Source organism: Filicampus tigris, chromosome 4, assembly GCF_054856515.1.
Source record: "Filicampus tigris isolate MCC_2025a chromosome 4, RoL_Ftig_1.0, whole genome shotgun sequence".
In the NCBI taxonomy this organism is placed as follows: Eukaryota; Metazoa; Chordata; class Actinopteri; order Syngnathiformes; family Syngnathidae; genus Filicampus; species Filicampus tigris.
In genome coordinates this window covers 1,004,253-1,076,341 of record NC_141220.1, presented here as the reverse complement: position 1 = coordinate 1,076,341, position 72,089 = coordinate 1,004,253, and the positions used below count along the sequence as shown (strand labels likewise).

The window sequence follows — 72,089 nt, the reverse complement described above, 5'->3', positions numbered from 1 at the left end:
CCTCAATTTCATCTTCTCAGCAGCAAATATTCTTCAATTTCTGCAGTCCACCATGAAAGCATCCATCCATCCATCCATTATCTAAACCGTTTCTCCTCACAAGGGTCGCGGGGCGTGCTGGAGCCTATCCCAGTTGTCTTCGGGCAGTAGGCGGGGGACACCCTGAATTGGTTGCCAGCCAATCGCAGGGCACGCAGAGACAAACAACCACACACAAATGCACATTACTACTCTTGTCCCCTTCAACCTGTGAAAGTATCAACGTGTTGTGCACAATAGTTTGGATTTATTGACATCAAACGTGATCTCGTCATGATCACCTCCACAAAACCAAAATACCGTGGCGATCGCTTCTCCATTTACACCGGCTGAAGTGGACAAGAGCATGAATGCGCACACGAACCCTGACATTTAGCGATGCTAAACTCGTGTCAACTCTCAGGAGGCAGACGGTGACTGGCAAGCGATCAGGCAAGCATGGAAACTTTGAGTGTGGCCGCATTGGAACGCACCATTTCGGCTGTCCCGTTCCAAATTGGACGGCGTGTTGTAGGTCGAAAAACTGGGGCCATTCCTCATCCAAATAAATGTGCACGTCTACTCATTCACACTTCAGTCTCTCTAAATGTCCTGACTGGTGTTAAATGCCTCACTTGCCCTAACAGTGATCAGCAAAGAAGCAGTGTTTTTTTTTTTTTTTTTTTTAAGCAAAGAAGCAGTGTGCGTTCATCCCAGCATAAATCTACGTCTGCCAAAATTGTTGTAGCTCATCTCTCTACCTCTTTGCAGAATCCAATCTGGCCTTCCGATTCCTTTTCCTGATGAGTGGTTTACATCTTGCGTATGGCATGTGTACGGCAGGGGCGGAGCCATGGGTGGGCCTGGGTGTGCACAGGCCCTCCCAGATTGACACACTGCCCACCCAGTGAGATTCATGAAATATATACTTTTAAATTTTTAGTAAATTATTATTAATCTCCTAAGGCCCAAGCTGGTTTTTTTATATGCATTTTTAGTTCTTTTTGCTATTTAGTCTTATTGGAACCTAATTTGAAGAAAAACTAAGCATCATGTTTTAGTTTTTTGTATTGTATTGTACTGTATTTTGTGTACTGTATTGTGACTGTAGTATGTAATACTCTTCTGAGACCACAAGACGGCAGTGTAAGTGCCCACAACACCCACAGTTCCACAACGCACACGAGGTAGAAAGTGCTGTCCACTTATGTGGCCACTAAGCCTTAGGAGGTTAAATTATTTTTGAATTTGTGTTTCCTTGTGTGTTTTTTTTTTTGTTTTTTTTTTTGAATGGCATAATTGTGTATGGTCGCCTGGCCGGGCTCAGCCCGAAAAGGACACGTGGGTCCCCCTTCCCATGGGCTCACCACTGGTGGGAGGGGCCAAAGGGGTCGGGTGCCGTGTGAGCTGAGCGGCGGCAGAAGACAGGGACCTTGGCGGTCCGATCCACGACAACAAAAACTAGCTCTTGGGACATGGAATGTCTGGCAGGGAAGGAGCCCGAGCTGGTGTGTGAGGCTGAAAGGTTCCGACTAGATATAGTCGGGCTCACCTCCACACACAGCTTGGGCTCTGGTACTAGTCCTCTCGAGAGGGGTTGGACACTCTTCCACTCTGGAGTTGCCCAGGGTGAGAGGCGCCGAGCAGGTGTGGGCACACTGAGCTGTGGGTCATGACCGAAAGAACAAGATCTCAGATACAAGCGGCCGAAGTGGGTTTCCTTCGCAGGGCGTCCGGGCTATCCCTTAGAGATAGGGTGGGAAGTTCGGCCATCTGGGAGGGACTCAGAGTCGAGCCGCTGCTCCTCCGCGTTGAGAGGAGCCACTGCTCCTCTGCATTGAGAGGAGCCGCTGCTCCTCCGCGTTGAGAGGAGCCAGTTGAGGTGGCTCGGGCATCTGATTAGGATGCCTCCTGGACGCCTCCCTAGTGAGGTATTCCGGGCATGTCCCACCTCCAGTAGACCCCGAGGATGACCCAGAACACGCTGGAGGGACTATGTCTCCCGGCTTGCCTGGGAACGCCTTGGGATCCCTCCGGAAAAGCTGGAAGATGTTGCTGGGGAGAGGGAAGTCTGGGCTTCCCTGCTGAAGCTTCTGCCTCCGCGACCCGACTTTGGATAAGCGAGAGATAATGGATGGATGGATGGATGGCATAATTGTGGTTGTCTAAGGAAGATCTGAACTTCATATTATTTATTTTGTCATTTTATTTGAATATAAGATGTCGGGACAGGAGGATTGTGCTCAGTGAGAGAAATATTCTGGCCCACCCTGATTTTTCCAGGCCCACCCATTAGCCACGTTCTGGCTCCGCCCCTGGTGTACGGTAGTTCTTCATTCGAAGTCTTTATGTCCTGAAGAAGAGACTGAAGGGAGAAACCCCCAGAAACAAACAAGAACTGAATGATCAAAAATCATTTCAAATGAAGAAAGCGAGTCTGGTGAAGTCAGTGGGTCACAGGCTTTGATGTGGTTATTGCAAGTCAGGGTTATGCCACCAAATATGTTACTCACATTAAAATAATTTAATAATGTCCGTTGCAATACTTTTGCCCACTTTAAAAGAGGGTGGCTTCAAACAAAAGGTGCTCTGTACTGAGCTGTTTATTTAACACATCTAGATGTAAGTACCATGAAATAAAAGATGGAATTCCAAACGTTTGGTGATAACTTTTGATCAGAATGTCTTCAGTATACAACAAAGACAAAGGAATTGACGTTGCCGTTGCAATACTTTTGGAGGGGACTGTATATATTGTTATTCAATGCATAATAATGTCTATTTTTGATGCTGAATGCAGTACAGGCAACGCTGAGCTTTTGCTTACTCGTGCATATTATACAGTTGTCAATTTCATAGTGTCATTCTTAGCAGTTAACAATTGAAGATGTTTTATTTTGCATTTCAATTTTGAACAAAGACTAAAACTCTTGGAGTTGTCAGTTTGATTTTGCACTTTTGTTAATTTATTGCAAATGAATCCCAAATTCAGAGTAAGTTGTCTTTTATTATGGACTTACACTCTCTATTGCCGATTGACTGTTCTGCCTTTTGACAGAACTAAACGAAAGGTCTTTCTTTCAAATGACCTGTCACTGGTATAATAGAAATTTGATGTGTCAAAAGTAGGAGTGGTATCGGCTACTTGGTATCGGTATCAGTCAGTACTCGTACTGGTATCGGTCTGAAAAAAAGTGGTATTGAACATTCCAACATAAAACATGACATAGCCCCGGTTGATTGTATCACCAAGATCTAAGTAAAGTTGGAGGCATACTTTATGTAAGAGCCCAAAAAATGTCTCTTGGAGCCCTACACTAAACCTTTAATAAGAAGCCCACTATTTTGAATTTTCTTTTCAATTTGGGCTTATATTTGGGCCTACTATAGAGGTCACATTTTAAAGAAGTCCTCTAAAGATTTGATCAGATTGCCTAGAAACTGCACCTATTTCATCTAAAGATTTCAAGATGCAAAGTCAAAGCAAAGATTTTTTTATGTTTGAATGAATTTGCCATGGCGATGCGCTGTTTAACATGAAAAAATATGATGATGTTGATGGTTTAATATGCGTGATAACATCAAATTCGGGCTGGTAAAAAAACCCATCAACATATGTTCGAGGTTTGTTCAAATTTTCAAAATGCCAGTGTCCCAACCTGCTGGCCGTTCACAGCTGCTCTAATTTTTAATACTTTGGTCTGATTCAAGTTATTCCTGTGACCACTATAGGTTTGTCTTGAATAAACAGTGGGGTGCCAACAGTTTTGTCCACGTGTGTATGTATTATTATTACTCTATTTATGTGTCCTACTTACACCCACTGCTGTTTCCACTCTTGCAGATCCGCGGCCCGTCCCGCAGCAACAACCAGGTCATGGTGGACGACCTTTTGACGCCTTGTTCACCTGGTGACCCTGCTGCCCTAGAGATGACCTGGATGGATGTGCCGAGTGATAAGTTACTAGAGCCAATAGTCTGCATGGTGAGCTATACACTCATTTCAAGGTTATGTGTTATGGTTCTGGTGGTGGGGGGCACTTAAGGTACGGGAACGAGTGAGAACAATCAGATTGAGATGGAGTATTTCTTGCACAACAGGCGGCGAAAGAGATGGTGGTCACAGATTTGTGGGGGTAGCTGATCAGCAACTAAGAGCTGAGAGTTGAGTCGCTGCTGGTTGCTTCTATTGGTCTATCGATCACGTGTCAATCGCGATACATATTAAAGCAACACTGTGTCATGTCATTTTTTGTTGATTATGGCGGCACCATGTGTACAAAAGCGGTAGTGTTTTGACAAAAATCAACCACATTTCCCATGCGTGCCAATGCGTAGTGTCATGAAATCCTGAGCCGGCCTTATAGTGAAAGGAGGAAGTGAGTATGCCGTAAAGCAATTCAGGACATTTGTGTTTTTTCGTGTGCCAGGGTTGATCCCATCCTCCTCAAAGTTGCTTTGTGCCAATAAAAACGATACAGACCCCCTCAGGGCATGAAGTTCCATTCAACTACTGTACTTATAAGTCAATGTTTCATCGAAAGAGTTGTGAAAACATTTTATGAAGGTCGATTTCTTGCCCAGTGCTGCTTTAACCCATTAAGGACGGGAATGCATAACCGCGTTTCTACCACTAGAGTGGGAGCGCTGTTGGGTCTTTCTACCCTTAAAGCCGAGAGCGCGTACGCGTCATTTTCTTGTTATTTAATTCTCGGTCTCTTAACCAATAAAATGCATCAGGGTTATGCCACCAAATATGTAACTCACTTTAAAATAATTTGATATTGTCCGTTGCAATACTTTTGCCCACTTTAAAAGAGGGTGGCTTCAAACAAAAGGTGCTCTGTCCTGAGTCCTGCTCTGTCCTTACGACACCATCACGTGTCGTAAGCCCGCGGCGGATGTTCCGGAATTCTTGCGACTCATAATGGTGGTCGACTGTCGATCATGGGAGCTCTGAAATGTGTAACTGATATAGACGACGTGCTTGTGTACTTTGAACAAGTAGAACCAGTCAAACATGATATATAGTTAAGATATGTTTGTATACAATGACAAAATCTACGTCTTTGTAACAGAATAGAGGATGGTAATTAGCCCCTCAATTTTTTTACATTAAAAATAGTGCTTATCTTGAACTGACACTATTTTTACATCTTTGATTGAAAAAGTAAAGATGAATAAAATCGGGCCTGTGTGCAAGCCACACTAAGGTCTCAAATTCTTTTGGAATTATGTTTCTGTCTGCTACAGGGGCTGAGATTTTGTAGGTGTTGAATTTCTGGGAAAACTTCAGGTTTTCAAGGGTAATTCCAAAGACGACCTTAGATTTTGGGGAGCTGTTGAGCCAGGCGCTTTAGGCCTTAATGGGTTAATATTGAATTGTCGGTCCAGCCATTTTTGTCGAATTCGACCTTGACCCTCTTATGTGGAAGTAAATCAGATATGTATCTGATGCGATCAATGCCCTCATTTCAGCTGTGGCGATTCATCTACTTAATTACTGATAATAACGTAATAAGCCCATTTCTACCACTACAACAGGGCTATTACACAAAATTATTCAGGGGGCCACATTAGGGCTGAATGATTTTAGGAAGAAAAAAAAAGACAGATATTGATTGCGATTTTGATCTGATTTGCGATATTCTTGAAATCAAGCTTCAATGCAATAGTCACAATGTACAGTAATATTTACAAACATAACACATAATGTCACTGTGCCATAAAAACATGAAAAACTATTACTCTAATAATGCAAGGACACTGAAGGGATTTTGTGAGGGTGCCAGTCTTTTTTCAAGTCTTTAAAAATGGTTCAAGGCAAAACCTACTGTACTACTTGCCGTCAAGTATAAGTATGCATTTTTGTGTAACCGTGTATATGATAATACTTTTTTTTAACCCCAAAATGTTTTACATTTTGTACTGATAGACATTTTTTCAATATTTTTTTCCCATATTTTTGCGAGCGACTTAACTGTTTCCAACAGAGACCGAGGGCTTAGCGAAATGGCCTGAAATTCATATCATGGTATTAATTGAATCTTTTGATCCTAACAGTAATGGTGAGTGTAAAAATCATATTGCGAATATTCATGATTGGGTTATTTAAATGTGAAATGTTAAATATTTCCTGTTGAAAAGGGTCAGAAAACAATCATATTCATCCTTCTCTCTGCTTCTGTCGCGGTTTTTTTTTCATAGTTTGGCCGGGGGTGCGATTTGTACTCTGCAGCGACTTATGTGTGAAATTATTAACACATCATTACCTGTATATCATTTCACATGTTATTGTAACCCACATAAAGAAACTAGGGCTGTCAGACGATTAAAAATTGCAATCAAATTAATCACAGCTCAAAAAATATTGATTGTAATTAATCGCAATTCGAACTATCTCCAAAATATGCCATAGTTTTAATGTAAATTGTTGTTGGAATGGAAAGATAAAAAGACACAAGACAGATATATACATTCAACATACTGTTCATATGTAATATATTTTATTACAACAACAAATCCTCATGAGATGAAAATTACCATTTTTAAAATTATTACCATTATTTCTGTAGTAGACAGTATTTGTATTCACTACAAAAACAAAAACCCAAAAGGGCCTTAGAACAGTGACATAAATATTTCAAATGTGTGCAAAGAAAGTGTGTGTGTGTTTGTAATGTACACGTTAATATGTGGCCCTTGTAATATTCTTAGAGTTTATCTTTTCCGAGTGGTCCCTGAAGTGCACGCGAATGTGATTGGTTCATAACGCTGTGCTATGCTATCGTTGGTATCAGCATGTCGTGTGTTCCTCCTTTAAACTGACTTTATGAACACAAAACAAGACAGCCCTGTTCTCTACTTATCCTCACTCGCTGAGGTAAACCAATTTATTCACATTTCTGAGATTTAAACCTGCCCTCTTCTTTCGAAATGGTTCCTTATACTCTGGCGGGCCTCCGCTCTGCTGCTCATTATGCACTTCTGATTGGGATTACGCATCGGCGGTCACACAATTTTATTATTACGTGACGAAGGCAACTTGGCTTCCGGGGGGGACGTTGTGTAATATAACGTAAGCATACGGTTCAGCCTGTTGTTGCCTCTATTCTATTTTTTATTTTAAATTGTCCGTTATTTAAATTTTAAATGACATGTCTGTTCTTGGTATTGGATTTTATCAAATAAATGTCCTCCCAAAATGCGACCCATACTCCAGTGCAACTTATATGTTTTTTTCTTCTTTATTATGAATTTTGTGGCTGGTGCGACTTATACTCTGGAGCGACTTATAGTCCGAAAAATATGGTAATCAAATCTATTTCACAAATAAACATTGTCCCATAGCAAAGCTAAAAAGATTAAAATATATAATTCTGAGCCCCATTATTGTGTAGATCTCAAAACTCAGTACTCTCTGATGCAAAAAACATTGATGATTTTGTAAATATTAAATATTTGTTTGACATCGAGCTCTTCGTCATGGCTAACGTCAGCCGTTAGCCTGCTCCGGTGTTAGAGCTAGTGTTGTTCCGATTCCACTTTTTGGGACCCGATACCTGGCTGTGCAGTATTGGCCGATGCCGATACTGGCCGATGCCGATACTGCACCGATGCATTGCCATTTGATAAAAAATCAAAATATAAGCACTATTTTTCTTGTCATTCTAAAGAATTGCATACTCACTTGAATGTAAAATTATTCATATTTAAATCATCACTTCAATCAATCAATCAATCACATTTTATTTATATAGCACTTTTCATACATAAAAATGCAACTCAAAGTGCTTTAAAACATTCAAAGCAAAACATTAAAAAAATATATATATATGTATATATATATATATATATATATATATATATATATATATATATATATATATATATATATATATATATATATATATATGTGTATATATATATATATATATATATATATATGTATATATATATATGTATATGTATATATATATATGTATATGTATATATATACAATAAAAAATATATAGATAATTAGAAAAAAAAACTTGTGAAGTATCTGTTGTAATAGGGCTGCTCGATTATGAAAAAAATATTACCACGATTATTTTGGTAATAATTGAAATCACGATTATTCAAACGATTATTTTTTGCTACAAAACAAGAACAGGTTTAAACATGTAAAAAATATTAAAACAACATTCTTTGAAACACTATAATAATTTAAGTTAGTTTTGGACCTAACAATATTTATTTATTTTTTTTTTTTTTAATTAAAAAGTGCAAATTTATAAATTATAAGTATGGTTTCTTTGTATAAACAAACAGCGCATTGGAGTTAACTTGCCATGCACTTATAAATTGCCAAAGTAGTGAACTGGTTGGAGTAAAATGCCAATTTTGACAGAATAACAGATATGCTCTTCATCTATACATTTAGACCTTTGTCTGGAGCCTTTTTTGTTTTGTTTTTAAAGTAGTATTTAAGTAATTTGCTTCTGATAAATTATAAATTTAATATGCCGATTGGGTCAAACTAATTTAAATGTTGTCAGTTACAGTAGGCCATATATGGGCCATTCTACTGAATTGGTTCAAATTCAGAGTTGGAAAATGTGTGAAATTTGTATTTTATGTCAGAAAAACTTTTATTATATTCATGTTGCACCATATCTAAGGGGCACAAAAAAGTGCAGTCAATTTTCAAATTGTATTTTCTAGCTTTTCCCTAATATCTTGCTTGTCCATAAAATGTGTCACTACCGAAACACACAATTACAGAAGAATAAAAATAATTCTACTAGCCGATTCCTATTGTTTTCCATTCCCCCCTCTTACAGAGTATCTTTATCAATTAATATATATGGTTTTGACATCAAAACCAATCAAAATGAATTTTTAACAGAATTTAATGACTTTTTCCGAAATAAATCAAAATTTATATGCTATTGTTCATTGTAGAATGTAGAAAGTTGATCAAATTGACTTCAAAAGTCATCATTAATTAAAACAAACATACCCTTAACCCCATAACGTGAGGACGGCCCACCGAGGGGCCCTCCATCATCTGTCAAAACAAAATCGCTGATGCATGTTGTCAGCTGAGTACATGTTATACATCTTTTAAAAGCTGAGTTTCTGGAGATTTGAATGGTACCCAACATTTCACAATGCAATCATATCTGCAGACTGAGTGAGCATCTATGTTAGACAATCGTAGATCAAAGAACAAAATGGCGACTCACCATAACATCGTCATAAATGTTCACAAAAATGTCCAACTCCATCAAACATGGTCCCATTGCGTCGACAAGGGTCCAGTCAAAGTATTCCGGTAAAATAGTGAGTCCATGCCAAGCTTTATATCCATATAGCCACGTTATCTGCAGCTGCAAACGTTACCAATTTCCATCAAATATCACTATTTTTGATGCATTTGTGATCGTAGCTTCACTTAGCATGAGCTCATTAGCCACTTACACATATCAAATGAAAGATGTAATCCTTGGCCTTTGATTGACACCTCACTTTAGCCAATCTGCAAGGGTTTTCCCTTCCAAGAGACCTACAGAAGCCAATGAACGGCCGTGCGTAAAAAAGTCACTCCCATTACATATCCTTACGTAGCTTTGGCTAATCGCAGCGGAACTGACTGGTGACTGACGCATTGGATAGCCAATAAAATTCTTCAAAAAACGATATGGGGTGTGTCTCTTTGAATAAAAGAACCTCGTTGCGTAAACGCCTCCTTTTCGTGCTTCATTCTCCTGCGCCCTGTGCGTAACAAGACTCTGCTATCGCAAAGCCTCCTTTGCTGGTTTTTGTTAGCGTGTAAACATGGCAAAACAACAGCAAAAAAAGAACTACGCCATAGTAGCATAAAAAAAAATCATAGCAGCCTTTTTTCCACAAGTATTCACCCAAATGGGTGCACAGGTCACCCAAATGGAACATTTGGGGTTCGCCTGTACCTTTCCTTAGGAAAACATGTGTAAAATGCTCATTTTTTGTCGGATTATTGTCAAATTTGAACTGGAACTTGGGGAGACCTCAAGCTTTTATCCTGTAGTGTTTTCAAGTCCTACTCAACATTCTAAATTCATTTTCAAGGCAGATTTTGTGAAAAGAAATTAGACGAACATAAGATTCGTCTTTTTTTTCTGTTTTCAAATATCCATAGTTCAGTGACAGGAGCACTTACACAGATTTTGACTGTTTGGGAGAAAAAAATCAAAATGTTATCTTCAAAAAGAGACAAAACTATGCTCATACTCCAAATGGTTCAAGAACCGCTACAAATTTACTTTGGGTGCACCTTTTTTAGGCGTTTTTGGAAAAGTTGCCAAAAAGTTGCCCTCTGCTTAACTTAAACAATCACTATCAAAAATTGTTGGTTGATAATTCAATACTTTTTATTTTTGTTAAAACATCTGTTTTTTCGGTAGTGACTGCAACATTTCAGTAGTGACCTTATTTTCGCTGCTGTTGCAGTAATACTTTGTTTGAGGGTAGCATTGTAATCACTTAACTAGTTTTGCTATATTTTAACTTTTAACATGTATTATTACTAATGAAACATTATTTTTTCCATTTTCTACTGCTTTGTGTTGTACTCAGCGTTGCGGGGGTTTGGAGTTGATCGCAGCTGACTTAGGGCAAAAGCAGGGTAGACGCTGGACCGGTCACCTGTCCATCACAGGGCTCTTCATCATTGAAAAGCTGTGGTTTCACCTTCCAGATGAAAATTTAATTGGAATGACAAACATTTTTGTAACATACATTTATTTCCCTGTATGTATGTTCCCTCTCTCTCTGTTTTTTGAGAGACATCCGGTGGTCTTGTCTTTTCCTCCATGCTCTTCTGACGTTCCTTTGCTCTGTGCTGGAGAATTCATTCAAGATATTACTAAATATGCAAGGTCTGAACACGTCATTGTTTTTTAAAATTTGATTTTCATTGTGGGACAGCAATTTCAACCATTTCGGTAGAATGGCTCATATAAACTGTATTACAATATAATGAGCAATAATATATTTGCAAATTGCATTTGAAGCAATTTGAAACAAAAATAAACACAAAAATGTTGACTTCATATTATAGACTGCACAAGAAATGTAACTTAAGTCACAATAATAATGTTTAGCATGGTTTCTATTTTTGTGCTTTTAAAGTAGTGTATATTTGCATAAGATATGTTATTTAAAATAAATCCCTCGTGCAGATTGCGAAGTGGAGTCTGTGCCCTAAACATTTGGAAGGCTTGTCCTGGGAATAGATTCTGTTATCTTTTTGTGTCTCTCTGATGTTGATGGATGGGGGTTTCTGCGTACAGCGTTTCAACGTTGCGCATGACGCCAAATCTGACACGGTGTTTTCTTGCTTTGGTGTATCATAACATCATCGTAAACCAAACGATGGTTGAATAGATTCGTCGCGTTGCCGGTGGGTGCAGAGACAACTTGCACTTTATACGTCTTTGCTCACCGTCTTCCACGGCGAACCCATGTAAGCAATGAAAGTAAGTGAAAGTGAATGTAAGAAATGTAAGCAAACAAGCGATTTCTTGCTTGTTTACAAGTCGTTCCTGTGGCGGTTCATGTGCCATTTTTAGGTCTGTTACTCTGTTAAAATGTTGAGTAGGAGCGTGTGCAGTGTGACTTGCTGGGTGCGGGGTACAGGCTGGATGGCTGGCTAGCTAGCTAGCTTGGAGAGGGCAGCGCGCCGCAGTAACTTGTGAGCGCATGCCTAAAAACAACTCAAAATCAGTAATCCTAATCGTTTTTTTACGATTATGCCAATTTTGTAATCGTGGAGTGTAATAATCACAAATGTAATTGAATTTTGATTAATTGCACAGCCCTTTGTTGTAACATATACACACACAGAATATGTGTGTTGAATAAACACCCTATTTCCATAGCTCTTCGTGCTGGTGAGATTGCGACATGGGCTTGATATTAACATGCATGTGCATTTGGATAAGGCTCTTCTGTTTCCCTCCAGTGTGCGGCTCTCAAATATGCACGCTGCATTCAAAGAATGATACCAGTATCAATAACCAGCATCGGCGCTTAAATACTGGTCGGGATACTTGCAAATACCAGTATCAGTATCGGAACAACACTAGTTAGAACGTCTGCTAAATTGCTAAAGTAGTTTTACTTTTTTAGTTATAGTTTTTGTCTCGATACGTATTGATTGTAATACACATTTACTGTTTGTTGCTGCTGGCTCTCCGCCCTAACGCGGTTCTCGCCAGACGTCTGTGAAAAGTCGACTGTATACCTAAACACCTATTTGGGGTCTATCCCGACTCTGCATTTCACTTTAGCAATTGGTACGCTTAGCGACTCCTTGTTTGCCTCCTCGGTGAAAACGCTACTTGTTAGTGGGGTCGTTTATTTATCACCACAGAGGAGAGGATCCGCAGCACGCAGCTCATTGCTGCTGCTTTGTACGGAGTTACTTATAGTAGAAATAAAGTCCGTGCTGCTGCGGCGCAAGCTAGTTTAGTGCCTAGCATTCAAGACACGATGATTTTTTTGTTTTAAGTCAGTTCAGCGCTGGTTAGTGTGATCTGCTCACATTTTTGTAATTTTGGTTCCTTATTTATTTTTTTTTCTCCAAAAATGCAAGGCCTGTCGCATTGCTCAGCTTCAGAAAACAGGCGAGCCACAATTGTTTGTTACCGGAGCAACTGTGACGTCAATTTTCAGTTGACACATGACAAAATTGCTGCCCCCTGAGATGGCTAAAAACAGGTAGATTTTGCTGCTTAGCTCATACTCCACAAATGCAAAATTAATCTGAATGCCGTGTTTAGATTAGTGTAGGCGCATAGAAGATATTATTGGAAATAATATGTTAGAGTTGACTTCCACTTTAAGCCGTTTTTCCATTGTTCCACACCTTGCATGGCCACAAGTGGTCACTTTTCGATTACGGGGCAGTGCTGATACAATGGAACCACTTTTCAGAACCTCCTCCGAGATGGTTCCAAAAGGCAGGCCGAGTAGGGCCGCGACGCCACTGTTTTCTGATTGGCCAACAGATGTACAGTACCTGTTTCTTAAGCGATGCGGCAAGGAACCCCGCTGCACCTGCCCATTTTAAGCAACAGAGCTGCCCGCATGCAAGTCATAGAAATACAGTATACATTACACATTTTGTGTTTTCCAAGAATACTTACCATATTTACAATTTCATATTGTTGCTGTCCTGTGAAAAGAAACGTATCTCCTATTTTAGAAACTTTTTTTAATTTTCACATTAATGCGTAACGCGGAAACACCTCATGTAAAAATAAGAAAAATATGGAGAGAAGTGTTTTACACATGACAGTGACGATATGTACCAATGGATGGAATAATGAGGCTCGTGGTAAAAAAATCATCATAGTCACCCTCCAGCATCCAAAGCCGCAGCCCGGAGCGTCAGCGGTCACCTGGCCTGACGTGACCCACACCTGGGCAGGAAGTGGCTTGGGGCGGCCGTTGAAGGGCTACGGACGCTTGAGGGTGACAACAACAAACTTGAAGAGGTGGCTGAGTGCATGAGAGCACGCTGTCATTCAAGTAAATGGACCAAGCCAGCGGATACCCCCGCCCCCACCCCCGCAGAATATTTAGTCCCACAACCAGCACTATTTCATCCATTGGTACTTGGAGTACACAGTACATATGAAATTGTAAATATGGTTAATAGTTGTTGTAAAACACAGCATATGTGTTACGTATATACTGTGTTTTGAGGTCTTGCCAGTGGGCTGCTCACTTTTGCTTTAACACAGAAATTGATTTTTCGTCTGTGTGAAAGCTTCTGTTTGTTTGATGGGCTCATGGCCACATCATGCATATTTAGGGATGTCCCAAATGATTACTTTTTTCCCGATTAATCTATCGACTATTTTTCCCGATTTGTCGATTAACCTTTTTTTTTTTACTAATCCAGACATTTTTGACAATTAATTTACAAAACCGCTTTTGAACACTTTTTTTTTTTAAATTCTTGATTAAAGTAAAAAAAAAAAAAAAACTTTTGAACTTGAACTAACACTCACATCTCTTTTAGGCAAGCATCATGACGTGTGAACATGAATGAAGGTATTTCTCTGTCTATGTATTATCGTGAAACAATGTGTGAGCTCATGTTAAGCAACTAAAAAATAAATATTGTAACTCTTAAAGTGGAAGTCAACCCAAACATATTTTTTCAAGAATTTGCCCAGCAGGCCCACAAGTTGAAACAAGGCATTCTGATGAATTTTGCGTTTGTGGAATATAAATTAAGCAGCAAAATTCACTCGTTGTTAGCCATCTCTGGGGGCGGCCATTTTGTCTTCTGTCGACTGAAAATGACATCACAACTGCTCACAACGACCAATCACAGCTGACCTGTTTTCTGAGTCGTGATTGGTTGTTTTTGGTTGGATTAACACCTATTCCACAAACGCAATATTGATCAGAATGCCCTGTTTCAACTAGTGGCCTTGCATAGAACATATTCTTGAAAAAAAAAAAATGTTTGCGTTGACTTTCCGTTTAAATAAAAAGTCCACTGATGAGCTCCCTCCATAAATGCAATGGGCCCCATGTCCTGGACAATCATTTTAAGGACACTTTGTGTGAGTTGAGATTAGGGATAGACTGATAATGCTTTTTTCAGGGCCGATACAGATTATTAGTAATCAAGGCGGCCGATAACCGACATTTGAAGCTGATATTTATTTGTAGAAAAAAGGGGTAAAATGGTGTCAAATTTATGAAAAATAAAAACTCCAACACTTGACTTAGTTTAAATGCCTTTAAGCCCATGTTTATTAAGCAACTTTAGTGATTTACAAGATGTTAAAGCTTGTCTAGATCTTAAAAAATAGACAACTTTGTTTTAAGTCTCACAAAAAAAGTGCAGGGAGCTCCCAGGCTCAGCTGCATGTCTTATAGTTCGATGAAAACAAACATCTCCTTACAATAAATAGTTTTCTAAAAAGCCACTATAACTGAAATGTTTTTCTTTCACACATCTTTGTTTTAAAATTCAAACACATAAAAGTGAATCCTCACCGCAGCTACTAGCCAGAAAAAATAAGCATGGTTCCAAGACCGGACTTTCACATGCAGTACTTTGCCGTCAATTTTTGCACCATGTACAGCACTTGGAGCGGTGGTTGTTTTAAAGTGTTCTATAAATAAAGTTGAGTTGAGCTTTTCATGACGTGGCTTTCACACAGACACGCACACACTGGCACTCAGTCACGTCTTTTATCACCATTTCCCTATATTATAAGCAACTTTACTTCTCTCAGGAGCCATGTCGTTCACAAAGCAAATTAACTGTTGTGACATTGGGGGAGTGGTTAGCTTGAGCCGCAAGGCAGCTTACTGTGGCGAGCAGAATTGCCCCTTGTGTTTATATGACATGGAATGGCTCATAGTAATGTTACAAGTGAGTTATAGTAGACTGACATTTACTAAAATTTCGGCAAAGTCTAGTGTTGTTCCAATGCCATTTATTGGCCCCGATACAAATTCCAATACCCAGCTGTGCGGTATCGGCCGACTTTTGGAAGAAAAAAAAAAAAGGATATATATGACCATTTTTTTCTTGTAATTCTAAAGAAGTGCATACTCACTTGGAGGTAAAACCATTGCTATCATGGCTTGGTCAGACTTAAAAACCTTTGTGAAACAGGAAAAAATAAGAAATAATATACACGAGGTATCTTTGAGAGAGATTGTGTCGTATTAATTACAAAAGCTATAGGACATTATTATAAAAGTTTGTTTTATAATAACAACAACTTATAATAGCAACAACTTCCGCTCCCAAATCCACTTTCAAAGCCAAAAACAAGCAGTAGAAAAATCCAAAATTGAGCAGGGTTTGTTGCGGTCCATTCCCCTTGTTCATGCTCGCTGCCGCCTCAAGCTCTCGGTGCTTGTTCACATGTTTCGACCTCAGATGTTTTATCAGATTTGACGTATTGAACCTGGCCACTTTAGTTCCACCTCTTGCAACTTTTTTGTACTCGCTGGAGTTTCTATGTTCAAGTACAGTAATTCCATATCGCCTCCGGCATTATTTCTCCTGTACCTCAGTTTTTTTTTCTCTCAACATGAAAAAGCAACCCCGCCATTAGTTAAGAGCGTCCGCTCTGGGCCAATAGCGACGGCTAATACTGAACAGTCACCATACACCAGTGTCGTGAATGAGCAAGATTCAAGACGCTGCATTCAATGTAAATTGAGCAGGGTTTGTTGTTGCGGTCAATTCCCCTTGTTAATGCTCGCGGCCGCCGCCGCAAACTCTTGGTGCTCGTTCACATGTTTCGTTCTCAAATGTTGCATCAGGTGTAACGTATTGAACCTGGCCACTTTGGTTCCGCCTCTTGCAACATTCGCTCTTGCTGGAGTTTCTATGTTGAAGTAGTTACATATCGCCGACATTATATGTTTCCCCCCCCCACACACACACATGAAAAAGCAGCAGGGAGCAAGACACAAAGCGCTCCACATTCAACGTTCTTTTCTAGTACAGCATCGGGAAATGGCATCGGCACGTTATTTGTAAGTACTCGCAGATACCGATACCAGTGTTTTAATGTGGTATCAGGTTACTTCCCGATACCAGTATCGGAACAACACTAGCGAAGTCTATTGCATTATCTTGAACTACTAAGTTGCCGACTTCCGGCACATGCCTGGTTCGTCCAGGAGACACAGAGAGTGAGCGAGCAGGGAGCACACACGCAGCTTTATGCTGATTGGCTGTTAAGCACTGCACAAGGAACCAATCAGATGGTGCTTTGAGCAGGCCAATCTGCCTGTGCAGGTAGGGCCAGTCGTGCAGCAAACAAAGAGAGAGAGAAGCACGCTGCAGCAAGCACGAATAAAGCAATTTATCGGCGTTAAAATAAAAAAAAAGGCCGATGCCGATAATCGCCAAAATGCCAATTATCGGCCCCGATAATCGGACCGGCCGATAATCGGTCCATCCCTAGTTGAGATGCTCTTTCTGGTGTGCATTCCCCCCCTTTTTTTTTTTTTTTTTAACTGTGTAAGTAAGTTTGTAAGTTTGCTTTAACCTTAAAAATAGACAGATAAAGCAGAGCGCATACTGAAATATTATCACAATGATTTTGAAAAGGCTAGGGTCAGTGTTTCCTCTAGGTTTGTTTTTTTTTTTAAGCAGCGGGAGCAGCACATCATCCTAAATACGATGTGCATGCCGTGGTGTGCCCGGGTTCAGAGACGGTGAGACCGAGAGCTTTGCAGCAGTGTTTTAGATACAGCGTGTTACCATTTGTGGCTACATAAAGCAATGGAAGTTATGTTAGCTGCAAGCAAAAAACACAATTTGACTGGAGTGAAATAGCTAACATTTTCCCCAGAATGCATAAAGCTGAAACACAACACTCATTTTGACTGGAACCCGCTGCTTCGAGACATGAAACTTTAACGATGCGAGTTAATAATGTTGCACAAAACAGCGACTTCAGTATAACCTGGTCATATTAGTTAACAGTTAGTTAGATGAACTTACGGTCCTCTAGCTTTTTGCTTTCTGCCGTCTTCCAGCAGCACCTGGGCGACAGGCTACAGACGACCAACTCGTTTGACTTATCGTTGAAATATGTCCATACTTTGGACTTTGTTGTCCGCTTTTCCACTTTGCATCAGTCCGTCGCCGGTGGCATTTCTGGGCGTTGCTGATCTATGGCTTTTGGTTTGCATGGTAGACTTTTAAGTTGCACTTCCGGCTGTAAGCGTCAACTGTATTTACTGACTTTGGCTTTCTGACGTGTTCCTGAGCTCATGTGATGTGATATCCTTTACATGTCGGTTTTTGTGGAGTGCTGCCTGAGGGATCGAATATTGGTTTTCCCATATTCTCCGAACATTTTGATGATGAATGGACCATAGATGACAAAATCCCTAAATTCCTGCCAATTGTACGTTGAGGAGCATTGTCTTTAAACTGTTTGACTATTTTCTCACTCAAGTTGTTCACAAAGAGGTGAACCTCGTCCCATCTTGGCTACTTACTGACTGAGCAATTCAAGGAGAGCCAATCATGGTACACACCAGCTCCCATTCTCTTCACCTGTGGGATTTTCCAAACAGGTGTTTAATTAACATTCCTCAACTTTCTCCGTCTTTTTTTGCCACTTGTCAGCTTTTTTGGAACGTGTTGCAGCCATGAAATTCAAAGTCACTGATCATTTGCTAAAAATAAGTTGATCAGTTTGAACATTGAATGTCTTTGTAGTGTTTTCAATTAAATATAGGTGAACATGATTTGAATTCAATAATTGTAGTTGACGAGTGTTTTTATTTAACACAGCATCCCAACGTCATTGAAATTGGGTTTGTAAAACACACAACCACTACGCAGCTTACATAGGACAGGGGTTGGTCTATCGTTTTTACTGGCACTAAGCAACTTTGAGGCGGATGGGATCAACCCTGGCACAAAAAAAAAAATACAAATGTCCTGAATTGCTTTACGGCATATTCAATTCTCCTTTCCGCTATAGGGGCGGAAGTCGATTTGAAGGTCTACGCGCTATTACTGGTGTCATGGCAGAAGCCCCAAAGCAAACAAAAAAACAAAAGTATTGTTTAAACAAAATTAGATTCATTACCTCATCGCTATTCATCTTTCACACAGCCACTGAAAAAAAAAATGTAATTCAGTCCAATTTGCAATCCAGCGAGAGCTCCAGATTTCACGACACTACGTGCTGGTGCGTCAAAACACTACCGCTTTTGTCCACATGGCGCCGCCATAATCAACAAAAACTGACGTGACACAGTGTTGCTTTAGGTTTAGTTAGTTTTAATAGGGCGGCACGGTGGTCGACTGGTTAGCACGTCCGCCTCACAGTTCAGAGGTCGCGGGTTCGATCCCGGCTCCGGCCTCCCTGTGTGGAGTTTGCATGTTCTCCCCGTGCCTGCGTGGGTTTTCTCCAGGCACTCCGGTTTCCTCCCACATTCCAAAAACATGCATGGTAAGTTGATTGGATACTCTAAATTGCCCCTAGGTGTGATTGTGAGTGCGGATGTTTGTCTCTGTGTGCCCTGTGATTGGCTGGCAACCAGTTCAGGGTGTCCCCCGCCTACTGCCCAAAGACAGCTGGGATAGGCTCCAGCACGCCCCGCGACCCTTGTGAGGAGAAGCGGTACAGATAATGGATGGATGGATAGTTTTAATAGACAGTACACACTTGAGAGACAGTAGTTTTAATTTTGATTCATGTGATTTACTTGCAATAGAAAAAACTGAAATCTCATACTTTTATACAGGCTGCAACTGTGTGTACCAATACAAGGTTGTTGCAATAAATACAATGACAAATATTGAAGCCATAATCTATGGTTATGGGGTAAAGATTGTGTTGTGCAATTGAACACTATGCATAATTCTTCTTATCCTATTACATAATACGCTGCAATACCAGACGTGCGACAATGTTCTTGACAAAATGTAATATAAAATATGGAAATTTGGACAAATGGTTTTGGAAGTAAACAGAGCTGGGCACTTGACCCCTTTTTACCTTGATGACCCTCCACCCTTTACCTGGGTACCCTTCCGGCCATGACCCCGAAAAAAAGTGTCCGTGATTGACGACGCCGCGCGAGAGATGCTAACGGCAGAGGCTTTTTAAGGATCTGGCTAATTTACTATTCGAACCTGCTGTGGACACGCTTCAAAATGCGCCACTAGTACTTTACTACTTACCCAACTGCGTGTGCTTACTTCCATTGCGAGCCCCGGGGTTGGTTTTGTCGTATTGTATAATTATTTGGGTCCAACAGACGGCCAGAAGTCACAGTCAACAAGTTACTTATTTATTTTGCACACTTCACGGCCTTCAAAATAAAAGCATACCAGCAAACCACTATATACAGGTTTGCTACGCCGTATTTCCGAAAGTAGGAAAGACACCAGAAGAAGTGCATGAACTCTACCTTGATGTGCCAGCGTCATCCTTGAGTCAGTGCTGCGCGCAACTTGAATATACTCGTGGACACAAGCTGTTTTGAAACTAGTCGGGGGGCGTCGCTTCAAAAAGGCAGTGACAACAATGGATATCGTACCTGCTACAACCATAAAGGGTTAAAATCCCCTTCCGGCCTTGCTGAGTCCAACCATTTTTTTCAATTTGTCACCATTCACCCCCTCCCGCCCCACAAATGGGCATCCGGAGGGCCCGACCGGTCCGGCCCCGGGACGGACTGCCCAGCTCTGGAAGTGAAGTTCTGTACGTTGGCAGCTCTGTGATTGTTACTTGGTTGGTCTGTAACGTGCGGTGTTAAGAAAAGAGGGTTGACGTCACGCTATACAGCACACAGGCTTATCTCTCGTTGGCTGCAGGTTGCAAAGTATGAGTTGCGTGATTGTTTTTTGTGATTGGCAGTATTGGTCGACATGCTGCTCACGTACCGGTACTTTTCCACGGAAATCGTCCCAACGCGATCGGTGGCCGAATGATCGGTGCACCTCTAGTGTAGACAAATCACAGTGGCTAATAATCAGATGATGTCATGTCAAGACAGTCATGTTTTTCTTCTTTCCACTTGCAGGCGGACATGCTTCGATCCCTTTCCACCACTCGTCCAACAGTCAACACTGAAGATTTGCTGAAGGTCAAGAAGTTCACAGAGGACTTTGGGATGGAGGGCTGAGTGAAAGATTTCGCTGACCTTAAAAATGAGTCAAACTGTTTCAAGCACCCACACCTCTGCCATCCTCATTGTACCAACCCCTTATAGCCTTCAGGCTATCCCCATACTGCACACTTGGTTCATTGCCTCTCTTGGGTTTCAACATGAGGACCCACAACAACGGGTTTCATCCAGAGAATCATCCACTCTACTTGTTTTGAATCCTTGAGTACTGACCAAATGCTGCAACGGAAAACTTGGTGTGACTCCCTATTTTAGATGATGCGCCATTAAAAAGCTGCTGCTTCAGTGCAACACAGGTGACAAGTGGTAACTGAAGGATTCTACACTTTTGTTGCATTTTGGTTCACTTGGATTGAAGGAGAATGACAATGTTTTACAGTATTTAATGTCTGTGTCTACATGTACATCTCATGGTATTTAGAATGATTTGTTATATTTGTAGGTCATTGCTGCCTCAACTGCAGATATGCGCATCAGGCATTTCAATGGGTGATACTTTTAAATATTAATTGATACTAAAAATCTATGTAGCAAAGTCTGTCTCTTTGTTGAAATTAAAAATGGTCAAACGGCTCAAAGCTGTTATCGACCATTCAAAACCATTACATTGCACGTTTCATGTCACATGCTCTTCATATCAGCATTCGTAAAGGATGCAAATTAGTAACCATATTTATTCTCATAGTCAACAGACAATGTCCATTTGTTGATAATTTAGCACTGAGTTATTTCCTAAAAACAATTTACTAAAGTCAAAGGAGATTGCTCAAGCACATCTTTGTAGCAGTTTCTGCTCCCGGTTCTAATGAATACATTGCATACTAGGGCTGTTCGATTTTGCCTAACAAGAAAATCCAGATTATTTTCTCTCAAACTCGATTTTCCGATTAGGATTTCTTTATAATGAAAAATGAAGTATTTTGAATGTCTTTTATTTAAACTTAATTTTTCTTTCTTTGAACTCAAAATGCCAGTCAATTTAAGCTTATACACACAGAACAATCCATTGGGATTAACAGCATTTTACTTACACAATAGATTTCAGATCTGTTCAAAATCGCTTAATCGAGCAGCCCTCTTGCATACTCATCCTGCAGCATACACTATTTGATTTCACTCAATTAGTCATGTAGTTGACGAGTCCAAGTTCCTCCTCTCTTGGTGAAGGCTCAGAGACACATGCCAGTGCTCTGGAGTATCAACCTGAAGACTATTTCAACTTCATTTATCCTGTTGTCAGCTACTGTAAATTGACTGAAAATGGAGCCCTTGTGGGACTAAGAATCTTTATATCTGACCGGGATACCATCTTATCTGCAAGTAGTGGACTATGTATGGTTTGAGCGCATCATTGTAGTCATGTGAAGGTGCAACTCACTGGAGGGTCATCGTTAATTGTTTTTGTAGGGCCTCGTTAGACGACTGGTCATGTTCACATTACTACTAATTTAAGGCGCATTAATAAAAATTAACATTTCACTGGTTTTGGATACTTTTTGACATGGTCTGTGTCATCAAGAACAAGTACTGTAGTATTAACATTTCTGCCATGTAGATTATTTTAGGGGCAGTCAAGATGAGGCTATTGGGTAGGAAAACCTATTATCTGGAATTTCATCTTAAAAAAAAAAAGTCTGAAACCATCCTGATCATTTGAGTCAGTTGTGTTGTAGTAGGGAGAGATCCAAAACAGGCAGGATATGGTTCTCGCGGAACCGGAGATCCCTACCCCTGGTTTAGAGGGTAACTGATGAGAAACCTCGTTAAAACAGTCCTAAAACATGAAGGCTGGCTACAATAGAATAAACTGGGAGTTCTTTTACCTAAGTAGAGGTTAATTAATACTCTTACCCAAACACATACAATATTCACTTCTGTATCTGGACAATGTATATTAATTACCAGAGCTGGGCGACTAGTCCGTCCCTGGGCCGGACCGGTCGGACACTCCGGCCCGGCCAGTTGCCCATTTTGGGGCGTGGGGGCACCTGACAAATTTTTTTTAAATGGCTGTACTAAGCATGGCCGGAAGTGGATTTTAGTCTGGCCCACTTATCGGCCCTCATGCATGTGACGTGCTCGCGAGGTGGCAAAATTTAATCGTCGCGGGCGGAAGTGCCCAGCTCTGTTAATTACAGCCATTGAAACATACAAGACATACAAGATCCTATTCTAGGACAAGACAGAATGAATGGTGGAAAAAAAACTGAAATTAATGGTGGATAAGGGAAAAATATGACATATAACAGATAAACCTGAGAAGGTGGTAATGGCAACTAGTGACAGTCGCAGAATTTAGAATATGCGCAGTTTGCTAGCATTCACTACAATTTTGTATGCACCAAACTGAGGTTTGGTCAGCAGAGTCGAGTGATGAGCAGGGGGAAGGAACTTTGACTTGTTTGCAGATGAAGAAAGGAAAAAATAAAGAAAGAGGAGGCAGTTGGAAGCAGAAAACCAAAAGCTTTGTAGGGTTTCTCATGTCCATGTCCTGTGCTGTCTCGGAGCTTGGTCAAGACCACACAGTGCGGTTCTCCTCCTGGCCTCCAGGAGCTTCAGCTTGTTACGGCTAACCTGCCACTTGCAGCACGCATGGTTTCAGGGACGAGAAACCAGGACTCAAGCTAGTTCAAAGTTTTGGGCAGGACTTTGCACTCTTGTAAGATCAATCAAAAAATAAATAAATAAAAGATACAAATAAAAACATATAGATTGTCAAGAGGTAAGAGATCTGTCAGCAGAAAGGGTGGTCAGAGAAAAATAGTGTTGAGGTTTTATGGAGAGCGTTTGGGCGGCCTTGGAGATTGAAGATCATTTTTGGTGTGGCGAGAGAGCAAGAGGACAAAAGGGAGACCTTTTATCTACTCAACATGTGCAAAGTATCCGTCCCTCAGCTCGAATTTCAGGTGAGACTCAATTAACTAAAGTTAGATTTGAGCCTATTTAACTGTCCTTTTAAAACCTTTGTGCATTTCACAATTTCTAACGTGCATCAATTTTCATGCCTCGATTGGAAACATCTCATTGCGAACCCATCCAAAGCTCATGCAACAAAACTATACGTTTGGACAATATAGCTACACTGTTATGTCATACACATGACCAGGAAAACGATTATTATCATGGCCTAGAGCACAGGTGTCCAACTTAAGGGGGTCCACCAGATCTGGCCCGCGACATCCTTTTATGTGGCCCGCCAAGGCAAATCATGTATGTTGACTTCATGTTTCTTTCACATTGTCTTCACTTTTCACAACACCGAGATATGAGATCTTGCAAGATTGTTTTTTTGTTACCAATTGCCCCTATAAAATACATGGAAAAATAGTTGAGCAAACAGTTTTTACTGGTCTTTTATTTCAAAAAGCTTGCATTTATATGGCTTCACAGTCATAACCACTGAAACTACCATGTGGCCTGTGACAAAGATGGGTTTGACATCCCTGGCATAGAGGATGCATTAAGCGCGCGCGCGCGCATGCACGCCCACACGCACATGAATGGCATTGCCGCCTGTTTCGGGTCTTGAGCTTGGTTACACTTTGCTGCGTTTTGAGTGGCTCTCTGGCTGATAAGCAGCACGTTTGTTGCGATGGTGAGGGAAGGTCGGCATCAGGTCGGGCTCACAAGCTGCTCAACGCAGAGAGAGGAGAAAAGAAACAACAATAGCATGAGAAGACAAAGAATTTAAAGATACGATTACATACAACGACAGTTTGCTCACGTAGTGGTTTCTCCTTAAAGTAGGAACTCTCCAAGCAATCTTTGGCAGTCGCTCTAGAAAAACACACCACATAGACTTAAATAGTATCTCAATCACCTGTGGAGATGAACTAGAAAGAAGCGTATTGGACTGGTGGAAGAAAACACATTTTGTTTTTGCTTTGCTTGACAATTACCTATGTTGTAAAAGTTAGGTGCCAATTTGCATGTTTTTCCTTAGCTTACATTTAGTCCATGTACTCTGGTTTCAAAGTTCAGTCTAAAAACATACACTTGTACACACACACGTGTGTGTACCTGCGCTGTGGATTGTACATGAAGAGCAGGTTGAGCAGCCTGTGTCCAGCTTCAGACAACCAAGTGAATTTATTCTTGAGGTTATTGTAGGGCTGCTTCCTCAGACTATACTGCCCAATGAGAGGCAGATCAGAAAAACCCTGTGGAACACACAAATGCATGACCTTAACAACAGAGTCAAAACAATGCAACAAAAACATTTGCATGGAAATTTATCATAGAATGTATATTTCCTCAAACGCTGGCTGTTGATTTGACAGGAGGGCATCTGTTCAAATTTTGGGGTAAGGGTAGGCCGGGCCGATTATCTGCGCCGATATTTGGCAGTTTGATGAATATCGGTATCAGCCTTTTTTTTATTTATTTTTTTTTATAAATCTGATGGCCGATAATAAATCAACTTAACTTCAAGGAACTATTTGTTTAAATTTTCAGTTAACTTTATTAGAGATTCTAACTGACCCTGAACACTGTGCACCTTTTGGTTTTGTTTGAAATCAAAACAAAGATGAGTGAAATTTGATCATTTCTGTCATTTTGGAGAACTTTATTTACTGTCGAAATATTTTGTGTGAAATATTTTGTGAGGAATTGTTTTAAATTTTCACCCTGGGAGCTCCCTGAACTTTGTTAGAATTTTACAACAAAGATGCATATTGTCAAAAATGTATAATAATAATAAACAACATTATGCAAATCTGAAAAAATGTTCAACAAACATGCGTAAAAGCAGTTCAACAAAGTTAATAGCTTTAATTAGGGCCCAAGCAGCGACCGCTGCGAGGACCCTATTGTTTTTGTAGAAATTATTATTATTTTTCTCAATGTTCGATCGCATTTTTGACCCCCTAAACATGCACGAAAACTCACCAAACTTTGCAGTCTCATCGGTGCTGGCGAAAAATTTTATATTTTAAAGTCGCCGTAAACGATGCAAACAAAATGACTCTGTAGCGCCACCTAGAGTGGGAAAATAAAAACCAATCCGGCCCGTTTGACCTAGGTCTACGAAAATTGGCAGGTACGTGTAGCACCCCGAGACATACAAAAAAGTCCATTGGAGCCAAAGTCTAAAACAGTAAGTGAGCTATGAATTTTTGAATGTCCTATTTTGGACCATTTTTGCACGTTTACAGGGTGCATACTTTTGCACCCATGTTCCAGAGGATTATTCCAATTGACTTCAGACTTCGGATATATCATCTTAAGACCTGGGGCAACAACTGAGCAAATTTTTTTTGAGTTTTCGATAAACTATATGACGAGGGCGGGGCATCAAATTTGGCATAAATGTTTTCCTTTGCCATACTTGAGAAAAACCTTAATAACTCGATTGCTCATGCTCCAAAAATTCCCAAACTTCACCTGTACATAAAGAGTCCCAAACTGAAGACATCAATATGATAATATTCGATTATACATATAGCGGCACCTAGTGGCGACAAAAATTGTCATTTTTTATATTTATATTTACTGCACAGAGCCCGTTGAACGAATCCGACATATAATTTGTCAGAAAAGCCTCAAAACGTTGATCTTGCTCCACGCCAAATATTGTGACTTTTCGGCGAAGTGCGTGGCCTTGACAGTGCCGCCAAGTCTGATTATTCAACGTGAAAAATAAATACAGTTTTAGCTTGACTCAGATACAGTATCAAAGATCTCAAAATATTTCATATTTGATGATATCCAACGGCTGACGACATCTACAAAGTTATTTTTCATCGTAGTGGTAGCGCCACCTAGTGGCTGATGGAAATGCATCTTTTTTTTCTTTTGATGTATTTATCCTAGCAGGTTAACCGGGTCCACCTCATCTTTGCTCGGAAAGAGTGTTTAGGACTTCCTAATATTAAAATACGAAATTTGTGATTTTTCGTGAAAAGCTGTTGCCATGGCAACACGCAGTTCGCCCCAAAAAAACCAACGCTTATTTTGATGGTCTGAACATGCACGAAATTTCACGAAACTTTGCACATACATCAGGCCAGGCAAAATCATGGCTCGCTAGCGCCCCCTAGAATTTTTTTAAAATTCAGCCCCGGTTTTACGTTACTTCGAGATCTACAAAAAATTGGTGGTATATGTAACAGTTCAAGTCCTACAAACAAGTCTCTTGGAGCCATATGCTAAACCAAACAGGAAGTCGGCCATTTTGAATTAAGTTTAAATTATGAATATGCTCTGATTACAATAGCTGCTGGAACTTGACCCACATGATAATTTCTTCTAAAAAACTACTGACATTTGATAAAAGTCAAATCCTGAAGGCATCTCCGAACTTATTTTTCATCGTAGTGGTACTTCCTTTAGCCTACTGGCTAAAGTACATGTTTTATTCTTTGATGATTTTCTCCTCGCAAGTTAACCATGTTGACCTCAGAATTGCTCGGAAGACTCTGTAGGATCTTCCTGATGTTAAAATACGATATTTGTGACTTTTCGTTAAAAGCTGTTGCCTTGGCAACGGGCTATTCGCAAATAAAACTACGCTGGTTTTGACGGTCTAAACATGAATGAAATCTCACGAAACTTTGTACACACATCAGGCCTGGTGAAATAATCTTTTCTTTTGTTTTACGTCGCAATTGTTTAAAAAATGGCTCGCTAGCGCCCCCTAGAATTATTTTAAAAATCAGCCCCGGTTGTATGTTTCACCTATATCTACGAAAATCTGGTGGTATATGTAATAGCTCAAGACCTACAAAAAAGTCTCTTGGAGCCATGTGCGAAACCTAACAGGAAGTCTGCCATTTTGAATTTACTTTACAATTCGGCATCACATTGACTAGCAGCTGTAATGTGATCCACATGATAATATCTTGTCAAAATTTCACACATTTGATGAGAATCTACACCTGAAGACATCTACAAACTAGCTTTTCATCGTAATGGGAGCGCCACCTACTGGCTAAATGAAGTACATGTTTTAGTCTTTCATGTTTTTCTCGTGGCAGGTTAGCCAGATCTCCCTCTTATTTGCTCGGAAGAGTGTTTAGGCCTTCATGATGTTAAAACATGAAGTTTGAGATTTTTTGCAAAATGGTGTTACCATGGTAACGCCCACTTTGCCTATAACACAATGCTGATTTTGAGAAAGTAAACATGCACGAAAACTCATGAAACTTTGCACACATAGAAGGCTTGGTAAATTAAATCAATAATTAATTATTCAATTGTGCAATCTTTAAAAGATGGCTCGCTACCGCCCCATAGAAAATTAAAAAAAAATGGACCCGGTTGCACGCTTCACCAACATGTAAGAAAATTTGCGAATATATAAAACAGAAATAGACCTACAAAAAACCCTCTTCGTGCCATATGTTAAACCTAAGACCAAGTCCACCATTTTGAATTTTTTTTACATTTTGGACTCACCTTGACTACAAAAGCTTCTGTAACTTGATCCACGTGATAATTTTGATTATTCATTTCCGATGTGTGATCATCGCGACGTGCCGGTGCCCCCAACGTTGCCAGGGCTGCGAGGGCTGCTTGCAGCTCTAGTTTGTTTTATTTTTTAATGCAATATTTTCCTTTTTACTGAAAATGAATATCGGCTCCAAATATCGGTTATCGGCCTCCTTGACTACCAATAATCGGTACTGGTATCGGCCCAGAAAAAAACATATCGCTCTATCTCTACTCGATACATTGCGGATTTTTTACTGTGCTATTTTGTCTGCTGTTTTTTGCAGTGTGCCAATTATGACCTAATTGAATTTTTTACAGTGCAATTCAGCATGCTGTCTTTTATAACATACACACCCGCATTGTTCTGTAGACCAATTTGAATTGATCTCCTCTGTGCCATGTCTCGCACAGAATGCTTTGGCTTACTACATTTGATTTGGTGAGTTAGAAAACGACACAAGTGTCAATAAAGATAGGAGGATGATCGCTTGGCACCCATGGTGAGAATAAAACTTCTGTGAGCTGCGCAAGACCTGGGGACCCTACAAAGTTTGTTCTTTCAGTTTTCAAATCTAATCCAAGGTGGCATGTCAGTTTCTTCGCATTTTCTCCTCCAAGAGAGAAAAAGGGGCAACAGCGACACACAACTACAACTTCTTGTCTTGGCAAAAAAACAGCGGGCCGTGTCAGGACAGAGGGAGGATGAGGAGGCATGAGATACAGTATATGCGCGAGTCAAAATTGATCATTTCTTATGTTTGCAACTTCATGCTGGTCATTAAAGTTAAATTCCCTAAGTTCAAAAATGTGTCATCATTTTTATAAAAATGTTAAAAAAAAATCTTAAATGTTGGGGCTGTAAATTGCTGTTGTGATCATTTATTAACAATGTTCATGAGTCAGTGTGACCTGTTCTAATGTTTCATCATCAAAAAAATATACAATGACTTTAATATTAAGAATTGAACGTTCTAAAAAACGGCCAGCAGACAGTTTAATCCATTTTTTGCCCCTAGATTTTCTAAACTGCTTGCTTTGTCCCACAGCTTAACACGAAGTGTTGTTAAAAAAGGTTTTGATATGTTTCATTATAAAATATTAACAATAATAATAATTAATACAACAGTAATGATAATAATAATAATAAAAATAATAAAGTCAACTTCTTTTTCTTACCAAGGTTTGAACTTTGAGCATGTTTAAACAAGAGATAAATGTTAATGGTGAGGTTTAAAGCCTTAAACCACACAGTATAATAAGTGAAAAAAAAAAAAAGTTTCCTACTTGGCAGATTTTACCTATCGCGGGATATTTTTGGAACATAACCCCCACAATAAACGAGGGACCACTGTATTCTTAGTTCTTATCTGCCTGAACATACTGTAGCAGCTGAAGGAGACAAGAACTCTGACTTTTTATTAAGTTTAAGCACAGCTGGGCACTTGACCCTTTTTTGCCAGTCCGTCCTCCGTCCGCGACCTGGGTACGCCTCTGTCCTTATTCATAAAAATTAGCGTCCTCCGATTTCGTCTGTCCTCATCTTTTTGAAGTGCTTCCGTGCTTGCCCCCCTAATTTTATAAAAATGCTCATTTTAGGGAACAAGGAAACCAAAGCACCACCAGAAAAAAAACATAGGGGATTTCCATTGTCTTTGTCTTTACCTCACTGACACAAAATGGTGCCTCGTTCCGCGAAGCCCCAACGGCTGCTCAGCGGCTGCTGAGCGACATGCTGTCAAGTTGCTATGTTGACACACACTAAAAATGCTGGGTTTTTTTTGGGTTTTTTTTATAGCTACCTAATTGCGGGGTAATTAAATGTTTTACCCATTTTGAGTAATGAGCCGGGTCGAAATTCCTCAAACCAAGACAGGATTGTCACAAACAAATCTTTTTATTATATACCATTATCATATCTTTTTATCATTATCATATCGATTATTCCATGGATTAATCAAGTAATCCCCTCCAAGCACACTCTGACTTTTTTTCTGACAGAAAAAAAGACTTTTTTTTCGGTAAAATGTTTTACAGTGATAAGTTTGTATTTAGTCACCGATAGTGTACTGGTACACACGCCTGAGTTGTGTGTGGGCAGCGTGGGATCGATTCCCGCTCAGTGACAGTGTCTGTGTGTGCCCTGCGACTGGCTGGCGACCAGTTCGGGGTGTAGTCTGCCTTCGCCCATTGACGGCTGGGATAGGCTCCAGCACCTCCCCGCGACCCTGTATAGGATAAGCGGTTTGGAAGATGACACATGACAAGTTTGTATTTACAAACAACACTTAAGTTTGCTAATGTAGATGTATATTTACATGATTTCACTTAAAAGTAAACAATATTTTTATATTAATATTCATATAAGCCATTGTCTGCTAGTCAGAGCTGGGCATTTTACAAAAAAATTGTGGTCTTTTTACCGCCTACAGCTCGGGTACTCTTCTGCCGTCCGTTTATCCGCCATTTGGTCCGGTCGGACCAAATAGTAATTGCCTATAGGCCGGTCCAACATTTTAAATTGGCTTCCCTTAGCGTTTCCGACTACCAACTTCAACAAATTAAAAAAAATAATTAAATAAATATGGTTTGCTTTTTTTTTTTTTAAATAAAATCTACAGTTCTTATTTCTTAAATTCACATCTCATCATTTTCTTGTGAAGCATTTTCCTTGGAGCAATTTCAAACATACTTAACATACATACATAAATATACTTTTCAATTTATAAATTTGTTTTATCAACAACATAAGGCATTCATTGAAAAAAAGGCATAAACAGTCTTTATGCAAATTCACTTGAAGAGCGAGTATTTTAGTAAGTGACATATACTGCATTACATTATTTATCCGCCATTTTGTCTGGCCGGAAAAAAACAATACCAGCCTATGGGCTAGTCCGCCTATGATTTTAATCGGGCTTCCGTTTGTGTTTCCGACTACAAGCCGTGACCAACTACCACTAAATAATTAAATTAAACCCCTAAACCTAATTAAACCCCCACCCCTCAAAAAATCATGTCATATTTAAACAGGTGGTGCACTATTATGCAGTTATTTTGTGTATCTACATCAGGGCTATTCAACTGGCCGCCCAAGGGCCAGATCAGGCCCGCCAAGCATGTTGATCCGGCCACGCAGAAGATTGTCAAAAAGAAAAAACACAGATGTTCGCCACATGTACACACATCCTTATGTTACACATCGCCTGGGAAGGTATGCACTGTAGCGCTGTGCAGTGCTACGCCTCTCTACTGGCAGTAGAAAAAGAATAAGGAAGCGGATTCCGAGCTCTTCTTCCTGCACGTGAAATTGAGGGGATTGCAGAGTGGGAGAGGCCAAGCGTTTTCACGCCGGATGTTTCTCCCCAAGGCAGGACGCTCAGTCTGTAAACATATCGCTATCGCTACTGTGGCGGTCCGGCCCCCAGCCCCTTTGGATTTTTTTGTGGCCCCCAGAATAATTTTGTTTTAATTTAGTTCATTTAGTGCGAGCGCACATCTATTATTGTCAAGACTCTATGATGTGACCCTGATGTCAAGTGGCATGCTATTAGGACCCATTAGCTGACAAAAACATGCCTGATGTAACAAATCAATCAAGCAGCAAACTTATCAGCATCATACAAAACAATAATCATCGATGTCAGGTTATAGACCAGGGGTATCAAACATACGGAACCGGCCCCCAAGGAGGTTTGATCAGGCCCGCAGGATCATTTAAATGTGAAAACATGCATAAAACACACAGAATTCATATTTTTAATACGATCCAATTCATGAATTGCCCACTAGGGGGCACACTGTTTTGATCAGAGGTGAAGACAACATTGTTTAAAAATTCCTTTCATTATAAATCTCGTTTAATCTTAAAATGCATTACTATACTTTTCAATACTAATTACTTGTTAAAGTTTTGTGCCTTTGTACAATCAGTGGGATTAGTTGCAATGTATATATGTGAAAGACATAAGTAAATTGCACAAAGGAAATCTAAGGTGTTTCATGAAAAGTTTTGTAAAAGGAATGTTCAGTAAATTTCAACATTTTCCTAATGTTCTTGTGCTTTTTTACACCAAAACAGAGGAAATACATGATATTTTGGTTATTTATAGCAGGGTATGGTATAATTATAATGGTCCAGCCCACTTGACATCTGCCGAGGCCGTATGTGGCCCACAATGTGAAATGAGTTTGAAACCCCCGTTATAGACGATTACATCTACTTCGTCTTATGCTTAATCTGTCTTTTTTTTAAAAATTATTTATATGCCGTTTATCGACGGCAAAATGGGCGTCGGTCATAGGCGGATAGACGGACTGGTCCGTCGACTAGGAGGAATGCCTAGCTCTGGTGCTAGGCAAGGACTTGAAAAAAATAACATATGTAACATCTCTCAAGGATGTGACTTCAGACGTGGATTTAATTATGCTGGACTGAACACTGTTTCTGCTCAGGATGGGACGATTGCTGGCTTTGGCGCTGTGGTCCCTGGTCCTGCTTCGTCGGGTTCCCTGCCACTAGCGGCAACGAGCTCTGCCGGGAGTCTCCGAGCTGGCGGCTCTTCCCGCGAGTCAGCTACCTGCTTGTTTTTGATGTCCAAATATTATCAAATTCATTTTTTTTCTTCACAAATCCATTCCAATGGTCTGTTCCTACTTCGTCTGGAATTTTTATGCAATTTGAAGCAGTGAAAAAGCAAGTACATAAATAAAAACACAGATTCGCTGCTGCTCTTGAACGCAAATTATGTTTTTGAGTCTTGCAGAGTAGGGCTGCCAAGATTAGTTGACTAATCACGACAACGTCGATGATCAAAAGCATCGACTATTAATTTTAATCGTCGAAGCGTCGTTTACTTATATATTTATTTGGCACATTATTTTTCTCTCGAGACTGCAGCTCTCTCTCTTCTCCCGCTGGCTGCTTTCCTATCTGCAACGCACATGCGCAGTGGTGGTAATCCGGGTGTAAACAGAAGCATTGTGGGTAAAGAAGTGTCAGGGCTAATTCGTGTTGGCAACAGAGTCCAAAAGTTATGGCGCAGTTCACCAAATATACTCAATACAATGCAAACCTGCCTTTCATGGCAGCACGATGGGGATGCTGGATCATTTAAAAAAAGGAAGCAAGTTATGGCTTATGCCTGATTTCATATCTGACATAGGCACAGTTGTGTCTAGAAGCTAGCTGCAGTCAGCATACAAACGTCACGGTGTATGTTTGATGTAACACTGTAACACATGTCCTATTTGGTACGCTAACACATCGTAGCATCTTCTTTGGATTAAGCAGCCATTATTCAGTAAACTCGCGTTTATTAACAACCAAAACTGTGTTTATGCCCGTGGCGGATATCGCAGGAAGCGCTCGCTTGCTCTCTCTCTCTCTCTTTCACTCGCGAACGGAGTGATGCGTTCATGAACTGGGAAATATCAGTACTCAACACAAAAACGACATATGTGCCACTCATCGACATCACTCAACAACCCATAATTAAGTTTGTTGCAAAATACTACATTATAGTGGAAAAAAAAGGTCTGCATACCACATTTTGATTGTGTAGATCAATTTATTACTTTTAAATTATGCATACTAGTGAAGAAAAACAAAACCTTTTCGCTAAAGTCTAAATTAAGACAAAATTAAAAACCAATACAAGTTTTTATTTTAGTTTTCTTTAACACAGAGCATTTTCCCAATTTACTCCTCTGATTTCACTACCTTCCGTTAAAAAAAAAAAAGTCTTGGTGTCCATGAAGAGTGAAATATGTATCCAAGTACTTATTTTTGTATTCATTGATAATTTCACTGTATTAGTGCAACTCTGCATAGGGTATAGTTTTGGTTCCATTTTAAAATGCACTAAAGAATTGCAGCTAAAAATTTTAAGGCAAGAGTATCGCCATCAATTTAATAAGTAGCTCCCTTATTTATAAACATGTCAGGAATTATGGCTTGAGTTGCAAACTTTAATACAAGTTGAATCTACTATCGCCTTAATTGTCTTCATGATTAGTTTGTACATAAAGAATTCAAGCTGGAAGTGAATGATGGTTAATATAAGAGCAGCAGCTTGATGCTGTGATTTGCCGCGATTTATATTATTATTATTATAATAATATCATCCGATTAGTTGACTAATCGCGACTACTGTTAGTGATTAGTCGATTCACTAAATAATCGTTTGTGGCAGCCCTATTGCAGAGGTGTGGCAATACTAATTCCATTTTCTCATCATGTGGAAGTCGTGTGGCGAAATGGTCGAGTCTATTTACTTCTTCCTCTTTTCTTCCTCTTTCGGAGTTTGGTGGATGAGCACCTCCGACGGGTCCGCCTTTCGCAGCACTCAACTCTGGGTGGTAGCGTGTCATCTTTGTTGGATGCCCGAAATATTTATATCAACGTCTCATACTTCATAAAGAAACAAAATGTCCCCAAACCGATGCTTTTAACAAGGATTGCTCGTGTGAGGTTTTGTTTGTCCCGCCATCTTGTCACGTACGTCTGAAGTACAAACGCACGTAATTGCTTGCACGTTTTCATTTTATTCTATTTTTTTATTTTTGCTTTAAACATCGATTATTAATACCTCTGAATCGATGCAGAATTGTATTAATAAAACAAACGATACATAAAAAAAAAAACGATTATTGTTCCCACCCCTATTCGCTAAGTTTGTCTCTTTCGAGTATCCATAGTAGGGATGGGAATTTCGACTAATTTGCCTGCCGACTAGTCTCAACTATAAGGAAGAAAACTTGAATTTTGATACATATTGAATTCAAAGTTTCAAATGCAAATGTGTGTATTTAGGGGCTATTTTAGCCCAAACATTCAGGACAGTGTGTTAATTTAAACTCTATTGATGTAACAACAACTGACTGAATAAAGGTGAACAATTGAAAGAGAAATACATTTCTGATACTTTTTCCAATGCAATGCATGGCATTTATTATGAATAATGTAATGAGTAATGGTACCGACTCCCAGTCCAGCAGGGTCTCATTCGCTAGCACCATGTTAGCTGCATTATCATGCACACAGGCAACGACTTTATTTTGTAGTGCCCACGTACCCATCACACTCTGCAGGAGAGCAAGTTTTCAGCTGTGTGTCTTTCCTCTAAGGCTAGGTTCACACCGCAGGCAAATGTGACCCAGATCGGATTTTTTTGCCCATATGCAACCTGTATCAGATTTTTTTATGACAGTCTGAACGGCTCAATTCTGATTTTTTCAAATGCGACCTGGGTCGCTTTCATATGTGGTCCTAGATCGGATACGTATCCGATCTTTTACAATGCGTTCGCGGTCTGAACGGCCAGGTCGCATATACTGTATACGACATTGACAAGCCCAAGATGCGCTCCGCGCAGGCGGAGGGAGAGTGCTGGCAGCAGGGGGATCGAATCTAAAAAGTTGTTTTGAGTAACACTATTGACTTTATATTTTACTTTAATTTAATCCCATTTGAAACGTGAAGCATAAAGTGGACATTTATGGCAATCGTAGTTATTCAGCCACGGCTCAGATGAAATGAGATATGAAAGCGTCGCCTCAATAATTACGTTGATGTGATGTGCGCATAATAGTGGATTTTTAAAATGAATGATCATTGAAAAATCAAAACATTCTACACATTGTCCCTTTAGAGTTTCAGTATTATTTTTCAATAAAATAACCTACACTCATTTTTCTCCGGGTCATTATTTTCAATAGTTAAAAAAAAGAAAAATATAGTTAAAAAAAAAAAAAACAATATGTCAATATTGACCAATATGAAACACTTATATTGTGATATACTTTTCAGTCATATCACCCAGCCTTACTCACAATAAAAGATGTAGCAAATAAAGAGGTTGAACTTGAAACTTTCCAATTGCAAGGCAACCTTTCTACCCGCAGAGACACACTGGCCTTTAATTATTGACCATCATTACAGAAATTCATGCTCTCACCGGCCAGATGTTTTCGTTTGGCGTCCCCAATAACTGAACTATCAGATCGAGCTGCTGGATTTCGGATGTTCCCGGCAGAAGAGGTTTGTGTGCCAGCAGCTCAGCCAGGATACAACCTACAGCCCTGTGAAGTAACGACAAAGTAATGTGGTGAATTGCACTATTATTTGGATACAATACAATGGAATTGTATTTATATAGCGCATTTCATAACAGCTACAGCTGTAAAAAGCACTTTGAATTACAATAACTAAATAGTAATAATATAACAAGTGACAGCAATAAATTAAAACAAACTACTATATAAAGTGTACACCAGCAAACAGCAGAAAAGTGTCAGTCTCACGTCAAATCAAAAGCCAAATGTGGATTGAGTCTCACCACATATCTAGAGCTGTAGTCTGGGTTTTGCTTCCAAGGAGGAGCTCTGGAGCTCTATACCTGGGGAAGGACAAGTAAGGAATGTGAGTGGGATAAAAGAATGATAGTTATTCACCCAGAAGACACTTACCACAGTGTAACCACCCTGGGCGTCATAGGTTGCTGGGGGACACCATACCTGCGAGCCAATCCAAAATCAGCTGGGCACAAAAGGAGAGAAAGGTGTCTGTCACAAATACATTTCACATCAAACCATTTTGTGATTTGACGAGTAAATAATTAAGAATGAATTCAGCAGTTTCAATTCAGTAGCAAGTGGGTGAGCGATTCATAGATAAACCAGATAAAGCAGGTTCAAAACTTTATTCATCATCACAGATACATAAAGAATAAAGGTTTCTTGATTCATCCCATCGTGGAAATTAAAAGAACATACACCAAAGCATACACAAAACTACAATCATGACAAATACCAACTTTCTGGCTCAAAGCGGAAGTAAACCCAAACATTTTTTTCAAGAATATGTTCTATGCAAGCCCACTAGTTGAAACAGGGCATTTTGATAAATATTGCGTTTGTGGAATAAGAATTAATTCACCCGTTTTAGCCATCTCTGGTGGCAGTCATTTTGTCACTTCTGTTGATTGAAAATGACATTACAATTGCTCAGGGGTCAGGTAACGACCAATCACCGCTCACCTGTTTTCTGAAGCCGAGCCATGATTGGTCATTGTCTAAGCCCTGAGCATGTCATTTTCAGTCGACAATATTGACAAAATGGACCCTGTGACAGCTAAAAACGGGTGGATTTCTCATATTCAACAAACACAATATTAATCAGAATGCCGTGTTTCGACTAGTGGGTCTGCATAAGAACAGACTCTGGAAAAAAATATGGTTGAATTGAATTTAATAAAGTATTTGCATAAGAAAATCAATCCTTATTCATATTAAGATATATATCCACGTAGAAAAATGATTCCATGTTTTCTGAGCTTGTTTTATTTCGTGTTATGAAAGTCAGTAAATCCAACACACTACGTGCTGATAACTACCGGTATACTGCTTTATTACACTTGTCTAATATCGACGCAGCATAGACAGAACACATCCCCCACCCACTTAAGCCAATCACAATCGTGTGTCCTTCAGGGACCACTCGGAAAACATAACTCTAAGAATACTACAGAGCTTTCCCTCTGTTAGTTTGTGTCCTTCTCCTCTTTGTGCAGACTGAAAGTGTTTTTTTGGGTTTGTTTTTTTTGCAGACCGAAGTGCCCAATGCAAGTAAGTACGCACAGTTGGTAAGTGGCGCTTTTGACGCGGTCGGAGAACATTTTTGTTGTTTGCATAATTTCACCGAGTAGGTTTAGATGAACTTTTGGTCGCCTCGCAAGCACGTCACATGCACGAGGGCCGATTAGTGGGCCGGACTAAAATCCAACTCCGGCCTTGCTTAGTCGAGCCCTTTCTTTAAAATTTGTAAGCCCCCAAACCCCCACCCCCGGAAAAAAAGGAGAATGACAGATGACGGAAGGGTACCATGCACCACTGGCATGCAGCAGAGGATGAGGACAAAGTTTGTAAATTAACTCATTTACTGCCATTGACGAATTTACTTGTCTTTTCACAGTCCAGCCAATCAATCCTATTTATATTCTTTTCAAATTTTTTCAAACGTTAGGGTAAAAGAGGGTCTGAAAATGTCTGAAAGTGAATGAGTTTAAAGTCATGTTGGTAGTCGTGACAAATTAATTTCAAACAAAACATGAAAAACATGAAAAATGTGATTTTTGGGAGATTTTCAAATTTAATAACTATATACAGGTTTTTTTTCTTTTTTTTTTTTTTTTTTTAAATCAGGCAGGTCCTCTAAAAGGAGTCATTGGGCTGATTATGAGTGATGTAAGTTTGCTAACTTACCTATTTTAACGCAGCCTTTGTCTGTCATCAGAAGATTAGATACCTTTAGGTCCCTAATAATACAACACAGTGGGACAACATGACACGTTCAATACCACAGTCTTGTAACAACCCAGAAACACTCTCACGCCAGCTCCCGGAAGTCTAAGGCTGGTTTCACACCGCAGGCAAATGCGACCCAGATCTGATTTTTTTGCCCATATGCCACCTCTGAACGGCTCAATTCAGATTTTTTCAAATGCAACCTGGGTCGCTTTCATATGTGGTCCTAGATTGGATACGTATCCGATCTTTTCCAATGATTTCGCGGTCTGAACGGCCAGGTCGCATGTATCCGACATTGATGTCATCCGGAGCCCAAAATGTGCAGGCGGAGGGAAAGTGCTGGCAGCAGGGGATCGAATCTACAAAGTTGTTTTGAGTAAGACGATTGACTTTATATTTTACTTAAATTTAATCCACCTTGAAACATGAGGCATAAAGTGGACATTTATGGCGATTGTAGTAATTCAGCCACGGCTCAGATTCATTTTTTTCGCAGGGTTAAGGCGTGACGTCATCGTTAGTGATGTCTCCATGAAATGAGATAAAGCCTGGCCTCATAATTTCCCCCAAACACTGTATTTATTTCTACCTGCTACCTAATCGCTTGCCTGTATAAATGCCCTGACACGCTGGACCACATTTACTTCCACAAAAACAACGTCGGGTGTGACGTCGTCTCTTCTTCTGCGCATGCGGGCCACTTTTACGATGCATGAGTTCATACAGCAGACAAGACCGAGGTCGCATTTTTAATGTACCGGTAATATGAACGCTTACACAAAAAAATAGGATTTTAGGAATTGAGCATTAAGACCTGCGGTGTGAACCTAGCCTAACTGACCTTTAAATCTAAATGCAACTTCTCAGTTTGAGTACATTTTTTAGATGACATCGTCTATTTTAGGGCTGCACGATGTTGGGAAAACATGCAATATACAATATGAATGTTGACTATAGCGATATATATTTTTCTTTTTTTTTTTTGGGAAGAGGGTAAGTAAAACTCCTGACACTGACCTGTGAATGATGAAATTGTGATGGAGATAGCGCAACCCTCTCAACAATTGCAGTATGATACATTTCACCTGGGAAAAAAATGGAAGGAAAAGAATTACAACTCTGCAGAATGACATGTATCAACACACATCTCTGTACTAATTGGACAATTTCTTTGAGAATTACATTAACAGAGTTTCTGCAGGACTCACCAAATACAATTTGAGACATTTTAAGACCATTCCGAACTAAATATAGGACCTATATCATGATTCACAACATTAAAAACTGAAAGTCTGTCGACAGAAAACTTATTCAAATTGAATGCCGTATTCAAGTAGATTCTCTCTACCTTGAACCGTTGAGCAAAAGTGAAATTTATTAGAAATTATTGGAAACTTATTCTTGTAATTTATATAAGAAGAATTATTATCGATGCACGTTGGCAGGATGGGCATGCATCAATGCAATCTTGGGTTGAAATCAAGATGCAGCATTTTCTACGCCCCCACATCGATTCAGTCTGATCAATCTATCGTATTTTCCGGACTATAAACCGCAACTTTTTTCCTAGATTTTGAGCCTTGCGTCTTATAGTCCGGTGCGGCTATTCTGTGGATTTTTCTTCCACCGCTCGGGGTGCTCTAGCTGGAATGACAGTACAATTCAATAAAATACATTTCCCATTAACTGGATGTGACTGCAGGTGGAGGAGTTCAACAGGCGAGGGCACCATAGACTAGGTTATTGCAGTAGGTGCTGTAATGCTTTGATTTTATGTTTTCCTAGAGGTGCCTGAAGTGCACATGAATGCGATTGGCTGATTTTACGTCTGTTCTGTTGTTTCGATGTGAAATGCTATTGTTGATTTAGCACGTCGTGTGTTAGACTTTATTGCCTGACTTTATTAACATAAAACAAGACAGGTGCATATGTAGAATGTAGTAGAACAATAGATGGTGGAGTCTGGTGGACATTAGCTGACAAACTGTAGCGGCAGTCAGCAGTGAAATGAAGATAAGTATTTTCTCTTGGTTCTCTTCTGTTTTAATCAGCAACGTTGCTGCCGTGTTAAAAAGGCACTGTTAGGAAAGAATGTGCTCAGGTACATGTACATTTACAGTTCATAATCGTTCTGTAAATGCAGTAAATATAAACGTTTTCAACATAGATAGGTGCGTCTTAAATAAAGGTGTGGATTGTTTAAGGTTTTTTCTAAATGTTCTAAAAATAGAGTGGGTGCGGCTTATATTCCGGAAAATACGGTAATTAGTGTTTGTTCTATGTCGTTATTTATCAACATGATCCACCCATTACTTGGGGATTTGGGGATAAGGTACGGCAAACACGGTCACTAGTTAAACCAGCACATCACGGGCTACATTTACATGACAAAATTTCTTTAATCCAATCAGAGTTTGGATTAAAATTATGATCAGATGCACTGTCTTCATGGGCACTAAAAATATTGATCCGATTAGGCCTTGCGTGTTCATGCATCACACGTTCGAGTGGAATAAATTATTTTGACAAGCGCAGACATAAATTACCTCTCTCATTCTGAATAAAATCTTGATCGGAATGGGCTTGATTGAGTCAGAATATTCCGAATGGCTTGTGTACATGAAGCATTTTTATTCGGATCAGGTATTTAATCCTTAGAAATGTGTCCATTTAAACGTAACCATGTTAGAAGTCTCTGCTGCTTTTGTACTTAGGAGAGACAAATACCGGTTTGACGGTTTACCGTGCTTGTAAAAGTTTCAATAACTACTAAAACTGTCTGCACGGGCAATGAGTTCTTGTTTTCTTTTGAGCGGACTTCTAAAAACCTCCAACCTGGTTCTAAAACCAGGCCAAGCAGGGCTGTGACATCACTGTCATCTGACTGGCCAACAGATGTAGGCATTTCTTAAGCGATGCGTCAAGGAGCTCCACTGCACATGCCCATTTCCAGGTTTTAAGCGAGACAGACAGACGCCAGCTGCCGGGTGATAAAAATACACTATATACAGTACACATATTATTATCATTACAACAATAATTATATTTACATCATAAACTGTAAATGTGAACAGAATAAAAATTAAAGGGCAGAAGCAAAGCTTATTAAAATCAAGCCCTCCCACAAAACCACTGTGCAGTACATGTAAAATAAACCATTGTATTTATTCATAATTAAATAAATAATTACATACAAGAATTTTTTGGTTGAAACAAATTTGAAGAACGCCTCATTCATATGCATATCGTCACTGTCCGGTGAAAAATCTCCTATGGACAAATATGGTCAAATTCATTTTATTTTCACAAATCGATACTAATAGTCCGTCCCCATTTTGTCAAATTAAAGCGGTGAAAATAGCTAATACAGAAATAAACTGCTGCTCTTGAATGTAACTTACGTTTGAGAAGTGTTGCAGAAGTGTGGCAAAACTACTTCTGTGTCCTCGTTCTGCGGAAGCTCTGTGGCGTAATTTAAAGTCTGGGTGGTTTTTTTTTTGTTTTTAGACAATGAGTGAAAATAGTAAGGTTCGCAGGATTAAGTTGGCTTGTTTAAGATCGATCTCTTTGATGCTTCGTTGCAGAAGGACTCGAGTCACGGAGGTAAGTCTCCGTTTCATATTAATATCCATTTAATAGACGGGTTTAGTTGGCTCATTGTTTAATTTATTGCATCAGGCATTAGACCTTTAAGAAGGCGTTTTGTGAAGCTGTTGTAGAGCAGACATTTGCTTTTGTGACGTTTTCAAAGGCTTTTTGCACGATGGGGGCTTCGCATGATCGTGGACTTTCAAGTACTCGGATGCTGACGGATTTAAACTCATTCACTGCCAGACATTTTCAGACCGTCTTTTACCCTAATGTTTGAAAAAACAACAACATCTTTTTTAAATATAAATAAATTCCTGGGATTGAATGGCTGAACTGTGAAAAGACAAATAAATTTGTCAATGGCAGTGAATGAGTTAATCAATGCCAGCATAAAATTAGCGATTGAATGTATTTTTTAGGTAGCATTATGTTGATGTGAGTGTGCAATAGCAATATAAGGTATAATACAACATGGAATGAAAAACGGTGGCTGGAAACTCAAACGAGCTGTTTTTTTTTTTTTTTGTTTACTTCCTGTAAAGTTGTCATTTTGACAGTACGAGGATTCCGCCTGACAGCGACAATTATGCATAATAAATCTTACAACGTTAATATAATCCAAAATATTGTGAGTTATTGTGATCTAATATTTTCAGACTGTGATTATATTTATATCCATGAGAACATCAATTTTGGAGACAATCGGTCACATTTTTTGTATGTTATGTTTTCTCTCTACAAGACAAATAGGAGAGGCAACCTTATGACGTTATTATAATCCAAAATATTGCAAGTTTTTTTTTTTTTTTTTATATTTTCAGACAACGATTAGCATATGCCTACACATGTCCACATACATTTCGGTGAGAATCCATCATAGTTTTCGTACATTATGCCATAGTAATGGAACGGTTGTACACCACTGTACAGTAAACAGGTTGGCTGCGTTAGCAGTCACTTCTGCAATTTTTTCCCCCTTTCTCAAAGGAAGAATATGAAACCTGAGATGGTTAGGAGTGACATCTAAATTATTGCAATTATACTTGACGACGCAAACAATAGCGTGTTACAGCACAGAACATGTCACAGTGATTACGTAACCAGGTCAAAAATGTCCACTATGGCAGCGTACAGGGTATGTCATTATTTTGATACTTAATTGGCTTTAACATTTTTTCAGGGAATCAGATGACATTGATATTTGTATGTTCATTGTTCATACAGTACATACTGCCTAATAGAATGAAGGAAAATGAATTTTGAATCATGTGTTGCTTTAAGGTGTGCAGCAGGAAATTATCTGATCTCTCTTAATCGGTGAGAATCTTTTTCCACAAAAATGTATCTTTGTTAGTCCATCCATGCCGGCGACTTAAAGTGACGGACAGAACCAAAAGATTACCAGAGGTGGGCATTCCGCTGAAGGACGCCTGTTTTGCTGAAGATTGATGATAGATGGGAAACTAATAAAAGACAGACGAAGCACTGACAGAAGTGGGTTTACGTCGGTCAGTGTAATGTCGCTAACTGGGTCAAGTGCCGACAGACCTTTCATTCCGTCACAGACGGATGCCCATTTATTGACAAGGACAGAAACACGCCCCGTCTGTCTGGTGTGTTTATTCGCCGGGGGTTTCTAAGAGAGGACTGCATTGACCATATATGTGTAAGAGTGAGTGCTCCTGTTTTCAATAGGATCTCTGTGGGGACTGTGATGGCTGACTGTGATTGGCTAAGGAGGCAGAACCAAAAGACATCACTTCACTTTGCTATGACAACACGAATCTACAATGTTTGAGTCTAATATTTTATGTATGTGTATTTATTTTTGCATATGAACCTTTACAGGTTTACTGTTGAATCTAAATTTGGTAAAAATAAATATATATAAATATACATTTAGTGGCGGTATGCACCAACGAGCTGTAATCCGCCCATGCATGACAAGAAGAAGGAGGGGAAGACTAAGACGAAGACGACAAGTATTTATAAAGAGAAGTTGGAGTGCGCTACTTGGATTGGATTTTATTTACCCTTGGCCACAGTGCGCAGCGGGATTCTGGTTAAGGTAAGCCACTTTAAATTTTAAGTTAAATCTTTTTGGCATTTTAGGAATTAAACAGCTGCAGGCAGCCACCAGTTCAATACACTGACAAATAAGTGTATGTGAAACGGACCGACGGACTTCTGACGGACTAACTGACGAACTACCTGACAGACCGCCTGATGATTACGGCTTGGTTCAGCTTGAAAAAAAATAACGGAGTGACGAATGACGGACGGGTAACCAGGCCGCTGACAGATGACAAATGACAGACCGACAAAATTTGGTAAAATATCCACCTCTGTAAATGACCTACTAGTAGATGGCAGAAAATATATAATTCAGATGTGTAACCACTATTTTGTCACAATTTTGTTTGGTGGCTTGAACTGAAATTTTTCATACTTAAAAATATGTACCTTGGCTCAATAAAAGGTTGGGAATCACTGCTAGAATTAAAGCTGCAGTTTCTGCATTTCGAGTAGAATCAGAGTCAGAATAGAAAGTGGGTACAGAAAGTATTCAGACCCCTTGAAATGTTTCACTTTCTGTGTCATTGCAGCCATTAGCCAAAATCCAAAAAGTTCATTTCTCATTAATGTACACTCAGCACCCCATCTTGACATAAAAAAACAGAAATGTGGATTTTTTTGCATATTTAATCAAAAAGAAGAAGAAAAAGAAGTATTTAGACCCTGTGCTTAGTATTGAGTAGAAGCACCATTTTGAGCGCATCCAGCCATGAGTCTTCCAGGGAATGATGCAACCAAGTTTTTCACATCTGGATTTGGGGATCCTCTTCCATTCTTCCTTGCAGATCCTCTCCAGTTTTGTCAGGTTGGATGGTGAACGTTGGTGGACAGACATTTTCAGGTCACTCCAGAGATGCTCAATCGGGTTTAGGTCAAGGCTCTGGCTGGGGACATCAAGAGACTATTTAAGATTGAATAATAACGCAATACTATTGCAAAACTTTTGCGTTTTAGTACTAGTAGAACTTGCGCCGTATCTCATGTTGAAAAATCTCCAGTGCAGTTGGATAACTAGTGGCGCGTTTGAAGTGTTCTGAGGCCATTTTTGTCATTTGCCCATTTCACCGACTCGGTTGAGATGAACCGCCTCTTGACCACGTCACACGTGCGAGGGCCGATTGGTCGGCCAGACTAAAATCTTAGACGCTAAATCCGGTGCCGTTACGTCGAACACGCTGTAGAAAAATACGTTATGATAGTGTAACGAGCAGTTTTGCGTTTTATTGTTGTGTGTTGCTGTTTGTTTGTTTGTTTGTTGAGTCACTTGAGGCGCCTGAGGATAATCCTCAGAAGCGCTTGACTCGCATGTGGGAGGCTTTGGAGTTCCCCGAAGGAGAATCCCAATTGGGCTGACTGGAATGCAGGGCAATCTGAGCCAGAGGTGTTCGACCGATTTTTCTTCCTCACCGCAGACACGGCACCGGTCATCAACGCACTTCCCCGTCAAATGTTGCCATCTTCGGAGGGAGGAGAGGTGGCCGGACCGGAACCGGATAAGATCGACGAGGTCTTTCTTTGACAACCGAGATTCTTTCTTCGGATTGGGTTGGGAAGAGGAAATGGCGATGACGCGGGGGTGAGTAGATGGTAGTGGTTTACAACTCCTGCGGATGATCGCCTGGCGAGTTTGGGCGTCAAGTGGGGCATTTGGTTGGGGAGCTGAGTTTAGAATGCTCGTCTGCAAGATCATTGCCCGGGAGGTTGCAATGGCCGGGGACCAAGATTAACTGGATCATTGGTGGGGCCGCGTTCTGGGCAGTCTTCTCGGCCTGAAAAGAGCTGCTAAAGGTCCCCGTGGGTGAGTGCCAGGAGTAGATCATAGTCGCCTCTGCAGACCACTACTCTAGCCCCTCCATTTTTCGTGCCGTTGAGGGTAGACATCAGTGTAGACATGTGTGTGTGCTGCGATCGTTTCTGTGTGTTGCTGTTGTGGAGTTGTAATAAGCATCCATCCATGTTATGGTGCTTACCTTAACTTCTGCTATTTCAGAATTCTAAAAGACGTCCATGTTGCTCTGGTTTGAACCCGAGGAGATGACCGACTAACTAGCAAGCAATACAAAAATGTGTGTGCTCTTCATGACGTAGCGTTATTACGGCCATACAGTAGCTGCGTGTTGTCAATCAATGGAGTTCACTGACTCACGTCTCCTCTAATCCTTCGGTGAAGCTGCAATATGGTAACAGGTATCAAATAAGGCACAATGCTCTTTGATTCACCGTGAATAACGAAAATCATCGAAAAACAGTGAAAAAAAAAAAGAAGGCATTAAATGACATGTCGAATGAAAGTACCCCTTATTTCAAACAAACACTAGGTACTGCCTAGCTACTGGTAAATGTCTAAACTGAACATTTTAAAATGGCTTGTTAGCCCATTAAGAACGGGAGCGCACAACAGTGTTTCTACCACTAGAGCCGGGAGCGCTGTTGCATCTGTCTACCCTTAAAGCTGGGAGAGCGTACATGCTATTTTCTTTTTATTATTTAATTATCGGGCTCTTAACCAATAAAATGCATCAGAATATACACGTGACTGTCGTAAACCCGCACAGGATGTTTCAGAATTCTTTCAAGTCATAATGGCGGATGCCGTCGATCGCTCTGAAATGAGTAACGGCAGTGATATAGACGACGCGCTTGTGGACTTTGAACCAGTAGAACCAGTTGAACGTGATCTATAGTTAAGATATATGTTTGTTGACGATGACATTATCGACGTCTTTGCAACAAGAATAGAGGATGGTAATTACAACTTTAGTTGTTTTTTTTACATTAAAAATAGTGCTTCTCTTGCACTGACACTTTATTTTTACATCTTCAATTGAAACAGTAAAGATGAATAAACTTGAGCATGTGTGCAAGCCACATGTCTAAGATCTCAAATTCTTTTGGAATTATGTTTTTGTCTGCTACAGGGGCTGAGATATTAATTATTTTGTAGGTGTTGAATTTGTGGGAAAACTTCAGGTTTTTGAGGGTGATTCCAAAGACGACCTTAGGTTTTGGGAAGCTGTTGAGCCAGGTGCTTTAGTCTTTCATGGATTAAGCCCCTTGTATACTACCCACCCTCGATTTGGGATTATATTTTTGGGAAAAATGTGAGATCATTTTTGAGAAGCTACTTCGTGGTCAATAAATAATCAAACTCATTGTATTACATTGCATAATTTCTTTGCATCACCTTATCAAATCAAATTGAATCAAATCTGTGTTGGATCAAATTGTGCAGAATCACACTGCATCGTGATTAGGAGGTGCATCGCACCGCATCAGTCGTTGCAGAGCTGGGCATTTTACAAAACATTTGCGGTTCGGTTATCACCTTCCGCCTACAGCCGGGGTTTCCTTCCGGTGCCCGTTTATCCGCCATTTGGTCCGGCCGGACCAAATAATAGTCTGTAGGCCGGTCCGACTATCATTTTAAATGGGCCTCCATTAGCATTTCTGAATACCATGCTCAGCCACCCGACAAGCATGACTCATTCAGCACAAAAGGATGACAAACATTGGCAAATAAAATGTTAGTGTTTGTTAAAGTTTTTCTTAAAACAGCTTGCCTTAACTAGAATCCCATGTTGCATTTCAGCCAAAGGTCCTTGTTGATATCGAAATCGAAAGTTAACTTGCCATGATTACTTCCAGTGACAGAGCTGCTTCTTTGTCATCTTAAAAAAAAAAAAGACGACAACAACGAAGAAGAGGCCACCGCCGCCAACAACGAAGACGTAGTAGCAGCAACATGAGCAAAAGTATTAACATGCTTTTGCTTCGTTTATTTTATCTATTTTCTTTTGACGGTGTTTTGGAGTCCGGGTGAATATAGCAGATGTCCTAAAAGGAGCTGGCACCGAATGGGAACTTCTGAGGCCAAATCATGGAGTCGCTGTTGTGACTGACAACGCTCGCAACATGGATGTGGCGATACGTGAGGCTGGCTTTGAGCCACACATTAAGTGCTTATCGTGCAGGCAATGAACACAACGCTAGTGCAGCTGGTCCAAAGTTGGCCGGGTATCATGTTTATTTAGACATGTGAAGTGTATAGTTTCTGTTTTTCACCGATGCTCAACAGCAGCAGCACTTTTGAAGCCTAAATAAAGTCAGCTCGAGCTGCCCGCGCAAAACTAATTATGGACGTAATCACGTGCTAGAACAACTCTTTGGACATGATGGCTCGCGAGGTGCCGTATCTGCAGCTCTGAGGAGCCCAGAACTACGACGTGTTGCAGAAATCTTGACACAGAGGCAGTGACATTCCTCTTGTTGAAGATCGACTGAGAAACAAGTTGAACTCTACAATACAATACAATTTTATTTATTTAGCGCATTTCATAACAGCTAGAGCTGTAACAAAGCACTTTAAAAACAATACAATAAATTTAAAAAACAATAAGAGGCAGTGATACATCTATTAATGAATATATCAATAAATATTAACAAACATATAAAATATAAATACAAATATAAAGAAATAAAGCCAATAAATAAACATAAAACACTATTTACAATTGAGTTACTGCCCCACGAGCACAGTTGGATTTTGCCAAAGTATTGAGTAAGAGGAAAGAGCTCAGCTTAAGCTGTTATTGCATCAATATTTGAGAGCATGTAACGAAAGTGACTCCTGTTTGCATTTGCACTTAAGAGCTAGATGATTAATTTTCTTGCAGTCTGTTTGATAAAAAACATTTTGAAAACCGAAAAAATAACATTAGGTATTTTTTTTATATTCGAAATTTAACAAAAATCTCGTCTTGTCTCGTTCTCGCGGACTCAATCTCGTGAGACATCTCATCTCGTGGGATTTTTGTCTCGTCCCATCCCTAATGGTCATCATACACAATTACCTAAATATCTTTACACATAAGCAGTCATAAGACAGTGTCTTGAGTAAGCTCACAGACAAACACATATACACACACACGCACGCACACACCAACAGGCATTCATTGTTTTGCACGCTTTTATCTGTACTCGCAAAAACATACAAGCTTGTGGAGGGGAATGTGGCCTCGAGTGTTTCACAGGGCTGAGTCCTTGGTACTCTGGAGCCGCCAGCCAAGGGCAGGACTCGAGGCGCCAAGATGACCGAAGACTTGGAGTGACACGCCACGGGGGGAGAAGATTTGAGTCTACCGACATTTCTGATCAGATTCCTCTGTTAGGGCAGTATGATATATATGTGAGGGCTGCATTTTAGATAGCGCTCTTTTCTGACTGTGCCCGTCACGGATACGAGTACCTCGCGAGGTTAAGAAAAGCAGCCCAGCTTGACTTTTGTCAGATTCCTGAACTTCAGAGACTGAAAGAAACAGACGGAAAATTCAATCAACTTTATATTTGAATGCCTTCTTGAAAGATAAAACGAACGCGCAGTGAGTTGTTTTTATTGATAATTGGAGTTATGCCCTGGTGACCCAAACCTAACAACTCCAACAAATTGGTGACCCCGATGTGATCTTCCAAGGAGGGAGTCCATTGGAGATCCCGTGGCTTACTCTTAACCCTACAATATTCTTTAGACCGGCGCCGGCAAAAAACAAAAGGTAAGTGAGTGCCTGTTGACACGAAAGCTCCCAATGCTGATTCTATCATATTGTAGAGTTGAAGAGCGCTGCCGAAAAATAGCGATAAATACTCTGAAATTCTGTAATTTCGTAAAATTGTCTATTTGGAGTAGCCTTTTGTGTACGGATTGCGGATGCATATTGAGTGTCATTTGATGGTGTTTTATTTGATTCTGGACTTGCTGTTTGGCGATGTGTAATGGTTTCGCATGAGTTTGACTTTTGGTAACTCGTCTGTGAACCGTGGGATATTAGATTGTTTCCACGGTGCGGTGGGGTGAAAACGTTCCCCGCATAGTGTAAGATCAGCGGAGGCTCGGTGGTCAGCGTATGGTCGCCTGGTTAATTTAATTGTGTACATAACTTTTATTCCTGTAACTGTGGAAAGTTTAATATACAGTTGGTGTCTTATACCTGGCTGCTTGACGAAGCTTGGACAGATTTCATATTTAGTACAATATTCAGCACAGCCAAAAACATGAGTCAGACAGCTGTGGGAAGTGGGCGCAGGGAGTTCCCCTGGAGAGGAGAGACGATAGCCATTCAAGATATGAACTATGCTTTGTTTGAAATGTCTGTGTGAGAACAACTTAGGCTCTCATGGCCATACTTGGGGGAGTTAGAGGGAGGAGATTCAGACCAAAAATTAAAAGCTGTAAAAAATGTGCAGATCCTTGTGAAAGACACGCAGGAGTGTGGCTTTTTCCCTCAAGATGAAGAAAAGGTTAATCTGCCCAAGGCATTGTTAAAGATTTTGGCTGCATTCTACGAATTAACACAGGTTGCAGATAATGAGCAAAAGACAAATAAGAATGTGTTCAAAAACCATATACTAGAAAAATGAAGACGTGACGTGGCTAACTGCATTACCACTTATCGGCTGAGAGCAATAATTAAAGTTCAGCGCCGCTGTCAAGGAGTAAAGAAAAACAACCAAATCCAAACTGAGGAGCGTGGGCCAGTTGTGGCCCCCACTGCGGGAGGTGGACCAGTAAGACCCACGCCCCCATGATTGAAATTGACCAACAAGCGGGCATTCAGGCCCCCATGGCTGAGATAATAAGCGGCACAGTAAGGTATCAAGTCCAAGGCGAGCCACCCAGGGGTGGCAGGCTGTGTCCAGGGCCAGTTAAAGGCCATGATAATTCAATGGTGAGTGTGTCTTCTCTTACAGGCGCGGAGCTGTGCGGCTGTGGGAATCTCACGGAAAAACGACAAGGCGTTGCTCTCTCATTGGGAGGAAGCCAGAGAAATACCTCGCTCTCACCTCCCTATGGGGAACATTTACCCACCTTGTTGTGGACGAATGGAGAACATTATGCAGGATTTTGTGAGCGCTGAAGTCCACACGCAAATTAGGGACCGCGTGGGGTGAAGTTAGATGATTGCGGTACACCCTTTGCTAGTAATGAGCAGCGCATAGAATCTCAGAGTGCAGTGAAGGGGCGACCGTGGGCCGGACAACACACAAAAAGATAACACTTCGCTTTCTAAAAACACGACCTTTGCACATATATCTGCCCCGCTCAGGGAGGAAGCGGGGACAGAAGGTGAATCTGAGGAAAATTTGATCATAGGGCAGGTGGCACACTCACACACACTGCCATAGCAGCCCCCACCTTTGGAGAAGGAGACAGCTAGGGAAACTTATCAAACCAGACAAACAAAACATGCTGCTCTCGCCCCTCACAAACACATTCATCCATTCAAGCACCACTACTACCATCCACTAATGATCCCACTATTCGTGTTTATACACCTTTCAGTATAACAGATCGTGTTTGCTTGGCGGAGAAACTCCTGCCACCATCTAGTGGCGGCTCTGTGTTCATGCAAAAATTTACAGAAGCTACTCAAGGCATGAGTTTGGCGTTGGGGGACATACGTGCCATTTTCGGGACCAAGCTCTCTTTCCAGGATCTGAGAAGCCTAGAATCCATGTCTGACACCGTGGATTTGGCCGACAGCCGGCCCGTGACAGCGGACCTTCTGGGTGATATCGGCCGTGCTGTGCGTGAAATGTACCCAGCGCCCCTGAGGCAGCTGTCTAACTGTGTTTTCCAGATAGGGGAGGGGAGGGAGAGACTGGCTTGGCTTATTTATCTCATGCCAGGAGTGAGTGGACTAAAGCGTCTGGGGGTGACCCATCCGTTAGCCTCATTATGACCCAACTGTTCCGAGGGGCCGTGCTAAAAGGAGATCCTCGGCCGGTGGCAGATGCCATGAGAGATAACCCGTCAATGTCAACTGCAAATCCAGCCAAGTGGCGCACACACTTTTTGCACCATTATGCAGATATTTAAAAAGAGAAAAAGTTAAACAAGACAAAGACGAAATGTTAAAAAAATAATTGTTGCATTTACAGGTCCAGAAGGCGAAACGTGCAACTGCAAACATCAAAAAGGAAAAACAAATGGTGCAGCGGGAAGCCCAGACTGCATCCGTGCCTTCTGCTTCTCCTGCTCCGCCTGTGGTCGCTCCGGCCCAAGGTTCTGGCGGCGCTGTGCCTGCCCAATCCCCCTACACACAGCAGGCCCCACAACGAGGACGGGGCCGGAGATATAAAGGTAGGGGTGGGGTCAGACCAGGGGGACAAGGTGGGTGCTGCCACGCTTATGGTGGTTGGGGGCACTGGGCGAGGGACTGTCCCAACCAAGTGGCGATGTGGCAGGCCCAACCACAGTCAGGCACAATGCCTATCTACATCCAAGCTCAACCTGTGCCACAGATAACAATGCCCTCTCAGCAGCAGCCATCTTTTCCTCAGCTGCCTGCACCACCAGTTCGCTTGGCACTGCCAGGGCCCGTGCACACGCCTCCTAACGCTGATCTGCTGCCGCAATATTCAGGCCAATTCCCTGCCCGCCAATAGGGGTGCCCGGGGAGCCTCAATGCGCAGGGTCTGGCGGATCCCTGCGTTCCGGTGATGGTGGATGATACTCAAGCCTGTGTGAACTGCCTCCGCATCTCCAAGTCAGTGGAGAAGTCTGTCACCATTGTGGGCTTTTCGGGACTGCCTGAAACTCTGCCATTGACTGACCTGGCTGCTGTGAAAGTGGGGGAACAAACATTGACTCATGCAATCATCTACTCACCCAAATGTCCAGTGAATCTTCTTGGACGGGACATGCTCATTAAGTGTGGAGCAAACATCTTTTGTGGGCCAAGGGGGCTCCGAATTGCTTTTCCAGATGGGACTGAAATGGACTGTGTGCAGCCACCGGGAAACACATACATCATGCTCTCCACTGCTCCTGTGGCCAAACAGGATGAGTACGCTGATATCTATTGGGCGGCCCTGAACCCTGAGTCCCCTTCCACAAATGGCGTGTATGCCCTCTTCCAACTCTGGTCTGCGTGGCTTAGCAGCCTGCACCCCTTTAATCCACCCACTGACCCACTTCATTGCACACTATACTATGATCGCACACACGATTTGGTCTATCAAGATGCCTTTTCTCTGAAAATTGTGGAATTTGCAATCTGACTTCTTGTTTGTGACATCTACAGGCATCACCTCGCATGTGTGCCTTGCGCCGGAGCAAAGCGAGTGGTATGAGATGACCACCACGGCTGAACCACACATCACATTGGCCATCGGGGCTCACCATCAGGCCAAGGACTTGGGACCCATGGTGAAGCAGTGTGTTGAAGCTGTCGATTGGGTCCCGACTGCTAATCCTGATCTTGAGTATTCCGCCTCATTGTCAGGATATCGCATTTCGGCTTGTGTACACAATTCGTCTGTTTTGGAACACCACCAAATTTCACGCGATCACGGTAGAGAAAAGATTAATCACCCCGGGGCGGAAGCCATGTTTGCACTCTTGCCGGAGGGACTACCGACAGATTTTGAGTTCTGCTCCACAGTCACCCCGATTGTTTTTGCTGTCTCTTCACTCCTCCTCATCTGGCAGAAACAGTACCGATGCAGGCCGGAGGCTGGGGAGGGCATTCGGGGGACGATCGCGGGCTTGAAGGCTGCGGGTGTCTTGGAGCCCTTGGAAAAAGTGATGGAGGAGTATCGCATGGCACACGATCTCAGGCGCATAAATGCTATAGTCACCACACCTATTATTCCCGTGCCAAATCCATTCACAGCACTCAGTCTTCTCGACCACACGCACAAATTTTTCACCGTCATTGATTTGGAAAATGCCTTCTTCTACCTGCCGCTGGCTGAAGAAGTGCGAAACATCTTCTCATTCACATATGACGGCGAACAGCTTCGTTACACACGGCTGCCCCAAGGCTTTTTGTTGTCACCGGGAATCTTTAATCATAAACTAAAAAACCTGCTCTCTCCTCTTGCCCTCCCAGGCGGCGTGCTTCTCATCCAATATGTGGACGATTTCTTGCTAGCCCTGCCCAATGACACGGTTTGCCTGGAGGCCACCGACTTGCTTTTGCGCCACATGTACACTTGCGGCTTCAAGGTCTCCAGGGCGAAAGTGCAATGTTGTCGCCCCACAGTCACATTTCTGGGCCGTGTGGTGTCACGGACTGGAACTGCTGTTTCACCAGCTCACCGTGAGTCCATTCTGTCACATCCAAAACCGCGCGCAGTCAAAGAAATGCTGCCGTTTTTGGGACTCACAGGTTATAGTCGCAATTACATCGCCGACTATGGGGAATTGACAACTTCCCTGCGCGTCCTGGTTGTGGTTCCTGGAATGCGCAACTGGACGGCCGTTTTGAATTGGAACGCGGAAGCAGAGGGCGCTTTCATTTCGCTCAAGCGAGCCCTCGCCTCTGCTGCTGATTTGCACCGTCCAAATCACACCAAACCTTTTTACCTCGATGTTTCTGAAAAGATCACCATCATGTGTGGTGTTCTTTTCCAGAAAGGGGGGGGGGGGGGGAGACACGTGTTAATGTACATAAGTGTACAACTGGATCAAACTGAAAAGCGACACCCACCATGTACTCGTTATGTGGCGGGCTTGGCAAAAATACTGCAAAAAACAGCGCTCATCGTGATGTCACACCCGTTGATTGTGCTCACAACATACGGCATGATGGCATTCATCACTTCGACCGCATTCACTTTGTCTTCTCTGAGACAAAGTCGCTCGGAGAAAATTTTAAATGCATCACACATCACATACACACATGAAGGAATCAACATGACAGATACTATCCAAGAGGGAGAGCCACATGAGTGCGCAACAAGAACAGTAGAGCAGTCCAGAATCAGGCCAGATTTGCAAGGTACCCCTTACCCAAACGCTGAGATCACATTGTACACAGATGGTTGTTGTTTCAGGGATCCCGACACTGGCGGTTTACGGGGGGCCTACGCAGTGGTGAGCCAGGATGCTCAGGGACACATGGAAGTGGTGGAGGCAGAAAAGATGGAAGGGAAGCACTCAGCACAGTGCTTGGCAGAATTGAAGGCAGTGGTAAGGGCGCTAGAGATAGCCGAAGGAAAAATTTTCAACATTTTTACAGATTCAGCGTACGTTTGCACCACAGTGCGTGTGAATTAACTCAGTGGCTGAGGGCAGGCTTCCTGACAGCAACAGGGACTCCAATAAAACATCAAGAAGGGATGATGTGTCTTCGGGAAGCGTTGATGAAGCCACTTAAAGTGGCCGTGATAAAATGCAAGGGACATAGCAAAGGTGAAGGCCAGGTGGAGAAAGGAAATGAAGCAGCAGATTTGGCAGCTAAACAAACCACAGGGTATCATCAAATGGTGTGTCAAATGGTGAGTGCGGAAATAGAGCCTATCTGAAGAAGCTGAAGAAGATGAAGGCGAGGAAGGCAGCGGGTCCAGATGGCATCAGCCCCCAGCTCCTCAAATCCTGCGCAGACCAGCTGTGTGGAATTGTCCAGCACATGTTCAACCTCAGCCTGAAGCTGGGCAGGGTCCCCCAGCTATGGAAAACATCCTGCCTGGTCCCGGTGCCAAAGGCCCTCCACCCGAAGGAGCTCAACAGCTTCAGACCAGTGGCGCTGACGTCTCACCTGATGAAGACCCTGGAGAGACTGGTCCTTGTCCACCTGCGCCCCCTGGTGAGCTCCTCAATGGACCCACTCCAGTTCGCATATCAGCCTGGCATCAGTGTGGATGATGCCATCATCTACCTCCTCCACACTTCACTCTCCCACCTGGAGAAGGCGGGGAGCACTGTGAGGATCATGTTCTTTGATTTCTCCAGTGCTTTCAACACCATCCAGCCCACCCTACTGGGAGACAAGCTGGAGCGGACGGGGGTGGCGCACCACCTCACCACATGGATCCAGGACTACCTCACAAACTGGCCACAGTATGTGAGGACACAGGACTGTGTGTCTGACGTGCTCCTCTGCAGCACGGGGGCCCCACAGGGAACTGACTTGGCTCCCTTCCTGTTCACCCTCTACGCCTCGGACTTCAACTGCAACACCCCTACCTGTCACCTGCAGAAGTTCTCTGACGACTCTGCGATTGTCGGCCTCATCACAGGCGGAGATGATCGGGAGTACAGAGAACTTACTCAGGGTTTTGTGGACTGGTGCCAGCAGAACCGCCTCCTGATCAATGCGGGGAAATCCAAAGAAATGGTGGTGGATTTTGGTAGGCGCCAGCACTCTTCGCCTGCACCAGTGAATATCCGGGGAACAGATGTTGAGAGATTCTCAACTTACAAGTACCTGGGTGTTCATCTGAACAATAAACTGGACTGGTGCGACAACACAGACGCCTTCTATAGGAAGAGTCAGAGCAGACTCTTCCTACTCAGGAGACTGAGGTCTTTTGGGGTTCAGGGGACACTCCTCAGGAACTTTTATGACTCGGTGGTTGCATCGGTCATCTTCCAGGGAGTGGTCACCTGGGCAGGCGGCGTCTCGGCCCGGGACAAGAAGCGGCTGGACAAACTGGTCAGGAGGGCCGGCTCTGTCCTGGGCTGCTCCCTGGACTCTGTGGACTCGGTGGGGGACAGGAGGATGTTGGCCAAGCTGTCATCAATGCTGGGCAACCCGGACCACCCCCTCCAGGGCACCCTAACAGCACTCCACAGCACCTTCAGTGACAGACTGTTACACCCTCGCTGTGCAAAGGAGAGATTCCGCCGTTCCTTCTTGCCTGCTGCTGTCAGACTCTTTAACAAGAACATTGTGTAGTCTCTACAAACTGGCGGACATTAGTGCAATTGTGCAGTCCTGCACCTGAGCTCATATCGCGCAATACCCAATATTCCCCACTACTGTAATACCGTGCAATACTCAACATTCCCCACTACTGTTAGTCTAGTTTTATTTTTATCCAATGCTGTTCCTTACATTTCACTACAGCACTGCAGCACTGTCACTTAGAGTATTTTTTCCTCTGTACTATGTACAGGCAGAAATGAGTGTTCCTCATATTTTTTATGTAGATGTAGGTTGGTGTGTATATACATGTGTATATACACATGTTACTGCGTATATTTACATAGGTTTGATCCTAAATGTTTGCCGTCAATGTTATACATTAATGGCCACATTATGCCGCCACCCCTGTGTGACCTATATCTTTGCTGCTGTAACAATGAAAATTGCCCCACTGTGGGATCAATAAAGGCATTCTTATCTTATCTTATCTTATCACATTGTTTCCAAAAATCACGCTACAAACATTATTGGATGATCAAAAGTGCATGTCACCTGAAGAGAAAACAATCTGGAAGGCTAGCAAAGCCTACCAGGACGCCACAGGCTTGTGGCGTTTTTTAGACAGACGACCAATTCCATTGGCCAACCTGTGTCCTGGTGGAGGAAGTGCACGGCACTGCCCATGTAGGTAAAGCACAGATCACATGCTCACTCGCACACTGATGACATCCACACATGCGTGACACCATTGAAAGTATTGTCAACAATTGTGAGGTGTGTCAACTGTACAATATTCGACCCACCATGAAGGCTGTCCAGGGGACATTTCCTCTGCCTCGACATCCTGGAGAAGAAATTCAAATTGATTTCACTGACATGATTGACAGAGTTCGTGGCCAGCGTTACCTATTGGTAATTGTCAATACTTACACGCGCTGGCCTGAGGCAAATCCCTGCAAAAGGGAGGATATAGCCTCTGTCATCAAGGCACTAGTCAATCAGTACATTCCGACTCATGGCTTTCCCAGGCGCATCCGCTCTGACAACGGCCAGTACTTCAAAAATGAACACCTTCAAAAAGTTGAGACAGTGCTCGGCCTGAAACACACCTTTGGTGGAGTTTACCACCCCCAGTCACAAGGGAAGGTGGAACGGATGAATCAAAATTTGAAGTCTAAAATTGCCAAAATCATGGTGGGGGCGCTACCGCTCGCGTTAATGTCCATTCGCAGCTCAGTGAACTCACAGACGCAGTTCACGCCATTCGAGTTGCCTTGATCACCACCCTGTGTCTGAGAATGCATCCAAACATGCTGGAGAAGACAGTCGCTTAATGTAAGACAGTCGCTTAGTGTTCAGGGGTCAACGTGGGGCCCCATTATGTGCCTGTACAGACACTTGTATGGCAACTTATTCTCAAGGTTTCACTTTGAATTACACCATCGGCACTACACGCACTTATCAATTTGATGTTTGTAGCCCTGTGCGTTGTGATACTGAATCAATTAAGTCGAACGCGGTGTATTTGTTTGTATACGATCAGTCCGATTGTGATGGGTGGGAGTCTGTGATTGTGTATACAGGGTCTTGGGCCCCATACAACAAGTAAAACTAGTGAAGGGACGATTGGCCGCTTCTAGAACAAATACCCAACTCTTGCTCACGATGACCTCATTTAGTGGGCCTTCTAATTACAAACAAGTGGAAAAATGGGATGCATGCAGGGGGGACCTAAACGGCGATTATGTTTTGATTGGTGCTGGTGTAATGTAGGAAAGGACTCGTTAGGAATTCTAAAATTTAAATTAAATAAACCAGAACGAGGTGAACCTAAAATGCTTCCACAACCCCCAAGGGCAAAGTGTTTGACATCCAGACTTTGACATTGCCGCAGAGGTATCTTGCATCCACAGGAGTGGATGCCCTGACCAACACACACACACACACACACACACACACACCCCCACACCCCCCCCCCCACACACACACAGGCATTCATTGTTATGAACACTTTTATCTGTACACGCAAAAACATACAAGCTTGTGGAGGGGAATGTGGCCTCAAGTGTTTCACAGGGCTGAGTCCTTGGGACTCTGGAGCCGCCAGCCAAGGGCAGGACTCGAGGCGCCAAGATGACCGAAGACTTGGAGTGTCACGCCATGGAGGGAGAAGATTTGAGTCTACCGACATTTCTGATTAGATTCCTCCGTTAGGGCAGTATGATATATATGTGAGGGCTGCATTTTAGATAGCGCTCTTTTCTGACTGTGCCCGTCACGGGTACGAGTCCCTCGCGAGGTTAAGAAAAGCAGCCCAGCTTGACTTTCGTCAGATTCCTGAACTTCAGAGACTGAAAGAAACAGACTGAAAATTGAATCAACTTGTGAGTCTTTATTATTATTTTTATATTTGAAAGATAAAACGAACAAGCAGTGAGTTGTTTTTGTGAATTGATAATTGGGCTTGCGCCCTGGAGACCCAAACCTAAGAACTCCAACAATGGATAATTGCTTGCTTGTGTTTTAGGCCTGCACGATATGTCTTTTGAACATCGCGATTGCGATGTGCGCATGCGCGATAGTCGTAGGACGTGCAATATTTTAACTTTTTTTTTTTCTTTCTTAGAACACGCAAAGTTTTGTTTTGCCTCAGAAAAGCAGCAATCTACTCCATGTACACACAGGCTGTCTCGCTCACCCCCTCCCTCTTGCCAATAAGTCACCGGCCCCTCCCCCTCCACTCTCACAGCCACTGCCGTCTGCTCTGAAAACACAGGCGACATGGAGGAGGAGACGACGGCGGCAGAAGCGGCAGTGCATTTAGTCCCCAAAATAAAATCAAAATCCAAAATATGGAAGTATTTCGGCTATAAAAAGGAAAATTCAGAACCAAAAAAAACATCCTTTGCTGACAGTGCCTCACCGTTGTTGCTGCAACACGAGGTAATACAACAAACCTGGTCGACCATTTGAATCACTAGCACAAGCCCCTATATGAGCAGTTCAAACTAAGAAGTGGGACACGAGGTGAAACTTCATCTACTCAAAAAACAAATACAGATGCCTTGGCCAGCATAACACCTTATGATAAGAAGTCCAAACAGCATCGACAAATCATGGATGCAATAACTTTTCACCTGGCAAAAGACATGGTGCCACTCAACACCATCACAGAGTTTAAAAAAATGGTCCACATGCTCGACAAATGGTATTTTTTATGTTTTTGATCTAATTTCTTTACAACTTTGCTGCAGTTTCACAAAGTTTTTTTATGTTATATTTTTGTAAACAACTCAGACACTAGTACACCTGGTTTTTAATTTTTTAACATTTTTTATTTTAGTTTAAAGATGTTTATAAAACTCTACTGCTGCTTTAGAGGTTTTTTATTTTCTTATATATCTTAAATGACTGAAGGGATTAGTGCACCTGCTCTTTTATTTATTTTGTTAAAAATATGTTTAATATTTTGCTGCTGTTTACATTGAGGTGTGATACACAATGTTAAATAAATAATTTATTATGTTACAAAGACATGGCCTCCGTAATCCCTTTTATATGCAGCAATCATCATTCACATATGAACCCCCTTAGTCTGCATTCAACAATATTATATGAATACAATGGTGTCATAGTGCATTAACCAAATTATTCCCAGACAAACCTATTCAAGTCATCTGGTAAAAATTCTTCTATTTTTAATATCGCAATATATATTGCAAACCCCTCAAAAATCGCAATGTCAGTTTTTTCCAATATCGTGCAGCCCTATTGTGTTTGTTGAAATATTCAGAAAAGGACCTCTAAAAAAAATAATTGCATATTAAAACGCGATAGCAATACTGAAGAAGGAAAAAAAAATACACTTAAATTATTTTCCAAAAGTGGTCAATCCTAATTTGTTTTACTATCTCCGTTTAGAGTAAACACTTTTCTCCTCTAACATCTCACAATGATCTGAATCAGGATGATGGTCTCTGCCGCGATCGGTTCAGGCCCATTGCTACTTGGGCGGCTCGTACAGTCCTATTACAGTCCATTCAAATATGCTGTGAGAGCATTTAATCTAAGACATACTAACGTAAAAAAATTAAGATAGGTTTAAAATTATCTAAGACATGGAAAACACTCCTAAGAGAATTGAAGACTTTTTAACGCCATAAATTTAGATTGAAGAGACAGCAGAAACCTTGATTAATGCATTCTAAAATAGCTTAGAGTAGTCTGATGAAAAAAATAATTTGAATCGCTTACGTACTTCAAATTTCTCATTAAAATTATCTCGTTCCCCCTTTTGGGTATTTCAAGTTGAGTAGTACAGACATTTGTTTAATCTATAGTAAAGCTGTACAAGCTAGCCTGAGCCAAGCCAGTCATACTCATATATATTTAAAAAAAAAGAAAGACAAATCAAGTATGACATGAGGTTCTGCCTCACCTGCGCTTCAGAGAATGGTGTCTGAATGTTCTCCAGAAGACTGGCCAAGTCCTGCTCACAGTAGCTCATCACCAGAAACAGACTAAACATAAAACCCCAAAAATTAGGACAGAAACATTTTAAGGAAGGGGCGTTACTTGGTAGTATGATTTAAAAAATTAAAAAACTGTTTGAACTTCCATCCATCCATCCATTATCTCCCGCTTATCCGAAGTCGGGTCGCGGAGGCAGCAGCTTCAGCAGGGAAGCCCAGACTTCCCTCTCCCCAGCAACATCCTCCAGCTCTTCCGGAAGGATCCCAAGGCGTTCCCAGGCAAGCCGGGAGACATAGTCTCTCCAGCGTGTTCTGGGTTGTCCTCGGGGTCTCCTGCCGGTGGGACATGCCCGGAACACCTCACCAGGGAGGCGTCCAGGAGGCATCCTAATCAGATGCCCGAGCCACCTCAACTGGCTCCTCTCGATGCGGAGGAGCAGCGGCTCGACTCTGAGTCCCTCCCGGATGGCCGAACTTCTCACCCTATCTCTAAGGGAGAGCCCGGACACCCTGCGAAGGAAACCCATTTCGGCCGCTTGTATCCGAGATCTTGTTCTTTCGGTCATGACCCACAGCTCATGACCATAGGTGAGAGTAGGAACGTAGATCGACCGGTAAATTGAGAGCTTCGCCTTTCGGCTAAGCTCCTTCTTCACCACGACAGACCGATACAGGGTCCGCATCACAGCAGACGCTGCACCGATCCGCCTGTCGATCTCCCGTTCCATCTTACCCTCACTCGTGAACAAGACCCCAAGATACTTGAACTCCTCCACTTAGGGCAGAATCTCATCCCCGACCCGGAGAGGGCACGCCACCCTTTTCCGACTGAGGACCATGGTCTCAGATTTGGAGGTGCTGATCTTCATTCCGACCGTTTCACACTCGGCTGCGAACCGCTCCAGCGAGAGTTGGAGATCGCGGCTTGAAGAAGCCAACAGTACCACATCATCTGCAAAAAGCAGAGATGCAATACTGAGGCCACCAAACCGGACCCCCTCGACACCTCGGCTGCGCCTAGAAATTCTGTCCATAAAGGTTATGAACAGAATCGGTGACAAAGGGCAGCCTTGGCGGAGTCCAACCCCCACAGGAAACGAATCCGACTTACTGCCGGCAATTCGGACCAAACTCTGGCATCGGTGGTACAGGGACCGGACAGCCCTTATCAGGGGGCTCGGTACCCCGTACTCCCGAAGCACCCCCCACAGAACTCCCCGAGGGACACGGTCGAACGCCTTCTCCAAGTCCACAAAACACATGTAGACCGGTTGGGCAAACTCCCATGCGCCCTCGAGGACCCTGCCGAGGGTGTAGAGCTGGTCCACTGTTCCACGGCCAGGACGAAAACCACATTGCTCCTCCTGAATCCGGGATTCGACCTTCCGACGGACCCTCCTCTCCAGCACCCCTGAATAGACCTTGCCGGGGAGGCTGAGGAGTGTGATCCCTCTGTAATTGGAGCACACCCTCCGGTCCCCCTTCTTAAAAAGGGGGACCACCACCCCGGTCTGCCAATCCAGAGGCACTGTCCCCGATGTCCACGCGATGCTGAAGAGACGTGTCAACCATGACAGCCCCTCAACATCCAGAGCCTTTATGAACTCCGGGCGGATCTCATGCCACCGAGGAGCTTTTTGACTACCTCGGTGACTTCAACCCCAGAGATAGGAGAGCCCACCTCAGAGTCTCCAGGCTCTGCTTCCTCAGCGGAAGGCGTGTCGGTGGAATTGAGGAGGTCTTCGAAGTACTCTCCCCACTGATCCACAACGCCCCGAGTTGAGGTCAGCAGCACCCCATCTCCACTATAAACAGTGTTAATGGTGCACTGCTTCCCCCTCCTGAGACGCCGGATGGTGGACCAGAATTTCCTTGAAGCCGTCCGGAAGTCATTTTCCATGGCCTCCCCAAACTCCTCCCACACCCGGGTTTTTGCCTCAGCAACCGCCAGGGCTGCATTCCGCTTGGCCAGCCGGTACCCGTCAGCTGCCTCCGGGGTCCCGCAGGCCAAAAAGGCCCGATAGGACTCCTTCTTCAGCTGGACAGCATCCCTTACCGCTGGTGTCCACCAGCGGGTTCGGGGATTGCCGCCACGACAGGCACCGACCACCTTGCGGCCGCAGCTCCGATCGGCCGCCTCAACAATGGAGGCACGAAACATGGTCCACTCGGACTCGATGTCCCCCGCCTCCCCCGGGACCTGGGAAAAGTTCTGCCGGAGGTGGGAGTTGAAACTCCTTCTGACAGGGGATTCTGCCAGACGTTCCCAGCAAACCCTCACAATACGTTTGGGTCTGCCAGGTCGGACCGGCATCTTCCCCCACCATCGGAGCCAACTCACCACCAGATGGTGATCAGTTGACAGCTCCGCCCCTCTCTTCACCCGAGTGTCCAAAACATGCGGCCGCAAGTCCGATGATACGACTACAAAGTCGATCATCGAACTGCGGCCTAGGGTATCCTGGTGCCAAGTGCACATATGGACACCCTTATGCTTGAACATGGTGTTCGTTATGGACAATCCGTGATGAGCACAGAAGTCCAGTAACCAAGCACCGCTCGGGTTCAGATCGGGGGGGCCGTTCCTCCCAATCACACCTCTCCAGGTCTCACTGTCATTGCCCACGTGAGCATTGAAGTCCCCCAGCAGAACGATGGAGTCCCCAGGTGGAGCGCCCTCCAGCACACCCTCCAAGGACTCCAAAAAGGGTGGGTACTCTGCGCTGCCGTTTGGTGCATAAGCACAAACAACAGTCAGGACCCGTCCCCCCACCCTCAGGCGGAGGGAGGCTACCCTCTCGTCCACCGGGGTAAACCCCAATGTACAGGCGCCAAGCCGGGGGGCAATAAGTATGCCCACACCTGCTCGGCGCCTCTCACCCTGGGCAACTCCAGAGTGGAAGAGTGTCCAACCCCTCTCGAGAGGACTGGGACCAGAACCCAAGCTGTGCGTGGAGGTGAGCCCGACTATATCTAATCGGAACCTCTCAGCCTCACACACCAGCTCAGGCTCCTTCCCTGCCAGAGAGGTGACATTCCATGTCCCAAGAGCTAGTTTTTGCCGCCGGGGATCGGACCGCCAAGGTCCCCGTCTTCCGCCGCCGCCCAGCTCACACGGCACCCGACCCCTTTGGCCCCTCCCACCAGTGGTGAGCCCATGGGAAGATGTTTGAACTTGATAATGCATTTGGTTTTACTTATTAACCTTAAGGACTACGGGTGTAACAGTATCCTAAATCACATTTCGGTTCGGTTTCTTGGAAACTTCGGTTCGGTTTATTTTCGTTACAAAATATGTTTATTATGAAAGATGATAAGTAAACGGTACATTTTTTAGGAAAATTTCTATAAAAGTGAACCATTTGGGTGATATTCTAAGAAATTGCACCAGAATAAAAACTACACTGACAATAAAGATCTCTTAATTTTGTAAAATATTAAGACACTGAAATCTTTAAACACTCAGCAGCAACAGAATCTAAGTACAGGGAGTCCTCATTTTACGAACGGGTTTCGTTCCTACACTGGAGATGTAACAGGAATTTCAGCGTATGTCAGATTTCATCTTTAAAGTCGAAATTTACATTAAAAAAATTCATATAAAAAACGAAAATACATTAAAATAAAAAGCATAAGATGCTATACTTAGCATTACTGTTGAGAAGTGGATGGAGAAAGAGGAGAAGAGGGCAAAAAAGGCAGATACTGTCGGCGCGCAAACAGACACAATCCAGACGCTCCACTGCGCATGCTCATTGTTCAACCGCAAGAAATGCTGCTCTTTGTAGTACAGGAAGTGTTTGTATGCGGAAGTGTGTTGTTTGGCACAAACCCCATCGCAAATACACAAGCAGAGGTAAACAATTTGAGTCATGATGCAGTGCGTCGCCGTCACAGCAGCTTATACAAATGCTGGAGCAACTCTGTCCGCTCAATCATGTAAACAGAATGTTTCAGAAATCAGAATTCTGACATTAACCCGAATATAGACTGCATATAAACGTAGTCACTATGGTGCTGGGGACAAAATGGCGGAGAGGGCAAGGGCGTCGTAAATTCGAGACGTCGTAGGTTGCGTACGTCGTAATACGAGGACTGCCTGTATTCAAGTTAAAGACAAGTTGTCATTAAAGTACATATATACATTTTTTGTTTTCTTAATTTGTTTTTGGCTAAAAGGACTGCTTGCTTGCGTCTAAGAAACATTCAAAGTCAGATGATGTCATTTTAAGTGTTATTATGTTAGACGTGCTACCTCCAGCACAGCCGCCGATCATACAGTGATCTTGCTTTTTAAAAGAACCCAGCACAACACGTTCAGTCTGTACTTGACCAGGTTAGGGAGGGACGGACGAAAACACACTTCCGTCCATGCTTAGTCTTTTCTTTTTAAAAAATTTCTCATCCTCCGTCTGTCCGTCCACAAAATGGACATCCGTCCGTTCCGTCCCTGGGACGGAATGCCCAGATCAGTGTGTTTAATTCAAGTTCATTCCTGTGTTTGGTTCACATGCAGATTAAAATGGTGTGTAATGCTTGTAAATGTATTTCTTGACAATAAAATACTGTGGAACAAAGAAGTTAAATGTCTCTATTAAACTGGTGCATTCAGAATTCAACCAGAATTTGTGGGGAAATTGTGCTTCTAAAGCCAAACAAAACTTAGCAGTTAACAAGACGCCATTCAAGACGAAGTCTCATTGGAATGTTTCTCAGCAAGGAACAAAGGATTAACTACATACTTGGCTTTTTCTTTGGCGTTTTGGGGATTTTTGTTGTTGTTGTTGTTGTACTTATTCCAAACAATGACCAGCCTCAACAACTGACGCAAAGATATAGGTCACACAGGGACGGCGGCATAATGTAGCCATTAATGTATAACATTGACGGCAAACATTCAGGATCAAACCTATGTATATATAAGCAGTAACATGTGTATATACACATGTATATACACACCAACATACATCTACATAAAAAGTATGAGAAAGACTCATTTTGACCTGTACATAGTACAGAGGAAAAATACTCTAAGTAAGTGACAGTGCTGTAGTGAAATGTAAGGAACAGCATTGGATAAAAATAAAACTAGACTAAAAGTAGTGGGGAATGTTGAGTATTGCACGGTATTACAGTAGTGGGGAATATTGGGTATTGCACGATATGAGCTCAGGTGCAGGACTGCACGGTTGCACTAATGTCCGCCAGTTTGTAGAGACTACACAATGTTCTTGTTAAAGAGTCTGACAGCAGCAGGCAAGAAGGAACGGCGGAATCTCTCCTTTGCACAGCGAGGGTGTAACAGTCTGTCACTGAAGGTGCTGTGGAGTGCTGTTAGGGTGCCCTGGAGGGGGTGGTCCGGGTTGCCCAGCATTGATGACAGCTTGGCCAACATCCTCCTGTCCCCCACCAAGTCCACAGAGTCCAGGGAGCAGCCTGGCCCTGACAGAGTGCAGGGAGCAGCCCGGCCCTCCTGACCAGTTTGTCCAGCCGCTTCTTGTCCCGGGCCGAGACGCCGCCTGCCCAGGTGACCACTCCCTGGAAGATGACCGATGCAACCACCGAGTCATAAAAGTTCCTGAGGAGTGTCCCCTGAACCCCAAAAGACCTCAGTCTCCTGAGTAGGAAGAGTCTGCTCTGACTCTTCCTATAGAGGGCGTCTGTGTTGTCGCACCAGTCCAGTTTATTGTTCAGATGAACACCCAGGTACTTGTAAGTTGAGACTCTCTCAACATCTGTTCCCCGGATATTCACTGGTGCAGGTGAAGAGTGCTGGCGCCTACCGAAATCCACCACCATTTCTTTGGATTTCCCTGCATTGATCAGGAGGCGGTTCTGCTGGCACCAGTCCACAAAACGTAAAAGAACAACGTAAAATGAAAACTATACACACCTATTGGTACAGTCCCCTCCAAATGTATTTAAATGGCAGGTTCAATCCTGTTTTTGTTGCAGGATTTTTCCTGTGTTCAAAATTGCAAGGTGGCCGCCACCAGCTAATTTGTTGCCCATCACAGCCAGAGCGATTGATATTGCTCAACACAGCACGACTGATGTCCGCATCAGCAACGTGACATCAGAAATCGTTTCCCATAGGAGAGGGGCTGGCAAGCAATTTATTGCTATTTTGACTGACTTGTTTATAAGTCATGGCATGAGAACAAAGCAGGAAGCCTTGATAGATACAATGCGTTTACTGTATTAACACTAAAAGTCTTGTCTCCTCTTGATTTTCTTTTTTAAAATGAGCAAAGACTGGGCTTTCATTTGAAAACATTAAAGATACATTTTGTAAACCAATGGGATAAGCCTCACTTTTTACTTCCTGGTTGGCTGCTACATCAGCACGTCCGGATATGGGGACGCTGTTGTGCGTATGATAAAGGAGCTTGTAGATAATGAGAGGGAATACAAATCTGAGCATAACAAAAATATTAAGTTCAACACTGGACATTTTAACACAGAGCTTGTTGAATGTAATGGCAACACCACAAAAAAAAAAAAAAAAAGTTTACGTGCGGCCATATGTATGATGTGGCTCTTTGCAGTAACAGTTTAAAAATGGTGGCTCTAATTGTAAATGAATGCTTTCACGTGATAATAGTCATTCTTATTGAACTCTTAAAGTATGTTCCCTGTAAAAGAAAGCGAGACAGCTGATTTTACAGAATACATGTACGTCATGTTGCATGGTCAGGATGGTACCACCTCTACCTCAATTTGAGCCAGGAAAAACCCTGTGTTGTATACTGAAGACATTTGGGTTTTAGATCACAAGATGAATGTTTTCCAACTCTTCCTGCAGCAACACACCTGATTCAAATCATCAGCTCATCAGCAAGCTCTGCAAGAGCCTGATAAGGATCCTAATCATTTGAATGTGCTGTAGCAGGGAGAGATGGAAAACATGCAGGAAAGCGGAAAGCAGCCCTTTGAGGACTGGAGTTTGAGACCCCTGTTCTAGACCTAACAGGAAGTCAGCCATTTTGAATTTACTTCAGAGTTTGAAGTTGCTTTGACTACAAAAGCTGCTGGAACTTGGCCCACAATATAATTTCTTCTAAATATTTCTCATGTTTGATTATAGTGCAGGCCTGAAGACATATACAAACGTATTTTTCATGGCAGTGGTAGCATCACCTACTGGAAAAAGGAAGTGTTTTATCCTTTTACATTTTATCATCGCAGGTTAACCAGGTCTACCTCATAATTGCTCAAAAGAGTGTTTAGCTCTTCATTAAGGTAGAACACAAAGTTTGTGACTTTTTGTGAAATGCTGTTGCCGTGGCAACACTGTTTGCCAAGAAACAAAGCTGATTTTAAGGGTCTAAACATGCACAAAAACTCATGAAACTTGTTTATTGCGCAATTTTAATGCGCAATAAGCATGAATGTATTCTGTCGTAATTGTGTCTTCGTCTCTGTGCTGAGTGTGCTCCTCCTTACGTGTGTGGCTGCATGATGCAATACCCCAGCCAGAGGCAGGCAACTGCCTGTTTGTGGTTCATTCTTGTTCAACCATCGCCTGTAAGTAACTTAGACAATTGTGTGTAATGAGCATGCAACATTTATATAGGAGCTGAATTGTGGCTGATTGTACTGTGTTGTTGACTGAACATACTAATCGCTATCGCTAATGCTAATCGCGGTTGCTAATCGTTAGCATGTCTGCCTGTTAGTGGTTCTTTCTTGTTCAACCATCGCCTGATATTAAATTAGACAATTGTGTGTAATGACAATTATATACGAGCTGAATTGTGGATGATTGTAGGTTGTTGACTGATCATACTAATCGCTATTGCTAATGCTAATCGTGATCGCTAATCGTTAGCATAGGCTCATCTTGTTCATGTCTATGAAAATATATGTGTACGTAATGCATAGCTTTATAGTATTTTCTGTTTCTTGTGCGGTTTCACAATATAAACAGGCAACTTCGCTGCACGCCTAGAGTCTGTGGAATTTGTTTGTGAATGTTTAGCTGTTTATAAGCTGGCTTCCTCGACTAGCAAGGACTGTTAGTTTAACAAAACATTATACTTTAACCGTTTGAATTATTCATGCATTTTAATAGCTTTTAGGATGTATCTTATGTTTCTTTATGTTGGTTGCAATAACATGTGAAATGATATAGAGGTAATTGTCATGGCTTGTTAGTGCTGACTTGTATTTATGATGTTTTGAACTCCCTCTGCAGGCGCTTTAGCGCTAAAGCGCCTGTAGAGGGAGGCAAAACATAAGTCACAAGTCAGCACTAACAATCCATGACAGTAATGTGTTAATAATTTCACACATAAGTCGCACCCCTGGCCAAACTATGAAAAAACTGCGACTTATAGTCCGGAAAATACGGTATTAATATATGCAAAATAAAAACAAATACATATACTAATATATGCTATGGTTCAGCTATTATGTGTATTAGGGAAAAAGTTTTTTAATGAAAAAAAATATATAAATCACTGCCTTATCGTGATAAAGGGTAAATAAAAAGAGAATATTACATAAACATTAAGCAACTCTTTAACTCTGATTTTCATGTTGACACATTTGAATATAGATTGTATATTTTAAAGTTAACCAATACTAAACTTAGATTAATAATATTCTTTTTTTAAAGGTCACTTAATTATTCTCTATTTGCAATTTGATGTTGATGAAGGGTGTCAGTAATGAGTAGGGAAGTAACGCCTTAACCTTAACCCTAACCCTAACCCTAACCCTAACCCTAACCCTAACCCTAACCCTAACCCTAACCCTAACCACCTGGGCCACAGGAACTTGTGTGACCAGGAACTTATATTACCAGGAACTTAATGTTTCTGGGCTTGTTGGTGGAAAAGGGGCTAAAAGGCGGAACCACTTTACCAGGTAAAGTGAAAGGTTCCTCCAAAGGTTCCTGCGGTGCAAAAGGGGCTAATGCCACCTAATTCATAACCTAGTGCATAGCACCCTCGCCTGTTGAACTCCACCACCTGCAGTCACAACCTGTTAATGGCAATTGTCAGAGCTGGGCAGTCCGTCCCTGGGCGGGACCGATCGGACCCTCCGGCCCGGCCGGATGCCCATTTTTGGGGCGGAGGGGTGGGGGGTGATAAATCTTTTAAAAATGGCTGGACTAAGCATGGCCGGAAGTTGATTTTAGTCCGGCCCACTAATCGGCCCTAGAGTTTCCAATATAGCTAAAATCGGAATTATTCTCCTGGTTCTAAAGGCTCTCAACTCCTCTTGTTATTTTTACAATACTAACCTTTCAAGGTGGCTGCCCACAACAACCTCCTTCAACTCCACTATGTTGGGATGTCGGAGCCGCAGCAACAGGGTGATCTCTCTGAGGCTGCTGATAGGAATCCCTGACACAACACACACGCACGCAACACACACACAAAAAGTCCTTTCAGTTTTAGCACGTACAAATTACAAATAATTAAAAACGTTTTCGTGTTAAAAAAAAAAAAAAGAACTGACAAAGACACCGCTGTGAATTTACCATCTTTTTCTTTATCCATCCGAACTTTCTTCAATGCTACAATTTCATTTGATTTGGTGTCACGAGCACGGTCTGTAGGAAAAATTATAGCAGGTTATTTTACAGAGGATCTTCGAACAAGAACTGCATCGTCTCTCCAAGATACGTAAATAACTTACAAACAATGCCATAGGTTCCTTCCCCTATTCGGTTGAGTTTTTCAAAGCTTCGAACACTTCTGCACATTCCAAACTGGGGGGGAGACGAGGAAAGGTTGTGTTCTGAACCAAAGGGGTATTAGCAGACTCGGAAAACAATGTCATCAATTGAGAAAAAAATCGAAGAATTGTAAATAAAGACTACCACTGTTTGAATAATAACTAACTTGAGAACAAATTTCGTTTAACAGCAGAACAATTATACTTTCGTCTGTCAAGAATAAAATCATTTACAACATTAACACGGCACGGAGTTTTAAGTGCTGCTTTGACATGTCGATAGTACATATGAATATAATTGCTATTCTAGGTGAAATCAAATATATAGTGAAATATCATTTTTTTGGGTTAGCCATTCGAGCGTTTGTCACCTCCTCGTCCTTACTCTATCGTTTTTGGGCACTGTGAAAACTTTGTTCTTCACCGATTTGAGCCTTATTGGCCCTGGTTCTTCCTCTCCTGCTACGTCCATCCGAAAACAACAAATAGACCTATTCCGACCAAAAAAAAGGTTGTATTTCAAAGGGTCGTCTTCGTCTTCGTCGTCGTCTTCTTCGTTGTCGTTGTCGTTGTCTTCGTCTTCTTCTTCTTCTTCTTCTTCTTCTTCTTCTTCTTCTTCTTCTTCTTCTTCTTCTTCTTCTTCTTCTTCTTCTTCTTCTTCTTCTTCTTCTTCTTCTTCTTCTTCTTCTTCTTCTTCTTCTTCTTCTTCTTCTTCTTCTTCTTCTTCTTCTTCTTCTTCTTCTTCTTCTTCTTCTTCTTCTTCTTCTTCTTCTTCCTTCTGTTTTAATTTTTTTTTAACTGAACTTCAAATGTACAAAACGTATTGGCATAAAACAAAAAAGGTAACAGACAAGCCTCAAGAAGGGTCACAAAACACCACCATAGAATTTAATAAATATAAATAAATAAACGTTTAATAAATAAAAATAAATAAATAAAATAAACAATAACCAATAAATAAATAAAAGAAGAAAGGAAGGGACACGCTAGGGGTTTTCAGCAAGGTTCAGCTCCTCTACTAATCTACACAATGTCACAGCATTTTTCTTTATCATACATTTCAATGATGAAAAGTAATGACACAGTTATTTATGAAAAACAAAAAAAATAGGTTAAGATTTGATATATCTATTTTTATGTATAAAATATTTTCCGAGAATTATAAGTGTGTTAATTA

At 41.9% G+C, this 72,089-nt stretch overlaps 2 protein-coding genes and 1 long non-coding RNA gene across 5 annotated transcripts in view; 2 read left to right on the top strand and 1 right to left on the bottom strand.

Annotated features, from left to right (window-relative positions):
- Positions 1 to 21,299, top strand: part of vps4a (vacuolar protein sorting 4 homolog A) — an 86,991-nt gene extending 65,692 nt beyond the window's left edge. Inside the window, exons 10-11 of the mRNA XM_086027433.1 lie at positions 3,863 to 4,003; positions 20,593 to 21,299. Of these exons, the coding sequence (XP_085883559.1) occupies positions 3,863 to 4,003; positions 20,593 to 20,694 (243 nt within the window). The 3' untranslated portion in view covers positions 20,695 to 21,299. The remainder of the gene's footprint in view (positions 1 to 3,862; positions 4,004 to 20,592) is intronic.
- Positions 21,300 to 24,032: 2,733 nt separating this feature from the next.
- cdk10 (cyclin dependent kinase 10) lies at positions 24,033 to 71,478 on the bottom strand. Of its 3 annotated transcripts, none has more exons than XM_086027434.1 (13): positions 71,298 to 71,478; positions 70,874 to 70,946; positions 70,716 to 70,787; positions 70,476 to 70,578; positions 61,192 to 61,273; positions 39,454 to 39,521; positions 38,392 to 38,444; positions 36,598 to 36,667; positions 36,468 to 36,527; positions 36,087 to 36,210; positions 24,718 to 24,857; positions 24,422 to 24,474; positions 24,033 to 24,327 (listed from the first exon to the last, which is right to left on the bottom strand). In XM_086027434.1, exons 1-13 carry the CDS (start codon positions 71,382 to 71,384, stop codon positions 24,233 to 24,235), a joined length of 1,080 nt encoding a protein of 359 aa, XP_085883560.1. In that variant the 5' UTR covers positions 71,385 to 71,478; the 3' UTR covers positions 24,033 to 24,232. The 3 variants fall into 3 exon arrangements, with proteins under 3 accessions (XP_085883560.1, XP_085883561.1, XP_085883562.1); XM_086027435.1 differs by having other exon boundaries at positions 71,337 to 71,477; XM_086027436.1 differs by having other exon boundaries at positions 71,284 to 71,430.
- Positions 41,953 to 44,292, top strand: LOC147148058 (uncharacterized). The gene is made up of 3 exons (XR_015086402.1): positions 41,953 to 42,039; positions 43,723 to 43,839; positions 43,931 to 44,292. It is a non-coding gene; the product is annotated as an uncharacterized LOC147148058 (long non-coding RNA).
- Positions 71,479 to 72,089: the final 611 nt, after the last annotated feature.

Excerpts from the sequence above, each read along its gene's own strand:
- cdk10 (XM_086027434.1), bottom strand. The coding sequence starts at position 71,384 with ATGGACGTAGCAGGAGAGGAAGAACCAGGGCCAATAAGGCTCAAATCG. Across the intron at positions 61,274-70,475 it reads GTGGGCAGCCACCTTGAAAG|TCTGTTTCTGGTGATGAGCT; the intron begins GTTAGTATTGTA and ends TTTTATGTTTAG. Across the intron at positions 38,445-39,453 it reads CACAATTTCATCATTCACAG|GGACCTAAAGGTATCTAATC; the intron begins GTCAGTGTCAGG and ends TTGTATTATTAG.